The sequence below is a fragment of the Marmota monax genome, unplaced genomic scaffold (assembly GCF_021218885.2).
Source record: "Marmota monax isolate L192 unplaced genomic scaffold, Marmota_monax_Labrador192_F-V1.1 WCK01_AAM20220418_F8-fsc00007, whole genome shotgun sequence".
Taxonomy (NCBI): Eukaryota; Metazoa; Chordata; class Mammalia; order Rodentia; family Sciuridae; genus Marmota; species Marmota monax.
The window spans coordinates 31780338-31852426 of NW_026692781.1; the positions used below are offsets into that span (position 1 = coordinate 31780338).

The 72089-nt window shown below is 35.7% G+C and overlaps 3 protein-coding genes across 6 annotated transcripts; 2 read left to right on the forward strand and 1 right to left on the reverse strand.

Annotated features, from left to right (window-relative positions):
* The first annotated feature begins 2417 nt into the window (after positions 1 to 2417).
* CUNH2orf69 (chromosome unknown C2orf69 homolog) lies at positions 2418 to 11615 on the forward strand. Its single transcript, XM_046447316.2, has 2 exons — positions 2418 to 2849; positions 7995 to 11615. The coding sequence occupies exons 1-2, from the start codon at positions 2517 to 2519 to the stop codon at positions 8820 to 8822; spliced, it is 1161 nt and encodes a 386-aa protein (XP_046303272.1). The 5' UTR covers positions 2418 to 2516; the 3' UTR covers positions 8823 to 11615.
* Positions 11616 to 12137: 522 nt separating this feature from the next.
* On the reverse strand, positions 12138 to 33048 carry Tyw5 (tRNA-yW synthesizing protein 5). 2 transcript variants are annotated; one of them, XM_046447317.2, is made up of 8 exons: positions 32837 to 33048; positions 26909 to 27063; positions 23564 to 23633; positions 21067 to 21111; positions 19713 to 19850; positions 17575 to 17662; positions 17061 to 17177; positions 12138 to 15247 (listed from the first exon to the last, which is right to left on the reverse strand). In XM_046447317.2, the coding sequence occupies exons 1-8, from the start codon at positions 32912 to 32914 to the stop codon at positions 14991 to 14993; spliced, it is 948 nt and encodes a 315-aa protein (XP_046303273.1). In that variant the 5' UTR covers positions 32915 to 33048; the 3' UTR covers positions 12138 to 14990. The 2 variants fall into 2 exon arrangements, with proteins under 2 accessions (XP_046303273.1, XP_046303274.1); XM_046447318.2 differs by lacking the exon at positions 21067 to 21111.
* A 39-nt stretch (positions 33049 to 33087) lies between these two features.
* Positions 33088 to 48553, forward strand: Maip1 (matrix AAA peptidase interacting protein 1). 3 transcript variants are annotated; one of them, XR_009227051.1, is made up of 6 exons: positions 33088 to 33680; positions 37615 to 37686; positions 38263 to 38389; positions 39820 to 39967; positions 41982 to 42152; positions 46367 to 48553. XR_009227051.1 is itself a non-coding variant. In XM_046447320.2 (5 exons), exons 1-5 carry the CDS (start codon positions 33231 to 33233, stop codon positions 42058 to 42060), a joined length of 876 nt encoding a protein of 291 aa, XP_046303276.1. In that variant the 5' UTR covers positions 33088 to 33230; the 3' UTR covers positions 42061 to 42231. The 3 variants fall into 3 exon arrangements, 1 of the variants encoding a protein (XP_046303276.1); XR_009227052.1 differs by lacking the exon at positions 46367 to 48553 and adding an exon at positions 41116 to 41230 and having other exon boundaries at positions 41982 to 42231; XM_046447320.2 differs by lacking the exon at positions 46367 to 48553 and having other exon boundaries at positions 41982 to 42231.
* The last annotated feature ends 23536 nt before the right edge of the window (positions 48554 to 72089 follow it).

Below are 72089 nucleotides of genomic sequence, written 5' to 3' on the forward strand. Positions count from 1 at the left end.
TGAATTCTGTAAATACTGGATTTTTTGCCTTCTACTATTGCCCATTGGCTCTATACTACACATGGCTATTTTTACCTTTTATAATATAGACCTGACTTCTGTAAATATGGAATTTTGTGCTTTTAATAGGTGTCCTTTCCAATGTATATTAGTCTTTTTCAGCTTCCTTCCAAATTTTTGCAATTTTTTTTCCTCTTTTATATTAAAAGGCAAAATAAAAGTTCTTAGAGCTCTATAGGATCCTTTGAGAAATGACAAGAGGACAGAGATGAGCTGTAGCCTTTTGGGCACTATAACTAACAACATTCCTATATCCCTACCAGCTAGAAAAAAGGGGAAAATTCACAAACTGGTTATAGTAACTTTGTACATGTTAAGACCTCTTGCGGCTTTGAAAAGCCTAGCTTTGAGAGACAATAAAAGTGGGAAAGTGATGGTCCATCTGTGCTCAGGGTTGTTAGAAAAGTAGAGATCAACAAAAATTGGTCTCTTGGAAGACAGAGAGGAGGGAGAGAGAAAGTAAAAAATATAGTAATATCAAGGAGACCTATAAAAAGGAACTGAGTGTCAATGACTTACCATAAATAACATATATACCTCAAAATGATTGAGACAGGTGTTAGTTTCTCTGAGAAGTATCTCCTGTAGGACTGTATAAATCTTTGTGGGAAAAACCTTGTTTTATTTCAATCTATTTCTTTTGTAAAAAGAAAAACATTTATTTCTTTAGAAGTAGTTGGACATAATACCTTTATTTTATTTATTTATTTTTATGTGGTGCTGAGGGTCTTGCACGTGCTAGATGAGCGTTCTACCACTCAGCCACAATCCCAGCCCCTCTGTTTCTTTACTCTGCTTTTTAAATTTTTACTTGTTTCTCAATGGCCTCAATTGTCTTACATATACTGAGAAAACTTTTTAGTATTTAATATTTATTGCAATTAATTTTCTTTACAAACACAAGAGTTCCCCTCCCCTTCAATAAGGAGAGATTTTATTAAAAAGTTCAATGGAAAAATAAGACCTCAAAATCAAGAGAAAAGTTGCATTAGCAATGCATGGTCATGTTTGGACTTTCAGATTATATTTTAGAGATTCTCTCCTTAATGAGAGGGAAGTAATTTGCATGCAATTTTCAAAACAAGAATGAAGGCTGGTTGCCTTAATGTGGTTATATACTAATTGTACAATTAACTGCTACTTCTTTTTAACCAATTATTTTTAGAAAGCAGATTTAGTAATTGAATAATTTATTTATTATATTGTTATGGTGTCAGGTGGACTTCAATAATTTAGATAGGAGTAGACAGGCATATTACACCTCTATGCAACCACGAAGTAACTATATAAAGAAGTTAGGTTTTATTATTTGTTCACTGTGTCCCTACTTCAAGCTATTTAATATTCGTTTTATAAATGGAACACAGAAAACAGTTATGCGTGCTTAAGTATACACATATGTTGACTCAGTTATATACAAAATGCTTAGATTCTTTGACTATAGTAAACCCTCAGTAAATGTTGGCTCTAATTTTCATAATTTTCACTAATTCTCTCAGAGACTTCTTTACAGTGCCTTGCCTCACAAGCAAGTTAGAATACTGGATCCGCCCACGTCTTCCTTCCCTGCCTAACAAATTTTGCTAAATTCTATTCCTGCACAACTGGCCATAAGATAACTGGTCACCCACATTTTTCCTACACTGTTCAAATTGTGTGTGTGTGTGTTTTTTTAAATACTAAAATATCAAATTCCATTAGCTGCAAACATCACCCACAAGAAATGTGCCAAAAAGTAATGCCTTGTCTGCTCTTTCCCGTTCTTGGCCACGTGCCCTGCACCCTGATACCAACCAGCGATGCGCTAGACTTCTCTAACCACAAATTCCCCATGAAACTTGAAATTTTTGTACATCTAACTAATGGAAACTCAAGGTACGAGATAAGAGATTCCCTTCATGCAGGCCACGAAAAAGACTTTCACTTTTTTCTCTTCTCGCGGCTGAATTACTCTACTTATGCCTTTGGGCTGCTTTCCTCTTAAGGTTCGAACGACTAGATAAATCTCACCTGAATAGTGAACCTATTGAAACGCGAAGCACGCTGTACTCAAAACTTTACGTACTACCGGATTAAAAGGCCCACCCAGCTGTTGCGCAGGCGCCATAACTGCCGCCCACTCTGGCTTAGGGCGCTTGGTTCTTTTCTCGCGCCTTCACTCTTCTCCGGCTCTTTCCCAGTCTTCCATTCGAACTTCCCGGTTGCGACTCACTTCACCAATCACAAACGTTCCCCCTCCGGCCCCGCCCTGCCATCACCCCCCTCCAGAACTCGAGCTCAGGTTCGCGCACACCCCTCCTTTCCTTACGCACGCTGCGCGCTGATATCAGCCCCTGACGTCATTGTCGTCCGGCGCCGGCTACCTCCTCGGCCACTCCCGCTGGCCGTTGGGCTGCTTGCCGAAGTCCCGCCCCCAGATCACCCCCACCTCGGAACCGCTCTAGTGGCGGCGACCCATGTGGGGGTTCAGGTTCCTGCGGTCCCCGCCGCTGCTCCTCCTGCTGCCGCAGCTCGGAATCGGAGACGCCTTGTCCTGCCTGCAGGCCAGAACCATGAACCCGGGCGGCAGCAGTGGTGCACGATGCTCCTCCGCGGTCGAGGGACGCCGCCAGCAGTGCCTGCAGTTGTCCACTGTGCCAGGAGCCGACCCGCAGCGCACTAACGAGGTGCTCCTGCTGGCGGCAGTGAGAGAGGGATCAGAACGGCAGGACCTCCCTAGGGACCCGGCAAAGGAGGAACCGCAACCGCCGCCCCAGCATCACGTCCTCTATTTTCCCGGGGATGTACAGGTAATTGGGGCCTAGGCACCTGTTTCCCCCTATGGATTCACTGGGTTCTCTTGTGGCTGTTGCCCGGTTTCTTCCCTTCCTGAACACACCCACAGTTGGGCTCATGCTTCCGTTATTTCATGAAATCCCAAATCGTCCCTTCTACACCCCTGACCCCTTTCCCATGGAAACCCAGGGGGAATTGTCCTTGGAGGGACCATTGCTAAAGAGCCAGCTGTCAATCCAGGCATCACAGGGTGGAATTTGAGATGTACAGGGAATGAGACGTGTAATGTATGCTCATTTTTAACTTGGTTTCTTAGAAGACACTGTGGTGTGTGAGTGTGTATGTGTGTTAGGCAGGAGACAGAGAGATGGCTTTTAGATTAACTCAGCACCAGAACATAATGTTTAGGAAACGCTGATGGCAATTTTAAAACAGGCAAACAAAAAACCCATTACAAAGGCATGACACAATAATCCTAAAAATGTTGGATGATGGTGGAAGAAAAGGGACAGTAATTGCTAAGTATGTCCATATTTTGATGTTCACCTAAATTTTCTTTTTGTTTTTTATGTTTATTATTAATTTTATAGCTGCAGGCTTGTCTTTATTATTACTTCGATAGCTGCAGGCAAATATTCATGGTTATGCTGTCTTGGAAGCTGGGTGTTAATCCAGAACTGCACTGTCTAACACATTAGCTGTAATTAAGTAAAATTATTAAGTAAAAATCCAGTTTGTCAGTCATCCTAGTTGCACTGCAAGTGCTCAGTTACTAGAGGTGGCAGGTGTGTACTGTATTGGACAGTGCAGATAGGCACTATTTCCATAGAATATGAAACTTTCTATCATCACAAAGTTCTGTTAGCACTAGTAGACAGGTAAAGCTAAAATATAGCTAGATGGGTTTTTTATGCCATGAAACAATATTCTTGTTTTTGAAATTGATGCTTTAACACAATATATTTAACTTCCACCCATGAGTCAAATAACGGTAAAATATATGTAGTGTTTTCCCTTGCCCTCAAAATACGAGACTCGTTTGGTTGACTAAACATATTCCTGAACTTTAGGCTTGCCAGTTGCATACATTGTATTTTCTCCTCTATCTTCACTCCCCTAATGATCTCTCAGTCTTGTGTTCTTACTTATTACCTACACCAAGACAACCCTTGACATTTGTGTATCTGGCCTATGAAAAACTAGTATTTAGATTTATGAGAAAATTTACAATTTGATTCCTTTGTAGTCTGGTTGGGAAAACAGCATTTGGTATTTCTGACACTGATTTCCAGAGATTTGTGACCAACTACTGCAGGCATGCCTATAGCAATGATGATAATGGGAATGATAATTAATGTTTATTAAGCATTTCTTGTTTTTAAAGGGTACCAGAGAGAATATAAGTCTTCAGATGAGTTTTAAAGAGTTCTACAGGTAGTTTCATCTGAACATCTTTTCTTTATGTAGTCTCAGATTCCATTAGATTTTTGTATAGTGATACACTTAGTTTGTGCATTGCATGGAGTATTCTACAAACATTAGGTCTTCTAGAAGAGAAATAGGCTTTGAGGTCAAATTGCCTAGATTTGAACCCAAATTCTCTATATTTTAGCTATGAAATCTCTGGCAATTCTTAAATCTCTCAATATTTCAGCTACTTCAGCTATAAAATGAGAGTAATAGTTTATAGAGTTAATGGAGATTAAATATGTTATTACCTAATAAGTTCCAGTCCCTTCTCATCCTTCTGGGCACTTTTTAAATTATTTGAATACCCTAGTGTTTCATTCTTGTACTTTTTCCTCTATCTTCACTCCCCTAGTGATCTCTCAGTCTTGTGTTCTTACTTATCACCTACACCAAGACAACCCTTGACATTTGTGTATCTGGCCTAAACATATTCCTGAACTTTAAGCTTGCCAATTGCATGCAGTTATTTCCTTTTGGGTATTTAATAGATATCTCAAACTAAAATCACTGGATATTTACCTCAGTACAATCTTCCTTATTCTAGTTGGAAATTACCTTTTCAGTTGCTCAAGGCATCCTTTAGATCTTTCTTTCATACCTCATTTTCTAATCCATCTACAAATCCAGACTATTACTATGTATGGATATATGACTTGTTAATCCTTTCATAACTGGATAAATTCCAATTTTAACTTTAAAAATTTTGCTTTGCTAAAGAGTAGGATATGTAGATGTCCATGTCCTAAGCAGTGTGCCCTAGCCATGTACCCTGGGGCTTTCTGTGCTCTATCAGGCAGCCCTTTTAGGTTGGATCCTGTTCTGGTCACTCTAGCTTGCTTACTTGGGATGTGCACTTTATGCCAGCAAAAATGCTCTCTTGATGCATTTTTGATGGAATTGTAGCTTATACCTTAAGGTGGTTCTCCTCACTCTGCTGTAAGGGTAGACCACCCAGTTTAAATCTTTATGAAGGTTTCTGGACTCTCAGAGACATGTTCAAGTTTTTCAGAAAATCCTTTAACTCTTAATTCAATGGCAGTGATGTGGTGGTTCTGTAAGTCTTTGCAAGTCAGCAAGCATCTAACTGGAGTAAGCACCTCTTAATCTCTCCCAGAGATCTCCCAGACATTATTTTTATCATAGTAGCAAAGTGCCTATGATTTTGTGATAATTGTGTATATCATAAATCTGAATATACAGAAGGTAAGAGCAAAATTCATAGAAAAGTCAAATGATACAATCTTCTGAGAATAAATTTTTAAAATATATATGGAAGATTCCTTAGAAAACTGGGAATGGAACCACCATTTGACCAGGCTATCCCACTCCTCAGTCTATATCCAGAGGTTCTCTCGTTGCCTGCCTCACTGGGGATGAGGAGAAGCATGGCCTTCATGGTTTACTCCTACAAGGATAGTAAGTGCATCACATTCCCAACTAGGATGAATATCCTCTCCAAAGAAAGCCCTTCTCTGTATGCAGGTTGGCAATAGGTAATAGCCTGGGCTGCAGAAGCAATTTTGGCTGTCTGTTAGCAAGTCCTATAGGAATGCCTGGTGCCTCTTTTCAGAATATGGAAGAACTTATCCATTGTTCTTAGATCTGGGGTTTGACAGTAACAATCCCATTCTTTTCATTTTAGTACACATAGTTCCTTAGTATTAGCATTTACCCCTTTCTAATCATATAACCTGGGGCTAATCCAGGGAGACACCATTTCAATTTATAGTACCTTCTATGTGGTAGAATCTAAAGTGACAGTCATAAAATCTGGGTTCATTTTGGTTCATTAAATAAATATGTAATAAATATAGTAACTGTATAGTTCCTAGGATATCAGATTCCTTAACTATAAAAAGAATTTAGATAAGCCTTTCCAGATCTAAGTGCCTATGATTTTATGATAATTGTGTATATCATAAATATGAATATACAGAAGGTAAGAGCAAAATTCATAGAAAAGTCAAATGATACAATCTTCTGAGAATAAATTTTTAAAATATATATGGAAGATTCCTTAGAAAACTGGGAATGGAACCACCATTTGACCAGGCTATCCCACTCCTCAGTCTATATCCAAAGGACTTAAAAACAACATACTGCAGTGACGAAGCCACATCAATGTTTATAGCAGCTCAATTCACAATAGCTAAACTGTGGAACCAACCTACATGCCCTTCAGTAGATGAATGGATAAAGAAAATGGGGTATACATACACAATGGAATATTCTTCAGTAAATTCTTTTTAATGGAAAAAAAATATATATATATATATATACACACACACACATATATATGGAAAACTACTGATATTAATGGAATAAAACTATTATGAAGGAGTTGAGCATACCAGTGGGAAAAGTATCAAAGGACATGAATAGAGAATTAACAAATGAAAATTGCTAATAAACAAAACCCCAATTAGGAATCAAAACATGCAAATTTAATCAAAACTAAGACATCATTTTTATCATAGTAGCAAAGATTTTTAAAATATTAATGCAGATAAACATTAGCATTAAGGATGGGTACGGATGGAGGGTCCCTCTAGTCTCCCATTTCTCTTCCCCAGGGCTACCACTCTTACTTTTAAATCTCTGTCCTTCCAGAGATGTTTTTTGCATTTTTTTAGAAAACAAAAATGGTAGCATTGCAGTACTATTTATCTTATTTCTTTCCCATAAATTGTATATTCAGTCCCTTAACAAATCCTATTGATTCCACTTTTAAAATAATTCACAGTCTGAACATTTCTCAGCACCTCTGTATCTACTACCACTCTATTTCAAACCACCTTCTCATGGGGATTCTCTGTCTCCCTCCTTCAGCTCTTGCCCCTTTACACAGAGGAGGCAGAGTAATCCTTTCAAAATATAGACTGAATCAGTCCACTGCTCCAAAACCTTTCAGAGCAGATGCCAAGTCCTCACATCTTTGTGCCTTCCTTGTGATCACTTTTGCTCCTGTTTACTAGAGCCACAATGTCCTCATGGCTTTGTCTTGCTTTTATCCCACATGTCTTTACCAGATGGCCTTTTGCAGCTGTACTTCCCTCTGCCTGAACTATGCATGGGGCACATTCCCTCAATTCTTTCTTAACAGTCATCTTATTGGAGAAGCAGCTCCTGATCATTCTGTGTTAAATATTGATTTTCTACCCTCCTATTCCTCTACTTTCATTTCTGTTGCACTTACCACCATTTAATATGTCTTGTCCAGTATGATAGCCACTAGCCACTTAGTATTAGCAGTTACCCCTTTCTAATCACTTGTGGCTATTAACCACTTGAAATTGAAAAGAAACTAAACTCTTAATTGTAGTTTCAGTTCATTTAAATTTGGGTATTCACATACAAAAAGTCTGTGTAATGAACCAAATTTATATTTTCAGTTCATTTATTAGGAAATTGGATCATATGTATACTAAATAAAATGTAGTAAACATATCCTTCTCAGTTATTTTTTAAAATTACTATTCAATTACCCTTTCTCTTAAATAGATTTGAGACTTATTTTTTTCAAAATCTTATAATCAGAAAAGTAAAGACAAATTGTTTTCATTTCTAGAACATTAGCCATAGGTCATTGTAACCTCTTGATTTCCTCCACAAAGATGGGAAACTATTTTGTGGAAATAATTTTATGTCAATATATATTTAATGCTTATTTCATCTTTCTTACTTTTCAGAATTACCATGAAATTATGACTCGTCATCCTGAGAATTACCAGTGGGAAAACTGGAGTCTAGAAAACGTTGCCACCATTTTAGCCCACCGGTTCCCCAATAGTTATATTTGGGTGATAAAGTGTTCCCGAATGCATTTGCACAAATTCAGCTGCTATGACAATTTTGTGAAAAGCAACATGTTTGGTGCCCCAGAACACAGTACTGACTTTGGAGCTTTTAAGCACCTTTATATGTTATTGGTTAATGCTTTTAACTTAAGTCAGAATGGTTTGCTATCGAAGAATGGCAATGTTTGGAATAAGGACTCCAAAACATCTAACTGTAGATCTAATTCTTCTCCTACTACTAGTAATGGTTGCCAGGGAGAAAAAGAGAGGACCTGTGAAAAATCTGATGAGTCTGCCCCGAGTTTTAATCCACCATCACTAAATGGTGCATCTTTTACTTTGATTGGATTCAGTAAAGGTTGTGTCGTTTTGAATCAGTTGCTTTTTGAATTGAAAGAAGCCAAGAAAGACAAGAACATAGATGGTTTCATCAAAAGCATAAGAACGATGTATTGGCTGGATGGTGGTCATTCTGGAGGAAGCAATACATGGGTTACATATCCAGAAGTCTTGAAAGAATTTGCACAAACAGGGATTATTGTTCACACCCACGTAACACCTTACCAAGTACATGATCCAATGAGATCTTGGATTGGAAAGGAGCATAAGAAATTTGTTCAGATACTTGAGGATTTTGGTATGCAGGTGACTAGTCAAATTCATTTTACAAAGGAAGCTCCTTCTATAGAGAATCACTTCAGGGTTCATGAGGTATTTTGAGACTACAAGAATATTAATGTACTTGTTTAGAGGAAAAGCATATGCACTTTGAGTGCTGTAAATTCAGATAATGACATGTAAGATGCAATTCATAAATGCATTGTCAGTCTGGGGGTTAGGGAGAAGCACACATTCCTAAAATATGGGTGTAATATGCAATAGTATTCCTTGCTTGTGATTGTGAACAGTTTTTAATTTGGATTGGGTTAGATTAGTTAATTTGAAATCTAAAAAGGTGGTTTGTGATAATTCTATGAGAAAATATAGGACCCTTAAAAATGAAGGTTAATGACAACTAAAATTGCTATTGTTGGAAATAGTTGATTCTTTGAGTAATGTTTCAAACTAAATTTGGTGACATTATAACAGCAGTTAGCTATTTTGGCACTGAAAACTTGAGTGGAAGCACTTCATTTCTCTTCAGACAAAGCAAAAGCACCCTGATGTTTTCCATCATTTTGGAGTAACAATCCTGCCTCTTACGTTTTATAAACTTATGAATTCATTCTTAATGTACAACAAGTTTTTTTTTTCTTGAGAGTCAAATATATTTCCAGTTCTCCAAGAATGTGTAATAGCATAAAGCTGATTTTTTAAGCTTTACACTTATGCACTGTGGCTTAATTTTTAATTGACAGTTTTTAATTGACTGTTTTGGGCTTTCTTAAATATTGGCCAAAATACAGTTGTTTTTGAAAATTGGTTTAAATTGAATATAATTATATATATATAATTATATATATAAATATATAATTATATATATATATAAAAATATATGTATATATATATATATATTTGATAAAAATATACTACAGAGTAGATTTCAAATTTTCATTATGTTAGTATTTTGAAAGAGATCAACTTAGGTAAAATAAATATATAATACTCTATCAGCTGCTCTATTGAAAAGGAAACAGATTCCATAGATCTAAATCAGTGTTTCTCCAGAAACATGATTTTGTCTGCCAAAAGAAAATAGCTCTCTTTGGCCAAAATGCAAAATTACATTGCTATAAGAAAAATTACAAGGGAAAGTTTGAAGACACAAATGATTTAATTTTGGCTCAAAAACTGAATTTGCTTAACACTACTACATAATTTGGGTGAAATTTCCTTCTGCCCGTTTTTCTTGACCTAGATAAATACATTTTGAGAAACCAAGATCTAATGAATTTTAACCAACATTGGAATATGGCTGTGTGATTATAAAAGCTGACCAGTTACTTTTTTATAGTTTATTAATAATGCTTTTGCAGGTCATGAAATAACTAAGCAGGGAAGTAACATGCTGCTTTAGGACTGAAAAAAGTAAAATGCTAAAGATGACTATCTTAATGACCCAGAGGACCTAAATTTATTAAACAATATAAGGCAAAAATGTTTATTTATTGATTTCTTCCCAGAATTACATCTTAATTACTCTGTAAATACATTCCAAATAGAGACTCATGAGAAAGGATTCTTAACCAGATACTTTAAAACAAACATAATTCTATTAACTGTACAAGAGTAGTATCTAAATTTTTAAAATACCTTCTTTCCAGACCAAAAATTTCTATCACAGAAACAAGTTGAATAGATTCTAATATTTTATGTGTTACCTGCCTTAAAGCACCATGATTGGGTGGCTTTTTTCAATTTAATAATTCTTTTGTTAAATTCACTTGTATCTAATAAAATAGCTGAGTTACTGAAATGAGCTAAGAAGGGACAAAGAAAAGGCTTTTCTTTTCACAGGTTTAACTAAACTGGAAAAATAGGACTTTTAATAGACAAATTCATTTTAAAAATATGAAATATTTGAATCTGAATTCACCTATCCAGTCACATGAATGCTTAATTATAATTGTTATATATCAAATGGAGGAGATATTAAGAATGACCCACTGGGTACCTAAAACTGCTATCACATCAAAGTGAGACAATATTGAAAAGTAAAAATATTTTCAGAAGTGAAATATATTCTAGGTGATCCATATACAAACATTTGTTTGACCCTTTAGATTGGTCCTTTCTCCACATTTAGAACTGTTATTGTAAATGTTAGTATATCCTCTTGGATTGTGCCTTTGTGATGAAAGAGTCAATTGAGAAAAGTAGTCCTACAAATAATGTGAAAGTTGTTACCACCACAGCATGAATGTATAATTGTATTAAAATTAATAATCTACAGAAGTGTGTTTTGATGTGCTTTATGTTGTCAACATTGTTAAAACTTCATATCATTTGAATGAATGGAAGCTTTATCTCTATCTTGCCAGTTTTGGTTTCTATATATGCTTTCATTAACCTCCATGATTTTTTGAGTGAGCAACTCTGAAAAATCTTTTCTGTAAAAACAGAACCATTCTCCTTTTTAAATTACTCCATAAAAATTTGCATTCTATCCATTTTTTTTTCTGTTGCATTTTTTAGAGCACTAAGTCTCTTTTAAGTTCTTCCTTTTCTTTGCTCATCATTTCAGGTATCTGTATTTTAGCTCCTTCAGAGTTTCTTAGAATTTATGTAGTATGATCCAGTTCTCATTTCATTCATGCACCAATGTCTGGGCATCCACCAAGAGCAAACAGAGTCTAGACCATAAGGATATAGCACAAAGTCCCAGTGTGTTACTATGGAAATATGTAATAGATGAAATCTAGAATGGATATAAAGAGAGAGATATATAACAAAAGGTAGTAGTCATAAACTAGTGTGTTTTATTTTCATTTGAGGGTCTTTAAGAAAAACATGCCTTAGAGGATGAGATATAAATAGCTTAATTTCTAAGTCTAGTTGCTCTATACAAGGGCAGAGAGGCCCAGCATAATAGGCAGTTCCTTAGGGAGGTCATTTTAGTTTCCACTTATGGATATATTTAAGACGCCCCAGCACTCATGGCATGTATGCTCGAAACTAGACACGCAACACCAGAGATGTATGCCTGACTGCTTATCTGTGTTAGTTCCTTCTGACCATATCTATTAGCACCAGAGGAAGGACGCATGCAGCACAGTTCCAATTCTATCCAGACCTGCTTTCTGACTTCCAATACTTTTTTCTTTGTTGTTATTAAACTCTGATTCATTCATCTTGGATATCTGTTAAAACTTTTTATAGGTGAGAGAAAAACCTTGTTACTAGGTTCTTAAGAACTTAGGTTCATGTAGCTATTTGAGAAGGATGAAGATACAAATTAAGCGTTGTTGGTTTTGTTTTGATACCTCATGAAAGATGTTTGAAATTAATTACTGAGTAAGTAGAATTCAAATGTACTCATGTTCCAAGAAAAATATCGTTAATGTTCTTGAAAATTTAATAATTACACTTCATACATAATGCTTTAAAAATGTATTTTGAAAGGATGATATGAACAAAAATTCAAGTAATACAAAACTGCCAGTCTTGCCACTGGCTCTTCAGCCTCTTCTCAGAGGCAACCACTATCACTAGTTTCTTGTAAAGTCTTGCAGAGCTAATTCATGCCTATATAAATATTTACATACAGCACCTTATTTTACACAAATGGCAGCATATTTTGACACCTTTTGTATGATGTTACATTGGGAAAATTCCACACCAGTACATATACCTTTGCTTTATTCTTCAGCTGCACTGTTCCATTTTTTGTATTATATTCTGCTGTCTGCCTGCTTATTAGTTTTATTTTGAATCCTTGTATATATGAAGGTTTGTTGAGAAGAAAATTCCTTTGTACATCAGGTCCAGCTCCCAAACTAGCCAAAGAAAAGCTATCCAATCCATTCAGAAGTATTTGAGATATGCTACACATTAAGAAGAGAGAATATGGTCACTACCACTGAAATTAATCCCATCTTCTATCACAGCTGTGTGGATCTGGACAAGCATTTATACAATCTGGGTTGATTAGAATCCCTGTGAGGTTATCCTTAACATATACTGAGAAATATTTCATTCATTTGGCCTTAACCCCAAAGGCAAAAAAGATTAAAATATCTCAATTTTAAAATGAACAGACCCTAACAAAAAATACAACCTTAGAGATAATTTTAAAACTTCCCAGAGGGTTTATCTCTAGCCTTCCAAATGTAATACTACAAAAGGAGCTACCTCACACCTCTTAGCAAGAAAATTAAATAGAATAGCTAGCACTAGCCATCAACTGTTTCTGCTCTTAACTATCTCCTCATATTTTTTTGTAGAAACGTATGAAGCATTAGTTCTATTTTAAAGATGAGGAAAATAATCTTCAGAGGTTATTTAACTTCACCCAGTTTTCTTCCCCACTAACCAAAACAAAATAAAATGAATATTCAGTAAGCCAATTGTAACTGGTTTACTGCCACATTTATACTTTGCACTGATTCTCATATTGGTTAAGAAAAGGGAAATTCAAAGAGAGGAAAGTTTATTAAAAGCAGACTATAAATACTGTACAAAACTAAGAGAATTTTGTCTTTCTTCTTCCTGAAACAACAGGAATCACTGAAGAAGTTCCTTGCTTAGTTTTAGAAATAAAGACAAAATCTGGTAATTAGATTTGGCTAGTATATTAAAACAGTTCCTTTCTGAGAGACTTTTTATCACCTTTGTTGATCTTAGTTAATTTAGTAAGTTTTTCAAAAGATGCCTAGGAAAATCAGAACTTTTCCTTTCTTGTTTATTGTGATTCGCATTTTATGCCTGAAACTACTCCAGCATAAAACATGAGTGAATGGATTATCTTCAATAGAGAAAATTAATTAAAATGCACCAAAAATGATGTACTCACAGAGATTGCTTTGGATGGGCACATTTGTGTTCAATAAATATACTTGGTCTTGTTCCAGTGACATTGCAACATAATGGCTAGGTACAAAACAAAGAATAGCATAGAAGACACACAATGGCCCATTGTCTTCAAAGACAACATTAGGATCTTTCATTAAAAACAAACAAACATTTATTTAGAAAAAGACTAGGTAAAAATGTATTTAGTAGGAGAAACTTTAATTAGGTTGATATTTAGCCATACATATAAACTAAAACTGATTTATTTTCTATATAAAAAAATTTTAAAAGGAGGCTGATTTGACATATCAGGATCAAAACCAGGATCAATTAAACATTTGTTTTGGATAAATCACAAAACTAATAATACAAATCACTATAGTCCAATGATTCTCAGTCCTGATTATACATCAAAACAGCTTATAAGGTCTATTAGATACCTATACCAAATCCCAAATGTACTGAATATAACATATAACATAGTTGGAGCCTAGGCATATAAGTGTTCAAAAAAAATGCCTCAAAAGATTCTGATTACATGCAAATGTAGTAGAAAACTTAGATGGTTGTCCACTGTTTTTCCTTTCCTATCAGAACCCTGGTTTTAAAAATTATCCATTCTGCCCCATCCATACCTCATAGGCCTCAAAAACGATTCTATTCCCAGCTCCAGGAGACCTGACTAGCCTAAGGGTTATTTTATATCCTTTGCCTAATGACTAGCTCAGGGATGGGCAGATCTAAGCTACTTTATACATCAATAAGACCCAAGGATTTGGTAGCAAATTCTGGGAAATTTGCTACCAAATTTCCATATTAACACAGAACCACTGGAATCCAGCCAGATTCTTCTGCTGCATTTAAATGAAGATACACAAGGCCCCAACTACTGGCAATCATCCCATGACCACAAGGGTAGCCAGCCTTAGGATAACTGCCAATGCTGTGGCTAGAGAAAGGGGGAAAAAATCTCCAAAGTTTGGTGACATTACCAAATCAATGGATTGGAAACACTGAAACCTATCAGAGACTTCATGTAATGAGAGTCAATATAGTTTCTTATTGCTGGAATCATTTTAAGTTGGATTTTTAATTATTTGGGGTTTTTTTTGTTTGTGTGTTTGTTGGTGTTGAAGATCAAATCCAGGACCCTAAGCATGTGTGTATCACCAACCTATATCCCTAGCCCAATAATTTGCATCGTACAGCTAATGAGTAGTCCTAGTATGGCACTCTTTAAAACTCTTTTAACAATCTGTATCAAGTAGAAACCATACCAAGACCCACATCATATTTAGTTAATCTGTAAATCTGAGACTGATTTATCTGTCCTATTTTAACAAAGAATGAATCTTTAAAAATTTATAACTTGTTATACTTTCTCAATGTCTGAACTAAATTTTATTAAAAGATTATTCATCACATTCACTTTATTATTTACTCAAAGTTCTTGCTGTAGGCTTTGTCTTGAATGTATAAGACCATTCGCCGTGCATAGAAGTCCCTGTATTCCTCTGGTAATTCAGCCAGTGTTTTTAAGGCTCTGTCTAAAATTTGTGCAGCTCTTGATGCTGCTTTAGGATCTTTGTTTCCATAGGTGTCTGTTTTATCATAGCATTCAGATGGAAGGTGCTTCCAAAAGACATTCACTCCCACTCCAAACTCTTCAGAAATTACATTATGGAACCATAAAGCTGGAGAAAGTTTCAAAAAACAAGTTAAAAATAAAACCTACAGTTAAAAAAAAAAAAAAACCAAAATGTCACTGAAATATCACGAATTGCATATAGCCAATGTAAGAAATAATTCTTGTAACCAGATCCCTTCGTTAGCACACTCCCAGCTTCTAACAGAATCATTTTAACTTTTATGAATTGCCAAACCAATTTAAAGTGTTGAAACCCTTAGTTTAAAAATCTTTAGAAATAACAATTTTTCCTTTATAACTTGATGGACATAATAAAGCTGTATTTGTTTTGTAGTTCTCGTCTGGGGTTATGTTTTGTGTTACTTGTTTACACTTCCTGAGTCATACAACTACATAAAAAACTTTTTTTTTTCTTGGTATACAGAACATTTCAATTATTTTGAGAAGTATGACCTTTTCTGATTCAGAACAAGACTTTTGTTCTCAAAGACTTCATGTTCAAGCTGTAATTTGGTTTTCTAACTTGCTTAAATTTGCATTCATTGTAGCTTCCTCAGTTTTATATTTCTAATGCAATTATAATCATGTTATATTTCAGCTCCTTTACAACAATTAGTACACAAAACTACAGCAAATATTTTGATGGTGGAGGCGATGGGTAAAATATATTATATACCTAATTAATTTTTTATTTTCACTAAAAAGTTTACTTTGTTTTCAATTGAGTCTATACATTTTCAAAATATAAGTGCCAGAGGCATGCTAAAGCAACACAACAATGTAACAAAGATGGAGTACTAATCATGTCAAACAATGTTTAATCTTATGCAAGGTTTAGAAAGAAAGATTTAAATTTTCGAATCAAATTCATTCTGAGAGTGCTTGAGGAAAAAGAAAAGATTAACATAGTTTGATATGCAGAAGTAGTCTTCAGTTTTAATCTTCACTTCAATTTTTCTAGAATCTTTCTTAAAAGAAAAAAACTAACCATTCTGTTAAATTTAAATCCTAAGATGGGACTTTTGCTTTTGTTTCAAAATATATGCAAATGTTTAATATTTGGGGACTTTTTGTTTTTTAAAAAACCTATATGTAGAATAACAGAAAAGTGCATGTCCCTTAACCATGTTCTGAAGATACAAAAATCAAAAATGTAAATGCAAATTTTAGAAAAGACAACTGATTTTAAGATTGATGTAATGGTTATTCTCAATGAATATAAGAATGAGAAATCAATGCATCCAGTTTTTATAGATGATCAATTACATGAAGGACATTATACAGCTGTGCAAAACTATTTTTCTTTCTTTATATCTTTATCCTCCAAGCTTTTTTCTATTTTTAAAATAATTTTTTTTTTTTTTACTTTTTAAACTTTTTTGAAAAAAACAAAACACAAACATACTTTCACCTATATCTACACAGGATCAGGATCATTGCCTCCCATCTCCCCATCCTGTCCCACTGAAGGTCTTCAGGGGAATAACAAAGCAAGCTGACATCTGTTATGGCAACAATGTTTTTTTCTGGAGTACTTCCTGAGGGACCTACACAAGGCTGTTATACAGGTAACATTTTTTTTTTAATATATATAGGTAGCAGTATACTCTAATGATTAAAAGTATAATATAGTAAATAGAGAAAAACCAGTAACATAGTCATTTATCATCAAATATTACATACTACATATAATTGTATGGGCAACATAGATTGCTTTTGAGAAACAAGACTATTAATTTCTAAGAGTTTGCTGAGGTATTCTTTAAACATACACACACATAGAGAAAAATAATCACATAGAGTATGAGTCACAGTGCAGATTTTATAAACAGCACATTACTGAGGTCTAGAAATCTTACCAGGAATGAATAATATATCACCAGCTTTAAGGGTACACTCGTACCTTCTAGCCTTGGAAAAGAGTGGATATTTAACTAAGTCTGGGTTGTCTATATTTAGTACTTCTGATTTAGTACCTGAAAAATTCAAAAAAAGGAAAACAAAGATTGGACAAAGTTAGCATTTTTAGAAAAAGTATTTTTACAAATACAAATATGAAAATTAATTCTTTTCTGTTCAATCACTGTACTCACACCATGAGGGCCATGACTATTCTCCTGAAACCTAAGACAGTTTTCCATGACCCGTTCTTTAATTATGAACACTGATATCCATGCAATTAAGATAAGAATATGAAAATCTCATTCTTCTGGCAGACTACTCCTGTATGTATTACACATATACAATGGAGAATACAATAAATCATAGCAAGAAGTGCCCCAAAATGTTTTTCCCCCTCAATGTGAATAGAGATTTCTCAAAAGGAGTAACTGAATAGACATTAAAAATATAAAACTTTTAAAAAACACATACCTGATAGATATAAGTACTGGGCATCTCGAGGGCTGAATAGTGTAACACGCTTTTTTCCTGTTACTTGTACTAAAAAGTTATCCATTACCTGAAGACCAATAAAAACTTATTGGTAAGCAGTGTCTAAAATTCAAATAAATAGAACCAACAACTTTCCACATAATTAACTACAAACCTTAATTCTTTTTCATTTACTTATTTTGAGACAGGGTCTCACTATGTTGCCCTTACCTAGGCTAGCCTCAAATCTGCAATCCTCCTGCCTTAGCCTCTGTAGCTGGGAATATATATGTATGTGCCACTGTACCCAGACTAAACCCCAATCTTTTATAAGACTTGACTTACACTACCTAAAACTCATATTCTAATCTAACAATGGAAATCCTCATATTCCACATATAGCTATGCCTGTATTGAAGGTATTTCTACAGTATTACCTTAAAATAGGAAGAACTGGCAAATTCAGAAGTCCAGTATTACGAAACTAATTTCCCTTATCCAACCATTAATTGACTGTGAAAATAGTTAAATTGTACTTGATACTCTGCTTAGTTAATAACTTCTTTATTTAAGTTTCAAGGAATGTTCTAAGACCAACCAACATTAGAGAACAGAGTAAAAGCCCTTAGAAAAATTAGGTGTTAGGAAAAGGGGTACGGTTACAACCACTGCTAACTCTTAATACATGTCTAACAATAATATGATTATAGATATCTTCCTTATCAAATTATTTGCACAGGAATATAATCTGGCAAATTTTCTTTTTTTCTTTTTAATTTTTTTTTAGTTATAGATCAACACAATACCTTTATTTTATTTGTTTATTTCTATGTGGTGTCGGGGATTGAACTCAGTGCCTCACACATGCTAGGCAAGTGCTCTACCACTGAGCTACAACCTTGGTCCTGCAAATTTTCTTAATACATTTTTTCATAGAGTAATCTTAATGTTTCCTATATATGCAAGAATATACCTTCTTCGTACTGACTGTTAAAAATGTTAAAAGGCAGAGCCACATGATTCTCAGCTAAGGAATTAAGATATACACTGAGCAAGATATATTCATGATTATTCACATGTCATTACTACTGAAGCATTTCTCCTTTTAGCAGTAACCCTTTACTTATATAAACCTTAACCATATAATTATAACTAGCATTTCTTAAGAAAAGCTTTATATATTTTTTTACAAGTTGAGGTAAAAGGAAAACTACTTAAAATTTTAAAATGTTCTCAAGTCATAGAACTTATAGCTAAAAATGTTATGAGTCACTATCATTTTTCTCACCATGTCATTCATGTAAAATCTTAAAAAAAACAATGTGCTAAGGTTTCATGTCTGTCTCACTTAATTATAGATTTACTGACTATGCTAAAATCCTCCCAAGAGGTCTTTAAATGAATTATAAAATATACATATAAAACATAGCAGTTTGATTTAGAACCTTTTAAAAAATTATTTTATCTTTGGAAACCTGTCAGGTATTACTTCAGCTTCTTGTTTCTCCACTTCCTGACACCAAATCACACACCATACTAGCATTTTAATATTTAAAAAAAATGTATAAATATATATACATATATGTATATTTAAGCAAATAAAATTATAATACCATAGACTAAATAATAAAAAAAAAACACCTAAACTTACTTTCTGACTTAAAAATACAGTAGACAAAGATATAAATACTAAGCTCTTCAGATACCCCCAAATTCTTACAATTAGAAATAGTTCACCATAAGCTCCTGCCTGTCTCCTGAATAACGTGACTGTATGGCAAGAGTCATGTGTATCATTTACACACCTGTCTGCCCCTCCAGTGCTTTACTTGATGGTCATCTTTCACCCATTAAGAAATAAAAACAGAAGACCCCAATACACTTCATAAAACTTACATATATAAGGATGAATCAAAAACAAGACCACAGAGAAATAAAATGTGAAAAACTAGACTTTGCCATTAGCTAAATAATTCACTTCCCCATCACTGCCTTATAAACTGCTTATTCAAAACTCAATGTTTAAGCAAATTACACCACAAAGATCTTTAGGGTAGCTTAAAAAGTTAAAATTATGAATATTAAATCTGTAAATGCTATATTTATGTGGATTTAGATTTTTCACATAGTTAGCATACATCATAGTGGGTCCAAAGCTGTAATCCAGGTGAACTAATTCGAAAAACACTGGAAAAGAACTGTTCGTCTTTGAAGAAGTTTGGAAACTTAATATCTCCTTCTAATAAAGGAAATTGCTTTCTGATATCTGCAACATCCTGTATTGACAGAAACATAAAAACAAAATATTAGATAAAAAGACAACCTCTGGAAAGAATTTTAAAATGCATATTTTATCTAAGGCTACTAATGAGACTACATAATAAGAAAAGGGTAAGGAGTGGGAGGGAATGGGAGGAAGAAGGGGAATAGCTAGGATGGTGGAAGAGGTTAATCATTATACAAAATACATGTATGAAGATGTGAATTTGGTGTCAACATACCTTATATATAAACAGATATATGATAAAGGGTAGTATAAAGGTTTATTAAGAATTGTATGCAAAAAAAATAAGAGCGCTCATGTATAATGGCATAATTTGGTGTGAACATACTTTATATACAGAGTTACAAAAAATTGTACTGTGAATGGATAATCATGAATGTAATGCACTCCACTATTGTCATGTATGTAAGAAATAAATAAAAAAAAAGAAAGAAAGAAAAGGGTAAAACTTTGCTCAGTGTTTTAAAATATTGTGATGTGAACATCTGTTAACACATTATCTTACTAATGAAGAAATAACAGACTGTGTAAATAAGATTGCAGATTTAACAGTATCACTGTTAAGCTCTATGTACTTCATTAATAGAAAGGTTCTTTCTACTTTAAGCAAGATTGATACAATTGTCATCTACTCTAATGTGGCTCTATCCATTTGACTCCAAATATACATCAAAGCTTATATAATGAATTATTCAGGATTTCTATAATTATTTTGGATTAGTGTTTTATTAGTTGACTGGCCATCTATAAAATATTCAATAGAAAGGATTTATTATTGTATAATAATATTTCTTATTCTTATTGTATTTCTTATTTAAACACTAAGATTCTATAGTCCTACCTAAGAACTAAGTAATCAATTTTCAATAATTTTAATTAGGGGCACAAATCATTGAGAAAAGAATAGAGTAAGAAAAGTTATATGTGAATCAATAACTATAAAAATTACACTGTAAGTTAAAACACATATAATCACTTAGGCTTTAAGCAACTGTTTTAAATCCACAGTTCTTTTTTTCTTTTCTAAACTGGGAATTCAACCCAGGGGCCCTTTACCTAATATTAGGCTACATCCCTATTCCCTTTCATTTTTTAATACAGGGTCTCACTAAGTTGCCCATGCTGCCCTTGAACTTGCTTCAGTTTCCCAAGTCACTGGGATTACAGGTATATACCACTGTGCCCAACCTTAAGTCTACATTTCTTACCTTTCTAGGGTCTTCTCCAAGAGACCGTAAGTAGTATTTCTCATCCTTAAACATCCCAAAGAAAAATAACAGCATTCATTTAAAAATTTTAGGAAGTAAAGAAGAAAGGAATTAAGCCTTAAAATCTGACCCAGTGAAGTATTTTTCTAAAAAGTTCAATTACCTTACCCTTTCTACTAATGCTCTCTGGTGGCCATATGAAGAAATGTCTTCATGTATGTGGCTCATGATGATGAATGGATCCACAAAATATTAAGTAAAATAAATTCTAAAGGCAACACTTAACACACCATGCATAAACCACAATGATTTGCACTTTATACTCCAAATAATTGTTTAGATTTTATAACAGTTTCTTAACGCTTAATAAAAGGATCCCCATTTGTATAGAATACATGATCTCAAAATATTATTAAACACCAACAACAAACTTCTTAATTTAATACAAATATAAAATAAGAGATAAGAAAAATACTCTTTGCTTTTAATAAATCTTTTAAAAACTTGTTACAGTGCATTTTATCAGGCTAAACCTATCCCTGACAACAGAAATGCTAAAGTGAAATCCTTAAGAGTCAGCTCAGGTGTGAGTTAGAAACATTATCATTTCATACTAGTAAACTCAAATGGATAATTTTTTAAATTATCATTTATACTTCACTGAGTAGCTAAATAGGGATCTGCCTGAAATATAAAACATTCACTGGAGGGTTGGGAGTATAACTTGATGGTATAGCATTTGCCTAGCATTTTGTAAAGCACTGGGTTTGAGAATCAGCACTGCAAAAAATGATAATGACAACAACAACAACAACAAAAACCCATTCATTGTTACCTGCATTTTCCATGAATTAGAGAACTGAGATATATTAGGTCAAGTTCAGGGGCAAACCAACTCAAGAATTCTGCCTCTTTGAAACCAGTATGAACCATTATAACACAACTTCAAAATACATCTTATTTACATTAAACCCCTATATCTATGATCATAAATCTATCAGAATTCTTGGATTCACTATTTTCATATTTTTAGTATCATATCAGATAGATTCTATAAGTATGTTACTGGCTAAACAGATTTCAAAAAATGTTCTTCAAAATTCTAAGGATTTTCTAACAGTCTAATGTTTCAGGGTTTAAAAAAATAAGTTCACATAGCAGAGATCTACTGCTCAGATTCAAGATTCAAGAAAGGACTTATTATAGTTGCAAGAACTGTGATTTACTTAGGATTGCCAGCTGTTAACTTCCTAAGGTTTACCTTAGTACCTGAAACAAGGTTTTACTTTTCCTAGGGCAGGCCCAACCAAAGACTAAGTTGGTAGTCCTGCCAATCAAGGCAGGACTCCTCTGACATACAGTACATACAATACTAGATGACTTCTCCCACCCAAGCCTGCTTCCTCTCCTTTCCTTTTATAGACATTACTCCCTAATGCACTCCTAATTCTATCTCAGCCTCAGCTTTCCACAGGACTGAACTGACAGTCTAAATTAATCTTGTTTACAGATTTTCCATAATTTTTAGACTTAATTCTTCATCCTGTCTCTCTTTCTTTTACTTCACATTTCACAGCTATTGAAATCTGTGCACTCATTTCCCACAGTCAGAAAGCTGCCAAACAGCAACTCAATACACATGTTCAAAGCATGGCTATAAAGTAGTACAGCTAATGGAATTAGGTTTAAGACATTCTAGGCATAGTACAGATTCACAGACCTCCAAGTTTGCAGGGATTTCGGTGGCAATCTAGCATTACCACTGCCTGATGAGAGAACTATGAAAATGAAACACCTGTTAAACTAAACTGCCTAGCCCAGCTGGCTTTTAGATAGACATCAGTTTTTGATTAAAAGCTTAAAGCAGCTTATTTTTGCAACGAGCTTTGAGATAACACAGTGATTTTTTTTTAAATTATAGAAATATTGTAGCTCAATGCCTTGTCTCAAGGTATTTAAACTGAACTATTTAAAGCTGGACTATAAAGAAAATAAGAATTCTTCTAATTTAATCTTGAACAAATGTTATACCACTCAAAAGAAATCATATTAATAAAAAATGTAGAAACAGCCTATATGAAATAAAGTTCTTCATTAGCATTTAAATTTGGCATATTAGATCCAAGCATTTTCAAAGGAAGTAATACTAATATCTTACATATAATAAATAGTATCTGTGTTAGGCATACTACTAAGTATTTTACAGATTTTGCTTAGTTAATTCTCACAAACTCTTATGATATGGATACTGTTATCATCTCCATTTTATACATGAGTGTATTTAAGCACAGAAAAATAATATGGCCAAGGTATGAGAACTGATAAATGGCAATGCATATCCAACCAACGCTTAAGAACAATTATCAGAGAAGGCTACAGTTCCTGTATATCTAATGATCTTTTATAAGATCATAATTTAGCATATGAATACTTTCTAATAAAATCAGTTAGCGTATAAACACATACTAATGCTTTCTAAAAAATTAAAAACAATTACCTCTGAAATAAAGAATTCTTTATGCTTTTCTTCAGCTGCCCTCTGGACCAACTTGTCAAAAGGCAAAGTTCTGAAATAAGTACAAAAGAATACTCAGACTTCATAAGAGAATAACTAGTAATATAATTACTATAGGCTTGCTGCAGGTAAACATGACATTTTACAATATCCATAGTTTTTATTATGACCTATTAAGTGGAATTCTAAATTTTAAAAATTCATTTTAGCAGTATGCTTGTTTGATGTAAGTTATCTGAAATTGTGGAATTGAAGACTTTAAAATTGATTTTACAAATGGATCCTTACAGGTCAATATCCTTCTATTCCAAGTTATTGGTAGAAAAATGCTTCTATGGTATCTGGTAACTTTTGGAAATATACAAACTTTCAGGTTTCAATAGCTACCTGTTCTCAAGTGTCATGGAAAAGCAAATTGAGTGAGGAATGAGGTTCTCACTGATACTATACTGCTAAAGTGCTACTTCTTGCCTTGTATTCGTCTGAAAATCTAAGTGTCTCTGATGCCAGGTTATGGGCTAATGGCTCCTGTGAATGTGAAAGTCAATCTGAACTAGAGGCTACCACTGCTAATTATGTAGAATGAGCAATGCAGAAAAGAGGAGTCCATCATCTACTCAGATTAGTCTACAAGGTACTGTTCTTATATAAAATTTTGGATCAATTACATCAATAAATTTACTTGCTATTCTGTTATTCAATGTTTTCTATCTAAGGACTTCGTTACCTCATGCATGTTCCAAACAGAAACCCATCTACTATTGTTATGAAAAATGGTAAAAAAAATATGGAAAGTTATGGCCCTAGAAAGAGACAAGGGGCACTTGGAGATGTAGAAAAGCAAGGTTTATTCAGCACTGCTGCAGTCTCAGTGAAGTCCTCTCCAAAAGCTGAGCCTAGCCCCTTTGTTCTCCATATCTTTCATTTTAGTACAGAATTCTGGGTTTCAATACTTTCTCATGCAAGTAACCTTGATTTCTCTCTTTCTTCAGATAGCTCTGGTTCCTGACATAGCTGCTGAGCAAGCATGATTACACAGGCAGAAACTAGTAGGTTGCAGTTATTAACAGAGATAAAAAGAAACATCTTAGGAAGGAGATGACGCTTCACTATTAAGGGACCATTTTTCTGGACTAGCACACAGACCAGTAAGAAAGACAATATCAAATAAGGGTTACCATGGATACCATGGAGTCAGGCAAATTTGAGTATACGTATGAGTTCTATCATTTTGAACTGCATGATCTTGGATAAGTTGCTTAATATTTTTAAACCTTCATATTTTCCATCTGTAAAATCATATAAACAATATCTACCTCACAGATTGTTTTGTAGTTTAAAATGAATAAAATCTAGAATGCCTGGCACAGTACCTGAGTATTCAGGAAAGGACAGACGTTAGGGTTAGCAATAATGAAAATACATATACCCTTCAGCAGCATGCAAGTAGTCATCAAAATTTAAAAAAAAAAAAAAAGGAAGGAAAAAAAAACTTCACCCATTTTGTAAAGGCTGCTTTACAAAATAAGAATAGAATTGATGAAAGTACAATAAATAATAAGAGCAAGACAAAAGAATTACATGATGCCCTAGGCAGAGGCAGCAAAGCTTCTGAAATTTAAACTCTTTTTTTCAATTAGATCTATAACCAGAAGATATCAATATCCTTTCATCATACAAGGTTCTCTTGTCCATAGTATCCTGACTCAAGAAGAAAAATGTAAAAGTTAATACTTGTTAATGTATCCATCTTCAGATATTTGATAAAGAAGAGGAGCAATGTCAAACTGAAGTGATTTTTATAATATTGTATCTGTAGAATTTTGTACTTTCTAGTGTCTCTTTGGCCTAGATATCTCCCTTCTTTCCTACTGCCTGGTAAATGCTAAAAAGTATTAAACCTTTTTTTTTTTTTCTTGCGCTAAATAATCTTGCAACTTTTTAATAACTCTAAGGAAAAGCTTTGAGGAAGCCGGGATAGAAACTATTATGTAATATATGTGCTTCAAAAACAAGTTTTGAAAAGACATGACAAAACATCAAAGCAATTCAAGATGAGTTTTCAATACCCATTAGACTCTGGAAAATGAACATCATTAATTGCAGGCTGAAAAATCATCATTCCAGCATTTTCCTGATCTAATAAAAAGTGAAAAGTTCTTACACTTGGAAAACCTTGTGGTAATTAAATTCAATTCATGGTCTATTAAAAACCAAAACTATAATGGTGACCATTCAAATGGTAAAAAATTGAGAAAAGTTTTGGCAGTTGTAACATGAGCTTGGAAACTTTAATGAGAAAGGAATGCCCCTGGACATTAGAAACTCTGTTTAACTCATCTCTAAACTGAAATATTTTGTGAACTACGTGGTTTTTCAATAGATTAATTTGCTGGGAATTAAACGTGCTCAGAATTTGAAAGTTGTTGGTTTTTAACTTAACATTATTAATGAATCTCAGGGGAATAAATAACACATAAAACCTGCAAAATAAAATAATATTTAAAGCTTTCAAGTTTAGATATTCAGCAGCTTATGAATATCTATTTGCTTTCTTTGGGGATAGTACAAGGTATTGAACCTGGTGCCTTGTGCATGGTAGGCAAGCACTCTACTACTAAGCTAAATCCTCAGCTCCTTTTAAGAGATTCCACAGCATAACATGACAACTATGAAAGAAATCAAAGTATTGAAGGTTAGAAAATATGATTTTTTTAAAAAAGTTAAACAAATTGATGAAAGATTATACCAAACACAGCTTGTCCTACATTTTTATAGAGGACAGAAAAAGAAAACATGAGCCTTTTAGAAAATTTCCTACACTAGATAAGTTTACCAATGTGGTAGGATAAATTGATTAATGGAGCAATGAATGAGCACAGCATACCCACCCACTTTAGATATAATCTAATTTTAATTGTGGAAATTCTCTCTTCTGTAACTTCCAAAAAATATTGGGTATATACCCTGTTAAAGAAATGGTCTTTGGAAACATCTTTGTATAATTATATTAACTTTGAATTCTTGTCTATTAAAAGCTACTCTTTAGGGACTGGGGTTGTGCTCAGTGGTAAAGCACTTGCCTCACACAAGTGAGGCCCTGGGTTTGATCCTCAGCACCACACAAAAATAAATAAATAAAATAAAGGTATTGTGTCCAACTACAACTAAAAAATAAATATTTTTAAAAAGCGCTATACTTTAAAAAATCAGTAAGCTAGTCCATGATTACATCAGATAGCCAAAAGATGTATAATGATATAAAAATATTTTTTAAGTTTTAAAAACGTTATTTGTACCCCAGAGTAAACCTCAGAAGAAAAATACCTATATACAAAATTCTTACTAATGAAGTCCATCTGTTCAACTGTAGCAACATGAATCTTTACTTCTTTTGTCCCTCCAACTTGGCTTAGGTAATCCACTGTCCATTTGCTTGTACATGCTCCTATGTCAATTCCTTCCAACACAAGAGGTTTTCTCTGTAAGTAATGAAAAGTGCAACAAAAACTTTGTGAAAACCAACAATATATCAATACTTATATCTGTTAACAGAGGGATAAGCTTTGATTCTTGATCCCCAGATACTCAAACTCAAAATTTCTGACAATTCACACTATCACTAAAATCGGAAGAAGGCCCATGAATTAGACCTAGAACAAAAGGTTAGCATTAGGAAAACAAAACAGTAGTATCATCAATAGAAAAGATGAGAAATCTAAATATTACATATACTTTCATGTTATTTATGACAAAAATATAAATTATTAAAATTTATACTTTATAGTAAAATATTTCTATAACTTTTTATTTTGATACAATTTCAAACTTCTAAAAACATTGTAAGAACATTACACAGAATCATATACTCTCTATGCCAGTTCACTAACTGTGAATATTGAGTCCCATTTGCTATATCATTTGCTCTCATTGTGTGTTCAGAGAAGGACATATTATTAAACCTAATTTAATTTTTTTGTAACCGTTCTAAGGTTAAAATGCTGGCATTACAAGCCTTTCTCTCTAGAAACTAAGTGTTCTTCCTGTGAACAAAGACACTCGTAAATAACGATGGAGTAATAATCAAAATTATATTTCATACTTATATAATATTATTATCCACAGTCCATATTTAAATTTCATTAATTTTCATTTAGCATTATTTCTTTTCCTGGACCAGAATCTAGCCTGAGATGCCACATTACATTCAGCTGCCAAGTCTTTTAATATGGAACAGTTCTTCAACTTTTATCTTCCGTGACCTTGACATTTTTGAAGTATATGGACAATTATTTTGTTGAATGCCCTTTGATTTGGGCTTATCTGAAGTTTTTTCATGATTAGATTCAGATTATACATTTTGGGCAAGGAATGTACCACAGAAGGAATATGGTGGCCCTTCCTGGGCACCACATTAGGTGGTACCTGATATTTTGCCCTAACATTTGTGATGTTAACTTCAACTGGTAAATCTTGTCTAAATCAAGTATTGTTAGGTTGAGTGTAAAAAGCAGTGATTTTAAAAAAAAATTATATAATTTCTTCTACAGTTGTAAGTTCCACTAATGTAAAAAATGACCTCTTTTTCATTTATTTTATTCTTTGGATAATCTACTAATGTCATTTTAAAACTTGAATTATTTTACATTTGGCCAGTAGGGCCCCTTCAAACTGGTTCTTAAGACTTTTTAACCTGAATACTTCCTTACTTTGTGGCAAAATAACATAATCCAGCATCCTTTTATACTTTTTCTGCCCAGCCCTACAGTCTGGTTTCTTTCAGTGGGTAATGTTTACCCCATTTTTGTCCCATCATCCCAAATATGAAACACCTGTAAAAATGTAAATATGGTATATAACATGTAATATTAAATATTATTTAAATTAGTATTATTTAATATAAAAACATACATCAGCTCTAGACTGATTTCCAACCTACTTTAACACACTTGCATCAACCTCATCAAAACATTCACAGAATTGAAAACGTGGGACTCAGTGGATTAATGGCACATCATTACTTCTGCCTTCTCATTGGACAGGGCTAAGAAATACATGAGCATATATGTATACCCCCCAAAACACACATACACATATGCATATACATATATTTATCTCTCTATATATGTACTATATTTATACACACATACATACCGAATGTACATATATTTATAATCTCTTCTCCAACAATGAGAAACTTAATTCCTATCATTCTCAATGTTTAATCATTTGCAAAACTCCAGAATTTACAGAAAGTTCTTTCAGAATTACAAGGTAATACTACTATTTAAAAAAAAAAAAAAGCCTACACTTTTGATCATTACACTAGGGACATATAATCAAAGTACTATATTAAAAAGTGTCTTAGATTATTTCTCCCCCATTCCTTAGATAGAGTCATTCGTTACTTTTTGATTTCTATTTTGGGGTTTTGCTTTTTTTTTAACAAAATCATTTCTCATCCTTACTGGTATTATTACTTTGAAATGTAAAACATTGACATGATTTCCCAAAGTCACAACTATACATAACTATACATCCACATTTTTCTATCTCATACTCATCCCCTAGAGATAATTGTCATTAATTTCTATCATTACTGTATTTTTTCCGAGTGCTCAAAAAATATACATATTAGTTCTCCCTTAAAAAAAAAAAAACATGAAAAGTAGTTTACTATATATTTTCTTTGGTAACTTGGTTTTAAAAATTTTTTAAATGTACCTTGGGAAAATGCTGTCAGTTCAGATACTTCCATTCTTTTTACAGCTTAGTATAACACAGTGAAACTGGGCCATAATTTATCCACTCATTCTCCTGTGCATAGGCATTTAGGTTTTTTTCACTAGCAAGTACAACAACACTATGTAGACATTTTCATACTTTTGGAGGAATATCTCCAGAATAAAATCCTAACAAGAAACAGCTAAGTCAGAAAGTAAACAAATGTAGTGTTGTTGAATATGCCATAAGTTTAGTCACTGGGTATGACAGCAGCAGTTTCTCCACAGCAACACTAAGAGGCATTATCAAAGCTTTTTAAAGGCCATTTTCAAGTTTTGTTTTGTTTTTAAAATTGACTATTCATTTTCCTATCAGATTTTTGGACTTCTCCCAAACCTTCTTTTAATATTTCTCAAAAAACTTATCACCAAAACAACAAATAACCCAATCAATAAATGGGCAAGACACTTCACAGATGAAATATGATCAGTCAACAAATCTATGAAGAAATATTCAATATCACGAGCAATTAACAAAATGCAAATTAAAACTACACTGAGATTTCATCTCACTCTAGTCAGAATGGTAATTATCAAGAATACAAGTAACAATATATGTTGGTGAGAATATAAGGAAAAGTGGGTGGTGGTGTGTCACCAGACTGGATAGGGTGGAGTGGGGGGGGGAAGGAAAGGGGAATGGGAATGGGAAAGACAGTAGAATGAATCAGACACAACTTTCCTATGTTCATATATGAATACAGGGCCAGTATAACTCCACATCATGTACAACTACAAAAATGGGAAGTTATACTCCATGTATGTATGATGTCAAAATACATTCTACTGTCATGTAAAACTAAAAAGAACAAATTTAAAAAGAGAAAATTTAAAAAATAAAGTTCTTTATATCCAATGTTTTTTTAACACCCTTTATGAGATTTAAGTTGCAATATCCCAGTTTGTATATCTTTCAACTTGGCTTCTAGTGTTTGTCATAAAAATTCTTTTCTACTCAAACATTAATCTTTTATTACACTTGAATTTTGAGTTATTATTATAAGGCCTCCTAGAGACCTAGATTATAGAGGAATTTATCCATATTTTCTTCTACAACTTGTATAGTCTCAGTTCTTCTGATCTACCAGCAGTTATTTTTTATTTTTATTTTTTTGGTACTGGGGATTGAACTGGGGAGGAACTTAACAATTGAGTCACATCCCCAGCCCCCCACTTTTTAAAAACATTTTTAAAAATATTGTACTTAGCTATAGGGTCTCTCAGAGTTGCTTAGCCTCACCAAATTGCTGAGGCTGGCTTTGAACTCACAATCATTCCACCTTAGCCTCCAGAGCCATTGAGATTACAGGTGTATGCCACTATGCTGGGCTCACCTGTAGTTTATTCTTGCATATGGTGGGATATATCTAATTTTATCATTTTCTCTTTTTTTTTGGTACTGTTATAAGGCCTCCTAGAGACCTAGATTATAGAGGAATTTATTCATATTGTCTTCTTCAGAGGTGCTTTACTAGTAAGCTACATTCCCAAACCTTTTAAAAAAATTTTTTAAAAATTCTAAGTCAGTGTCTAAGTTGTTGAGACTGTCCTTGAACTTTCAATACTTCTGCCTCAGCCTCTAGAGTTACTGAGATTACAGATGTGGGCCATGAGGCCCAGCTAATTTTATTGTTTTATAAATGACTTTTCAGTTACCTTAGCAACATTAGAGCAATGAAACTACTTTGTATGATACTACAGTGATGAGTATGTGTTATAAGTTTGTCTAAATCCATAGAACATACACCAAGAGTGAACCCTCTGAGAATGATATGTAACAAATGTATCACTCAGGTGGAGGAGGTTATGCATGTTCGGGAATAGGAAGTATATAGAAATCTCTGTCTTCTGCTCAATTCCAAAGTGAAATTAAAACTTCTTTATAAAATAGTCTAAGCTGGGTGCAGTGGCTCATGCTTGTAATTCCAGTGTCTCAGAAGGTTGAGGCAGAAGGATTGCGAGTTCAAAGCCAGCCTCATCAAAAATGAGGCACTAAGCAACTCAGTGAGACCCTGTCTCTAAATAAAATACAAAATAGGGCTAGGGATGTGGCTCAGTGGTTCAATTCCTGGTACCAAAACAAATAAATAAAGTCTATTTAAAAACCAATTTTTGCCCCAATAAATTTTGAAATGCCATGCTCATTACATACATATATTTCTGAAAATATACAGAGAGAAAGTACAATATTGAGTTCTCTGGACTTCTTATTCTATTCCTCTGATCTGTCTATTCATGTACTGGTACCATTCACAATTATAGTTATTAGAGCATGTTAAAAAATCTGATAGGACTATATTCAATCATCTTTTTCTTTTTAGTGTTTTGAGCAAAAAGTTCTTCTCCAAGTTTGTTATTAATTTTTAGTTTTACTGCAGTATAACCAGAGAAGATTCTTTGTAATGTTCTACTTTATGAAACTTAACGTTTCCTTTGTGACATATTATATCTTGTCTAGGAAGTTACAAAATATCTTTTGTTATGCATCTTACAAAACACTTCCACATACATAATTCTAAATTCACAATGTCTTGTAGGCATTCTATGACTAGTATATAGAAATTGGGGACTAGAGGAGAGCAGGAACAATTCATCTTTCCCTACTCTCCAAAATAAATTAAATGTTGAATTAATGTCTCCTGTGGGTTGTCAACAACAACAACGAAAAAAACCCTTCAACCCTGACTTGTAATTCTCAGAACTGCAGTTTTGTAACCGCCCTAACAGATGTAAGTATCCAGGAAAATTGCTAGGAGATCTTTGTTATTATTGTTTTGTCTTGTGGTACCTTAGACACACTTTTGTAACGTTTCTTCATTATTATTATTATTATTAAAATACCTGCTGGGTTCCTAAATTCTTTAAGTCTAGACTCTTCGTACAATTCAATTCAAGTAAAAATATTTTTTTTCGCCTTAATATTTCTCTGAGTTTTCTTTTAAAGAAATGAGGGATTCCAACGTCTGGAATACAATCCAGGTTAGTTAAAATCCAAGACCAGTGGAAATTTTTTTCTGGAGATTTCTATTGCTTCCCCTGATGTCTCCTTGGAGTGATTGACAGGTGCCGTTCGCACCAACAGGGAAGCCGCAAATTCTGCCCTAAACTTTAGAAAACCCGGCAGAAGATGAGCACCCACGGCCACGGTAATGGGAGACGTCTTCTCAACAGAGCTCTGTATGAAGCCGCTTTTCGCAGCGAGTAAGGAAGTTAGGCAAAATGATTCTCCATCCAGGAGTCAGCGCGCTCCGCAGAAACCATGAGTTGGTTGTTTTCTCCGGTATTTTAAACAAATGAACCAGTCGACATGCCCCAAGCGCCCTCTCTTTTGGCTGAGGAGCCGACCTTGTCATCGCTGCAGCCTGCTGCCTTTTCCCCACACCCTGAGCCACAAGAAACCAGTTGGGAGCCGGTATAGTACGGACGTGTATCTCCTGGCTTCCCGAGGATGTGCCCCGCACGAGGGCCTCACCTGTGGGTAGAAATGTTGCATGAACTGCTCCCGCGTAACGCCCTCGAGCCGAGGTACCGGGATGCGCTGCCCGGTCATGGTTGCTCACGTTCCCTTCTTCGAAGGCCTCGGAACTTTGGCTCCAAAGCGTACGTCAGCGTGTGATCCGCTCGGAAACAAGACTTGAGGAGAAAAGGTCCGCGAGTCCGGCGGACTCCAGAGGACAGCTGTCTGAGCGCCAGGAGGGAAGCCGGAAGGGCCGGTGTGCTAGAGAGCGGCGATGGACGGATTCACCAGAGGTGGCAGCAACAGGCCAGCTTTGCTCTCCAGTCCCTTGCTTGGAAACTGCTAGGTGGCTTCCCATCGGCTTCCTTTCAGCGGGCACAGGCAAGCAGAGGGGTGAAAGGTCATAAATATGGCGCTTGCTTCCCGTCTGCTACTCAGTCCGCTGTTTTCTGGGTCCTTTCCCTGCGGGCTTATCCGACTCCGGGCACCCGGTGTGGCCGAAGTGAGGCTGCGGTTGGCCGGGTTTTGTTACTTCTGCAGCCGCCGCCTTGGCTCCGGAGTGGCGCCGTTTCCTCGCAGCACTTGCAACTTGGAGGCCCTGGTGCTGCCTTCTCGGGGCCGCCGGCGACCCCTGCTCAGCTCCCCGAGACTCCCCGCAGCCCTCGCTGCTTACCCTGTTTGCTCTCGGCGCGACTACAGCACGGAGGAGCAGCCCCAGCAACGCCAGAAAACCAAGATGATAATTCTGGGATTCTCCAACCCCATCAACTGGGTTCGGACTCGAATTTATGCATTCCTTATCTGGGCCTATTTCGACAAGGAGTTCAGCATCGCAGAATTCTCTGAGGGGGCGAAGCAGGTTTGTTTCCCTAGGTGACTGTTCTCCTCTCACGCATTCAGCTGTTACACACAGAAGTGTTTTGATTGGGGTCACCTCACTCAAAGTCAAATTAATCAAACGTTGGTGGTGACACAGACACCAAGCCCTTCGGACACCTGGGTGTGTTTGCATGGTCGCAGAGGAGGTGTCCCAATAACATGCTAAGGTGAAGTCCCCCAGTGGTCTTTTTCACTCTACAGGTTTTACATCAGACAAATGGATTTGAGACCCATTCCTGCCACTTCAAAGCTATTCGGTCTTTTTCGGGGCATGATTTTCCAAATTTGCAAAATGGAAAAGACACATAGTAGACACTCCCGAAATAGTTACAGAATAAATTGAGTGGAAGAGATTATGGTGGGGAATGAGATAACACTTTCAAACTACTAGAATATCATTTCGGTTAGAAAGTCAAAACTTACTAACTTTTTTTTTCTTCTTTTAAAGAGAGAGAGAGAGTTTTTTAATATTTATTTTTTTAGTTTTCAGTGGACACAACATCGTTATTTTATATTTTATGTGGTGCTGAGAATCGAACCCAGCGCCCCGTGCATCCCAGGCCAGGGCGCAACCCCTTGAGCCACATCCCCAGCCCTTCCTAAAACTTTTTGACAGGACCCCCCACCGCCTCCACAACTGCTTAGAGGATAACCTGGGGATGAGTAGTTTTACCCTTTCAAACAGTTTGCTGAAACTATCTGGGCTCTGATAAGTGCACAGTACCCAGCACACCAGGAATATTTAGCTTTTAGTGATTCATAGCCCCCTGACTTTGTTATGGCCCTCTTTCTGAGTGACTGATAATACCTTGCCTGACACTTGCCACATAATGGTCACTTTGAACCCTGAGATTATTTGCAGATTTTGTGTGTACATGCATTTTTGTAGGATCAAAGGCCATCTCAATCTTAATAGATTCTCTTAGTTTGTCATTCCCAAACATCATGTAACTATTGATAAACAAGTCAGTTTATTTTCCATTTAATACCTACATAAAGCTTATAATCATACCATCAGTATGATCATTTTACAGTATTGATATTTTTTACTCCTAATTTATTTCCAATTATTTTTATAATCTCAGCCATTTAGTTATGTCACCTTTAATAAATATTTTTAACTTTATGTAATCAGCGCTAGTAGTAACTCCTGTTTCCTGTGTCCCTGAGTCAACTCTTGACTATTATATGTTTATAAAAAATAAACCAAAGCACAGTTTGATTAATATGTCTACTCAGCATCATGATAAAGTGTTAAGTCTCTGCTCATGTCGGGTCTCAAGGTCAGTTGTTGGTGTGATCCTGCTATTTTCTACAGTGCCTGCTAATGACATGAGTTTGTCCACCTTAACAGATGTGATTGTACCAGCTCATTTATGTGTTGGTAAGGAATGCAAATCATCTCCCCACCTTGAGCAGGAATCAGGCCTTAGCCCCTGTTTCTCTGAATACATAGAGATTGGAGTACTTTTTGGATCACACTAACCTTGTCTGTTAACTTTTTTAGCCTCTCTCCTTGAGATTAAACTATTTCTATTCCATCATCCAGTCTTTGTGTACTTTTTTTTTTTTTTAATCTAAGTCAATTTGTTGTTGACAACTATTCTGATTTTCAAAAAGACTGTCTGGTGTCAGCATATTGTCTCTTAAACCTGTGTTTCGGACCAAGAAAATCAGTTCTTCAACACCCAAGATAATTTCTATGGTTTTATAAAAGAACATGACCAAAACCCCTTCTCTGTAACTAACTGTCATAATGCAATTATACCTCTGGTGTGTGGGTATAATTCTAGTGCTTGGGAATACTTTGATGTAAAATCAGCTAGTTTCTCTACCTGCATTGTCTTTCTCTTTTTCCTTAGTTTAATCTTCCAGAAGTTAGATGTTGTTGGATTTTGACTGTCAGATCATATTCAATAAGATTTTTATTTTTTAATCATACATCATGAAATTGAAAAGATACCTCTTCTAGTCTAATCTTCCTTTACATATGCTGAAACATTTCCAGAAAGCTGAAAAGATATCTCAAGGATGTGGAGCTAGTAAGTACAAAGCCTGTGTTGCACTGTACAAGCAATCTTATTCCTCCAGCATCACTGGCATCTGAGATGGTTACATATCATCTAGGCTAGCATTGAGGAATTGATGGCCCAGTGTTCTGCCAGCCTTATGTTAGCTTCACAGACCCTGCTTGCCATTCCACATGACGTGATATCTTCCCTATCATTGCTATCAAACCATATACTGTTTTTTATATTGTGTACATTTTAGCCTTTCTTAAGAAAAAGAAGACAATTTCCTAGAAGCCTCTAGAGGTTGAATGCTAGTAAGTTACCAGAACTTTAGCAGGGCAGCTTCTTAATGATTCACTGTTTCTTTTTAGAATAATTTGCTCAGGTGTGATCTTCCTTGGCTATACAAATTAGACTCTAATGGTTGGGTTTCAACAAAAATGATTATGGTCTTTGCTTCTTTTGCCTAAATTATCACCCATCTTTCACATGAAAGCTTACCAGAACATGCAGTATCTCTGAATTCTGAATGCCTCCAGGATGTTTGCAAAGAATCCATGGATTAATCTGGATGAGTTCATTTTCTCAAAGTGCAACTCCACTATTATATTAATTTGCTAGGGCTATTATAGCAGAGTAGCATGGACTGGGCAGCTTCAACAATAGAATTTCAGTATCAAGGTATCAGAAAGGTTGGTTTTTCCTGAGCCTCTTGCCTTGTCTTGCAGCTGGCTTTTGTTCTTGCTCTATTCTTGCATGGTCTTTCTTCTGCATGTTTGTGTCCCTGGATCTCTGTTGTGTGTCTTCATTACCCCCTCTCATAAGAACACCAGACAAATTGGATTTAGAACCCACCCTAACAGCCTCATTTTAACTTAATCACTTCTCTAAAGGCCTTATGTCCAAATACAGGGGATTAGGATTTCAACAAAAGAATGAAAGGGACACATTTCAGCCCATAACAATTAGGCCATATCCTCTGTCTGATGTGTTTATGCATCTCTTTCTGCCAGTTTTTCAGATTTCAGTGGAGACATTGCTTCTTTTAGGAAGCCCTTTCTGGTCCTTCCAGGTTAGGTTAGGTGGCTCTTTTGAATCCTCTTAAATCATCATCTTGTTCTTAGTTCTGTCATAATTCTTGAACTTGTCAGTTAACATGTCTTGCACCCTAGGTAGACTGAAAGATTCTGGAAGACAAGGAGGGTCTTTTTTTTTTAAATTAATATATATTTTTAGTTGTTGATAAACCTTTATTTTATTTATTTATATGCAGTGCTGAGAGTGGAACCCAGTGCCTCACACATGGTAGGCAAGTATTCTACCACTAAGCTACAACTCCAGCTCAGAGGGTCATAATTTACTGTTGCATTTCTCATTGTTAGGAATGTGGAGAATTGCATTCACTCCCCGCTACCTTTAAAATGAGACCTCCTCTTTCAAAGTTAGGAGCTATCAACTGTAAACTTTTTCTCTTTCTACTTTCGTAAACATACCTTATCTTTCTCAATGAGGTTCAGACTGCAATCCAGATTTCTAGATTCCCAGTACAGTTTAGAGTTTCATGCTTTCTAACTGCTACCTATGTGATTAAGAGGTGGGTTATATATTAGTCAAATGGTTGTTTACTTTATCATTATTTTAAAAGAAAATATATATGGAGTATTTTTATTGAAGTATCTAGTGTGAACACCACCACATGCTATCATCTTCCAGGTTCTGAGACTATAAAAACAGTCAGCTAACTTTAAAGAAGTCATGCCTAACATTGATCCATTAGTATTTGACATTATTTATCACCTTTACCATAAAATACCCTTTGTTATTATTAGCCATTTAGATATGAACATTGTATGGCATTTTGAAATAATAATTGTCACTCTCCCCTCCTATTTTTTTTTCAAGGCTTTTGCTCATGTATCCAAGTTGTTGTCACAGTGTAAATTTGATCTATTGGAAGAACTTGTGGCCAAAGAGGTAAAATAAACTTTTAATTTTTATTTAAAAATAAATATATGACTCTTGCAATATAATGATACACACTCTTAACTTATAGTTAAAAATAGTGCATGTAGGGGTTGGGGATGTGGCTCAAGTGGTAGCGTGCTTGCCTGGCATGCGTGGGGTGCTGGGTTTGATCCTCAGCACCACATAAAAAAATAAATAAATAAAGATGTTGTGTCCACCGAAAACTGAAAAAAAATAAAATTAAAAAAAAAAATAGTGCATGTACCATCAACCAAAGTAGAATCTGAAATTGTCTCATACTCCTTATGAGTATTTTGGGTCATATAAAAGCTGGAATGGTTGCACCTACTTGAGGCATAAATAAGTAAATGTTATGTCTTTAAGTTGCTGTTATGTGTAATGTTCTAGTAGGAATTACCTAGTTGAATATTTAGATGCCTTTCAGTGTTGCCTTTGAGGATCAGTAGATATAATAGTAAATTTAAAAGCAGATTTAGAAAAGTTTATTCTATAATAAAGGTCATATTTTGAAATATTTTCAAAAATTGAATTGGTATACTAATGGTTTGTTTTTCCCAAACTTAGGTGCTTCATGTATTAAAAGAAAAGGTTTCTTCACTACCTGATAACCATAAAAATGCTCTTGCTGCTGACATAGATGAAATTGTCTATACATCAACTGGAGACATCTCCATTTACTATGATGAGAAAGGTAATGCTGGAGTAGTCCATCTTAAATGATCCCCAATTGTTCAGATGAGCTTAAGTAGTGAATAATCACAAAAATAGTAATTTTGCTGTACAAGCAGATATTTTTAGAACTTCAAAAGAAATGATATATTCACTCTTTAAGACCTAGCTCTAAAAAAGTTGAGCTATGCTAATGGTTTTAATGCCTTTCTATGTAGGTATTTTCCCTACTGCTGTGTAATACACAAGAGAGAACATCATCACATGCTTTGGAAATTGTCTGTTTAGGACAAGCTGCTTCCATGGTGCAGATCGGAAATATTTGTTTCAGATCTCCTAACTTGAAGGAACAATTGAGCATTTTAAATTTACAGCTACACATTATATGGAAGGAGTAAAGAGTAAAAGAAAAAGTAGATACTATCAGCTCAAGACTGATATAATATGGAAAAAAAAAATGTTAACTATAGAACTCCCAGATTGGATTTAGGGATAATGAAAAAAGTTGAAAGGAACCTTAGTGGTTATCAGTTCTTTTCCTTGTCCATTGAGTACACTTTCCCTATAGCATTCCTGAGAATTCATTGATTCCTTCTACACAGATTTGCATACGTAGTATGTGCCAGAGACATCAGAAATCTAGCCTCTGCTTTCATATTCCCAAGGCAGTATGATAGAGGACTCAATGGTTGGAAATTTTTAGTGCACATATTAATTTGAAACATTTGTAAAAGTATTTTTGGTGATAAAAGTATTTTATTCAACCCTAATATTTCATATTTCATCCTGGCACTGTGGTTACTGATTTTTTACATAGGATATTGTCAGAATTGCCTGACAAAGCAGAGTAAATCAGGGTGGAATAGAAGCCTTTTTTCTTTTGGGCAATTGAGCATAAGTTAATTACATAGCAGCAAAAAAAAAACAAAAGAAAAAAAGTGATTTTTCCTGTTTGTTTTTGTCTTGACAACAGATACCTGCTGTAAATTGTTATAATTTTTAAAAATGCTATAAATTGGGAATATTCCATGTAGTGTGCTTAATAAAGTATATGTTGATAAACAGTAGCTTTATTACTGAGATGCAGAGATGAGGACAAATATATCACAAGCCCAAAGAAAATTTTCTAAAAATAAAGTATCAGGGCTGGAGTTGTGGCTAAGTGGTAGAGCTCTTGCCTACCATGTGTGAAGCACTGGGGTCAATCCTCAGCATGACATTAAAAATAAATAAATAAAGGTCTATCAGCAGCTAAAAAAAATATTTTAAAATAAATAAACAAATAAAGTATCAATCTAGGTATCTTAACAGTATACCAGAATTTGTATAAACTTTGATCTATAATAGCTATATAACTACTGCCAATTTCTGATTTTAGTCTGGCTATATGGATGATAGATTATTGTGATTTGTATTTGTGTATGTGTGTGTGTGTTTGTTTTTTTCTCTAAGGAAGGAAGTTCGTTAACATCCTGATGTGCTTTTGGTATCTAACCAGTGCCACCATCCCCAGTGAAACTTTGAGTGGAGCCAGTGTATTCCAGGTTAAATTGGGGGATCAGAACGTGGAAACTAAACAGCTTCTTAGTGCAAGCTATGAGTAAGTGCAATCGTGCTTTGGTGTTTCCTTTCTCTAGAAAATGGAAGGCCATATGAAGGTATGAAAACTACAGATAGCTTTAGGAAGAAAAGGATTAAAATTTAATACGTTATTTATGAAGAAAAAAGGTCATAAAGACACTGAATATGAACTAGGAGTGTAAAGAAATTAGAAAGAGGTAATATTGCTGAATTTTATCAGAGGGTATTTCAGCTATCTTTTACTGAGTAACAAACCACTCCCAAAAGTCAGTGGCTTCAAACAGCCATTGATTTCGCCTTCTAGTTCACTACTCAGAAACTATACAAAGGCTCAGGTGTGGGGTTTTCTCTGCTTCACTTGACATCATCTGGGGTGGCAGAGGCAGGAGGATTTATTTCCACAATGACTTCTCTCACATGTGGCACCTTGGTACCCCTTGGCTTCTCTACAGTACACCACTCTCCAGTACCTCTCTTCATGGCTTGGGCTTATGGTAGTTTCAAGCTAGTCATATCTTTTACCTGATAATTATATTCTAAAAGAAAGAAAATGGAAACTGCTAGGCTAGCAAAGGGATATACCCAGAATTAAAATAACATCATTTCTGCCAGTCTCCTAATAAAAGCAGTCACATGACCTGCACAATTTAAAGGGTATGAAGCAAGCCACCACTTTATGGAACAACAGTCATCAGTGTCACATTGCTGAATACACCTGGGAGGGAGATGTGGTTGCAGTCATCTTCAGAAAATAAAATCTGTCATAATTGTTATGTGGAACATTCATTGTTTATTGATCATTTATGTGCCAGATCTTGTGGTAGGGGTTTAAATGCAAAACTGAAGGGACATTGCCTTTAAAGAGATACTTGTAGAAAGTTAGCAACTTATTTAAAAGAAGTATTATATGTTTGTGCTGATAAAATTTGAAACTGAACAACTGGGTCAAGTCCGGAAACATAATTTAATATGTCTCTTTAATTTTTAAAGAGGATACTATTAGTATATTGCCAAAGTTATACAAATTTGCTTTAAAATAACATATTCCAAAAGTAACCTAAGAAAGAAAATGTTTTGTTTCACTAAGGTAAAAGAGAATTATATTCTCATTTGTTTTATTTTTCTTAAAAGAAGTATTTTTTTAATATTTATTTTTTTTTTTTTTAGTTGTAGTTGGACACAATACTTTTTTTATTGTATGTGGTGCTGACGATTGAACCCAGGGCTTTGCGCGTGCTAGGCGAGCACTCTACCACTGAGCCACAACCCCAGCCCAAAAGAAGTATGTTTAAAAAAAAAAAAAAAAAAAACTTGCTTTATATATAATTACTAAAAATATTTTCTATATTTAAATACTTATTTCATGTAAATTTTTGTTTATCTCTTTTTTTTAATTATTTCTTTAGTTATAGGTGGACACAATGTCTTTTTTTTTTTACTTTATGTTGTGCTGAGGATTGAACCCAGTGCCTCACACATGCTTGGCAAGCGCTCTGCCTCTGAGCCACAACCCCAGCCCTGATTATCTCTTTTTAAAGACATTTTTATAATTAAAGATCACTATCAATACTAAATCTTGTCTCTTCTGCTATTTTTAAGATTGATTTAATGTCGCTAAGTAAATTCCACTGCTTATTACTAAATTGGTAACAGTTATTTGAAGAATAGCTTTTCCTGTTTACTAGATCTTATGTTTAAAATGCTATTTGCCTCACCAGAATCCAGTATATTTCTGCTTATATTAGACAGGATTTAACTAGTATTTAGTAACAGAATTATATCCAGGTTTCTTTCAGGGGCTAGCAGATGTTGAACATCAAAAATATTCACTTCAGTTGAGAATGTACTGCAATTTGGCCAGTATATTTTTATGATTGAATTGGCAGATTAAACTTTTTTGTTTTGATTTTTGATTTACCACTATTAAATTAGCTTACTGTTAAAAACTGCCTTTAGTACACACTTGCAATTTATATATTATCCAAGAAATATTTGGACTGATGCAAGGTTGACATTTGTAATGTTTTTCTTAGATTTCAGAGGGAGTTTACACAAGGAGTAAAGCCTGACTGGACCATTGCACGGATTGAACACTCAAAGTTACTAGAATAATCTTTCTTGGAAAAAATCAGCTTATGGACTTTTAGCAACTGCTATAAAGAACTAAGGAAGAAAAAATTTGGATCTGATCTTCACTTAATCAAGTGTGTGGATTACTTTTGTATTATTTTGAAATACTCCTTGCAGTATATTGACATGATACAATAAAGCATTTTCCACAGATTGTTATCACCTTCTTCAAAAGAGGTCAAAGTGAAAAAAATCACAACACATTATTAGTGTCAAATTTAATATCATTTCTGACTCTATATCTCTACAAACTAATAGACATGATAAGTTACTAAAAAAAAAACTACTTAGCAATTTCTAAATTAAGAGTCCTTAAATAAGCTATTATGGCCAACACATTTATACCATTAATCCAACAGTATGTAAAATTTATTTTTTAAAAGCACTGCTAGTATTTGTTACTTTCTGGTCTCTAGCTAGATAGGAAGGATGAATGGATTTATAGCAAATTGTCCGTTTCAGAACTGAAGTAGGGTACTTGAAGCATACCAAGGCACTTTGAGGAAAAAAAAGAAAAGAAAAAATAGAACAATGCCTCAGCCACCTGTTGTTGGTCTAGCATTCTTGTATTTGGAGTCCTGGAAGTTGGAGTAGGGAGACAAAAATGACTGAAATTTTCCCTAATTGATAAAAACTATAAGCCCAGAGTTAAGAAATTCAACAAGCAAACTAAGACTTAAAACAAAGAAACCTCATCAAGTACATCAAAATGAAATTATTGAAAGCAAGCAAAACAAAATTGTAAAAGCAGATGGAAAGGCAGGGGGAAAAGACATTTCATACAGAGGAATCAAGATAAGAATGTCTACATATTCCTCCAAGTGAGAGACCTCCATGTAATAAGTGCTGAGAGAAAAACAAAAACTCCTGCTGTCCCAGAATTCTGTGTTTAGCAAAAATATTCTTCACAATTAAAGATAAGATTTTTCAGAAAGAAAACGTGAGAGAATTTGTTAGCAATAGATACATTCCATAAGAATTCTTAAGGACCCATGGACAATATGGAGTTCAGAAATTGACCTGTGTATATATGGACAATTGGTTTTTGATAAAAATGCCAAAGTAATTCATAAACAAAAGATGGTCTTTTCAACAAACAGAATTACCATTTGTTCACGTAGGAAGTGAACCTCAATTCTTGCTCCATTTTGTATACAATTTTAGTGTAAAACTAGATTTCAAATGAATCATAGACCTAAACAAAAGCCCAAACTAGAAATTCTAAAAAGAAGAAGGAAAAATTCTTTGCTCTCTTGGAATAGGCGAAATTTCTTAGATCATAATATAAACCATGAAAGAAATTTTCAAAATGAAATTTATTAAAATTAAAACTGCTCTGAAAGACACTCGTTCAAGAATCAAAAAGCAATTCACAGATTAGGAGAAACTTTCTAATATATACATCTGACCAAGGACATATCTAGAATATATGAATAATGCTTAGAGCTCAATGATGAAAAATCAAGTAGCCCAATAAATATTGGGCAAAAGATTTGAATAAATTTCTCCACCACTGCAGAACTGGTGATTGAACCCAGGGGTGCTTCACCACTGAGCTACATTCCAGCCCTTTCTATTTTATTTTGGAACAGGGTCCTGCTACATAGCCCAGGCTGGTCTTGTACTTGGAATCCTGCCTCAGATTCCTGAGTAGCTACAGACATGTACCACCATGCCCGGCTTTGTATAGAGTCTTTATAAAAGATACTCAAGTTGACAAGAATGCTAAACATCCTTAGACATTAGGAAAGCAAAACACAAGAAACTGCTATAAATCCACCAAAAAGGCATAAATTGCTTGCATTAATCTTTTTTTCTGTTTCCTATGACATAACCACAGACTGGGTGAATTATTAAGAAAAGAGGTTTATTTTGGTTTGGTTCTGGAGGTCCAAGGTAGAGGAGCTGCATTCAATGATAGTTTTCTTGTAGGACCTTACTTGGCTAGGTATAGGAAACACCCATGTGCCTGTCCCCTCCCCCTGCTCTCTCACTTTATATTATTATTATTATTATTATTATTAGGTACTAGAAATCAAGCCCAGCCCAGGGATACTATATTGCTGAGCTATATTCACAGTCATGCTCCCAGCTTTTAAATTTTTTTTATTTTGAGGCAGGCTCTCACAAAGTTACTGAGGCTGGCTTTAAACTTGTAACCTTCCTGCCTCAGCCTAATAAGCCACTGGGATTACAGACATGTGCAACTGCACCCAGCCTGTCCTCTCTCCTGATAAAACCACTTGAATTCAGTCATGGTAGTTAATACCCTATGACCTTATGCAAGACCCCATCTCCAAATACAGTAGATTAAGCCCACCCTCTTAATACCCCACAATGGGGATTAGATTTCAACACATGAAGCACCAAGACACATTCAAACCACATACTAATCATTGCTACTGCCAATACCAAGTATTGGTGATGACATGGAGCACCTGGAATTCCTCACATATTGCTGGTAGGAATGCAAAGTGGTGAGAGCCACTTTGGAAGATAGTTTGGCAGTTTCTTATAAAGTTAAATATACATTTACCATAGGATCCAGCAATTCTATTCCCAGATATTTACCCAAAAGAAATGAAAACATAACATACACATAAAAACGTATATGAATGTTTATAGCAGCTTTTTGCTTAATGATTCCAAACTGGAAAGACCCCAAATCTTCAGTAGATGAAAGGATATACAAGTGAGTGCAGGAAGCCAGACATAAAAGAGTACATATTATACTTGTTGCATAATTTTATTCCTGTGAAATTTTAGAAAAGGTAAAACTAGTTTGTATGACAAATAATTGCCTAGGGTTGAGGCTGGGTGGGAGAGATGGTTGTGAGATAGATCAGTTTGATTTGCTAATGTGTACAAGAGAGATTTTGGGGGGTGATGGTAATTGCATGTATCTTGATTGTAGTGTGGTTACACGGCTCTATGAAGTTGTGACTCATCAAACTGTGGACCTAAAGTGGGAGCATTCTGATATGTTAATCATTTTATGTGTTTTATGCAAATTATTCCTAAATAAAATGTATAGCAAGAAAAATAAGTTGTAGGAAAATAAGATGAAATGTTTATTTTTATAAAGTATAAAAAGCTAATCTAGATTCCATCTAATCTTAGGCCTAATCTTCATATTATTTCAGTTAATCTTAGATGAAAGATATCTTAAATGAAGTAGATAATAGATAAGGTACATATTACTAAAAATTGCAACATGACATCAATTTGAATATACATTTCTAATTCAGAGATTTAAAAATGGATGAGGAATGTGTGATTTATAATCAATGCACATGTTTGTTTGTAAATTATATTTCTGCTGGGGGTGGGTGGATATCTAATGTCCAGATAGATGATGGTCTTTGTATGTGGTTTCTTAGTAAAAGAAAGCAGTCTTTGGGATCAATTCCAGGTTTGAACAACAACAACAAAAAAAATGAGATATTCTTGGGCAAGAAAGCAGGGAAATGATCAAAGATAACAAAAATAATGTTGAAAGGACACAGTGGCCAACTTGAAAGGGCTTCCATTGGGCAAGGACAGCCAATGTGAACATCAATAAGAATAATGGCTCTATGGGCTGAAATACATCACATGTTTTGAAAAGCCGTTAGTTCCGAATGTAATTCCAAACAAAAACGTTTTGGGATACCTTTGGAAGTCATTAGGGCACTGACTCATTTCATTATTATAAAAATTGATAAGGATTAAAAGTCAAGCATTTATCACATCTGGCATGTACAAAATTATTCCAGTTATTTCCTGTTATGTAACAAAATTTAGTAGATGGCAATCATTTTACTCATGAATTGGAAATTTGGGCAGAGTTTGATTTGACAGTTTTCTTTCTTTATTCTTCTTCTTCTTCTTCTTCTTTTTTTTTTTTTTTTTTTTTTTTTGCTTCAAGTTACATTGACTAGGGTTATTTATGGCTCAATTTGATCATTTTGAGGATTTTGTTAAGCTTTGCTCGGGTCTACTTACAGTAGCTTTTAATCTATGTAATAGAGTTCTGTTCCATTTTAAAGAGGAGCATGTTCATAACTGTAACTGATAGTGTATCAAATGAATAAAATTCATGAATGTGTAGTGATTTTTAAGAAAAATAAAGGTTTGGGGCTCTGTTTTATAGAAGAATGCCAATAGAAGGTGATAAAGAATCATGATTTTGTAAACTATAATGTAACACTGATCCATACAAGGATCGTCGTGTGTATTAATTTCTTGTTGTTGATGTAACAAGCTACTACAAAGTGGTGTACCATAACATTGATTTATTATTTTTCAGTTCTGGAGACCAGAAGTCCAAAATGGGTCAAATAGGATAAGACTCTCTGCTGGCTAGAGGGAACTCAGATTAATTCCCCAAATTATAGGATTTCTCTTTTTGCTTGACTTCATAGAGTCTCATCATATACCTCAGTTTAATTATAACTAAATATTATAAAATGATGATAAGAATAACTAAATGTTCTCATTATCATCATTTTAAACTATGGGACAATTGTGTGTTTCTAAAAAATAAGGACATCATCTATAAATTCATAAGAAGCTGTTATTAATGTATTCCATAATGTGATCTAATTTTTAAACTATATTTAAAGTTCCACTGATTGTCTTTAAAATTATTGTTAAGTATCAATATCCATTTTAAGTTTACATATTGCATTTGTTTATTATGTCTTTTCCATCCTTTTTAAAAATTTAGAATGTCTCCCATCCTTTTTTATGACATTGCAATTTTGAGGAGTATAGAGTAGTAGACATACAATAAGTTTCATTTCCTGAATGTGTTTGATTATTTTATTGTGGCATCATTTCTTTATGCTGTAAGTTAGAGCTAAAGCTTATTTAAATACAGATTAAAATTTTTTGGTAAGATTATCTTATAAATTATTTGTGTACTTTAAATTATATAACATTAGTTGGTATATAATTTCTCATTGTCCCATGGTTTAAGATGATGATAATGAGAACACTTAGTTATAAAAGTCATTAATAAGTAATCTGTGAGGTGATGCTCTGTTATGGTTTGGATATGAAGTTTCCTCCAAAAGCTCCTACTAATGCAGGAATATTCAGAGGTAAAATAATTAGATATTAGATTATACAGAGTTGTAATCAGTCAATCCTAGATTGAATGGAATGACTGGGTGTTAACTGGACAGGTAGTCATGACTAGAAGTGGATTCCTGGGGATATGCCCTGGAAGGGTGCATCTTCCTGGTGGCCCTTTCCCCCTCGTCTCTCTATCTCTACTTCCTGGCAGCTTCCCTCCACCATGCCCTTCTGCCAAGATGTGCTGCGTCATCTTGGTCCAGATCAATGGAGCCTGCCATCTATAGACTGAGACTTCTTATATCATGAGCCAAAATAAACTTTTCCTTCTCTTAAGTTATTTTTGCTGGGTATTTTGGTCACAGTGACACAAAAATTAACTACTAAAACAGATAACATCAATATTCTGCTTAGAAGCAACTTTTTGCAAAGTATGGTAGGCTGAAGGACCCACACCCCATTCCACATCCTAATCACTGAAACTGTGAATATGTAGTCTTAAATGGAAAAACAGGACTTTGCAGGTATGATTCAATTAATAATCCTGTGATCGGGAGGTTATTCTGGATTATTTGGGTAGGCACAACGTGAACACAAGTGTCCTCATAAGGAACAGGAAGGTCAGAGTTAGAAGTACACGTCATGATGAAAGTAGAGGTTGGAAGGACATGGGGCTATGAGATTGAAGAATGTGGACAGATGTAGAAACTAAAAAAGATGAGAAACAGATTTTCCCTAGAGTCACTTAAAAAAATGTAGGCATGTTCATCCATTTTGGACTTCTGGTCTCCAGAACTGCAAAATAATAAATCTATGTGTGGTCAGCCATTAAGTTTGCAACATCAGCAAAAAGAAATTGACATACAAGATGTCAATTCATCCTTGTATGAATCAGTGTTACAATATACATTGTAAAATTATGATTCTTTTATTCTGTGCCACCTTCTATTGACCTTCTTCTATAAAACAGAGCCCTACTCTTTTTCTTAAGTATCACTACAAATTTGTGAACTTTTATTCATTTGACATAATATCAGTTACAGTTATTTGTGCTGGTGCTTAAATATTTTCCAGTTTTGACAGTGGGAGCCCCTGTAACCTGTCCTCACAGCAGATTGAAGACTCCTGTGACCTGATGTTAATCTTTAAGTACTGTCTTTTCTGGCATAAAAACATATCCTAGAATATTTCTCATCTATTTCTCCAAGGAGTGATGGTTTCTTGAATGTGTTGAGTATGGTGAAGGTTCAAAATCAAGATTTGTTCATCTTGAGGAGTATTCATATTCTAAGTATGAAAGGGAATATTCATGCTTATGTCTATTTGATATTGGAATCAGTTATCTAAAAAAATTCTGGGAATGTGAAATGTGGTCTGTTTGTCTTTATTTCTGAAATAAATAATCCCTTTCCCATTACTCCCTGTTCTTTTGTTTGCTTATTGCATTTATGTCACCAAGTGACATTGCAGTATTTATTTATTTGTATGTCTTTTAAATTAAGGCAGGAACTTTTTCTGTCTTGTTCTTGCTATATTCCCAGTGCCTAAAACAATATTGGACACATAATAGAGCTCAGTAAATGCTAGTTGAATGAATAAATGAGCATGCCTTACTTTTACTGAACTTTCTAGTTTGCATGAAAGGAACATTTTCTTTCGCTTTTGATTTGATGCCCTAGCAAGCTGTTTGTCATTTTTATTATGTACACTCCCTCTCTCAAGGAGTATATGGTATTGGATATGTGACCTTGCTTTTATAATCCTATATAAATGTCATTTATTCTAAATACCACATGGTGGAGCTAATTGTGTATGGAATCTAAATGTCAGTATTGGCAGGAGGTTTGAAAAGATCTGAAGCCACTGAGGAGTGGGAAGATTGCTTTGCTTACTGACAAATTTTTGTAGATAGATATGTAGTGAGAAATTGCTCCACACAAAAAGGTTTTACAAATATAATTTGTTGATGTTAAAAGATTGACATGGATGGAGCAAAGTGAAGGAGATGTACCCACATCTCTTTGATTGCTGGAACCATAGATTATACCATTCAGTGTGTCTGTGATTCCTCCCATCCTCTGAATGCTTCTTTTAAATCATATGATCATCAATCAGAATAATATAGAATGCTGCAGTAACAAACAACCTCTAAATCTCAATATATTGAAAAAAGCAAAAATTTTGTTAAATTTCTTGTTCAAATTACATGTCCAGTAAGAGATACGGTAGCTAAACATTCTCTCTGGATACAGGCTGATGGGAAGCTATTACCTGATACTGTGGCAAAAAATATAATTCTAAAGGATCTTGCATGAGCAATTAAATGTGGAACTTGGAAGTAATACAGTTCCATAGCCAAAACATGGCCATACTCCACCACAGGGATCCAGAAAGTACAATTGCACCGTGTTCCTGGAAGGTGGAGTCTGAAGTATTTGATGAGGAGCGATGATAATTACCACATACAAACAATAATTGTTTCTCTTGTTTAACCTTAGGAATGGCTACTTTAGAAGCCAGTAATCACATACTACTCTATTAGATATAGCAGGAGGCTCAGAAGAAAAGGGAATTTCTAGATATTTGGTTATATGTTTTTAGCTGAGAATTAGTAAATACTGTGTTCCAGGACCCTGAGGATGATGGTCATTCTTTCTGTATGTCAGTGATCACACATGTCAAACCAGTTTGAAATGAAAAGGACTATAGGGCACTTGAATTCCATTTTTTTTTCATTTGATGAATTCTGCCAAGGTACATTATACCCCTTAGGTTAATGGGGGCACCAAATGACATCACAATTGGTCAACTAAGACCTTATGTATGGTTGATTTGATTATATTGTTCATTGGTTCAAAATAATGATTTTAAGAAACTTAGACATATGAATGCTTGATCTTGTCACTTAATCTCATGATATGAACAGTTATGCAAATGGTTGGTGTATCATTTAAGGCTTAGTTCTGACTATGAAACAAAAATTTTTAAAAATGGTGATTTAAATAAATAAATTTATTTAAATAAAAAAATAAATAAAAAAGGTGATTTCTCTTGCACTAATAAAAGTCCAGAGATAAGCTTCTTTGGGCTGTTATGCCAATTCTACATAGTATTCAGGGATCCAGGCTCCTCTAGTTACAACTGTCCTCCTTAGGTTATGACCTTTGACCTCAGTACAAAATGAATGATGGAGCTTCAATCATCATATCCATGTTCTAGGTAGTAAAACGGAGGAAAGGAAAGAATGGGAAAAGGGTATATATCTTGGCTATCTTTTAAGATGCTATCCCCCCACCAGAATACACTTAATTTCACTGATGAGGAATTAGTCATATGGCTATACATAATTTTGGTGAGACTAGGAAATAGTTTTTTAGCTGAGTGTATATTGTTGCCTCAAAAAAAAAAAAAATTTAAGAGGAGGGGAAGATGATGTCATATAGATGACTAGTCATTTTTTCTGCTTTTACTTGAGTCCTGAACCAGTACGACCCTGCCAAATCACAGGCAGGATCACTTTTCCTAACTTCACTGAGAGCCAGTGCTTAGAGATCCCGTGGTGGTATATAACTGGAGTCTGGTAATAGTCTTAAATACTTATATGAAATAGAGGAGTCAAAGAAAAATTTTTGATCAAACTGATACATCCAGATCTTTGATGGTTTGCATCCTATTGTTTACACCATATACTTTCCTGCTGGAGGACCCTGGTTAAGTTTATCCCATCTTCAAAGATGGAAACACCCCATCCTCCCATTTTGTAAACCAATCAGTCCAATGAACATTCATTCGAAATGTACTTAATTACTTGTTTAGTAAGTTACAAATCTAGCTCACTCTTACGTGAGAAGATGTAGGCACGGACATCCTACAACTGCTACCACATATCTCACTACTGCTGCCTTTTCTGAGAAGTAGACAAAGCATTGTGCCATACTTTTTACTTTCATGTAAAAGGATCCTCCAGAATAGTAGTAGAGTCAGCTGATCAGCTCCTTTATTGACTCTTCCTTAGTGCTGTAGTTTGGATCTTAAGTGGCCCCCAGGTCAAAAGACTTGCTCCCCAGATCTGTGCTACTGGGAGGTGGTGGAAACTTTAGGAGATAGAGCCTAATGGGAAGTTCAATGTCCATGGCGATGTGCCCTTGAAGGGAATTATGAGGCCCCATTTTCTTTCTCTGTCTCCTTTTTCACATCGTGGCCATGGGTTGAACAGCTTTACTTGGCCACATACTTCCCACTGTGAAGTGCTGCCTCACTACAGGCCTAAAAGCAATGGGGCCAAGCAATCATGGATAGATACCTCCAAAACTATAAGCCAAATAAACCTTTCCTCTTTATAATCTGATTATCTCAGATATTGTTACAGTAAAGGAAAGATGACTAACACACTTAGTCTCTGACTTTGTGATACAGAGCAGCCATGGGCAAAGCTAGATGGGTTCAAGAGCACACCTGCCTTCCCTGCCCACATCCTTTCATCCTGGCTTTCATACTGCCTCTGAATAACCCTTTATATTCCAGAGAACAGGAAAACACCATGTGGTTTTATCTCAAACCAAATTCAATAATGGACCTGGGTAACCAATTCACTGCTAGGAAAGAGACTTCCTGTTATTGCTTCTTAAAGCAGAAAAACAAAAAATTTAAAAAGATGAAAACAAAAATCCAACTTTAAAACCAATTTAAAGTTACAGCACATAAGCAATCACATATTTTAGTTATCAAGACTCAGAGGCATTTTTTCCCTCTGGAGAGCTCACCAAGAAGTAGTGTTGACCAAGGGAAGCCATTCTGTGAGGACTCATTGGAGTTTGACTCCCTCCCCTTCCTCCCTCCCATTCCTTCTAACCTCCCATTCTTTCTATTTCTCTCTCACAGCAATGTGGTCGCTACCTTGGCAGCTCTTCAGGAACCATCCCCTCTGCCAGCTATGTTCTTTGCTCAGATCTTCAAGGGCTGATCACTTGCTATTTTTCAGTTTCAGTTGAAATATCACCTCCTCTAAGACTTTCCTGACCATGCAGTCTAAAGCAATGCCAATCCATCTTTTTCTATCCTGTTACACTGTTTTGTTTTTATCATCGCATTTATGGTCTACTTATATTTATTCATTTATTTATTTATTGTCTGTATCCCCTCCTATTAGAATTTCACTTTAGCAGCTCAGCACATAGTTATAATATTCTGTGCTTCATTGGTGTTCCATTTTAGGGCAGGGAGTCTTAGTCTCAGACTATTAACATTTGGGACCACATAATCATTTGCTGTGGGAAGCTGTCCTGTGCATTATAGAATGTTTAACGATATCTCTGGCCTCTCCCCTTTAGATGCCTTTCTATTTGCAGCATTTTTTTTTCCCTGGGGAACAAAATTGAATGTGATTGAGAAGTATTGGGTTAGCTGTTGACTTCTTGGGATCTCAAGAGGCAATACTGTCTTTGAGGAGTGATAGCGAACAGTTCTTATGGAACATGTCTATTGGTAACAGCTTCATATTTTATCTCTGAAGAAGTCTTTTTTCATCTTTATTTTTTAAAAATTTGGCAATAATTGAAGGTTTACAAGTATTGGGTGCACTAGGAGCATTGCATTTAACATTCACAACCCTTACAATGGGTACAATGGGTATTATTTTACAGAGAGTGAAACTGAGGTACAAAATAATTGAAAAACTAGTCTAAGTTTATACTACTGGGCAGCAATGAAGCCTGGGATCCAAACCAAACAATAGGCTCCAGAACTCTACACTCACAGGAGTAGGCACTGCTGTTGGAATCTGTGGCACTACCCCTGATGATAGAGACTGGACTAGAAATGGGCTCCCCACCTCCAGCAACCAACCCACACTGCCATTCATTCAGAGTGAGCGTGGGTAAGTGGTGACTTTCCTCTCTAAGCCTTAGTTACCTCTCTCAATAATAATAACAATAACAGTAAATTCGATGCAGGATTGCATTAGGAATTAAATACAATAACACATGTGAAATTATTTAGCTAGTTTCTGGCAAACAATAAGTTCTGAATTCATTTCCCCTCTCCTTCCTTTCCACTTGGCTCTAAGCTGCAAGCATTGAAAGCAGATCCTAAAGAAGTTGGTCAGACAAGCCCATTGGGAAATATAACCTTAATTCAATATGCAAAGTTTTGCTATTATTGACCAACAATAATGGGGAAATCAGCCACCCTCAAAATAGCCTGCCAGGCTGGCATTTTGGTCCCTTTGCTAATAACCAACAGCACCAGCCATCAGCACTTTTTTCTTATATCTAAGGTTTTTAAAAAATCTGTACTGATTAGATGCCATGTGGCCTGGTTGACAAGCAACCTCCTGCTCTGTTTCTTGATGTGTCAGTGAATTAATTGCCTGATCTATTGTTTTCTAACATGGCCAATTGAGTTTTGGGGAGAATAATAATAGTCTTTTGCCCAGCAGGGGGCATCCTTTGCAAACACAACTGAGTTGTTGCTCAGGCTAGCTGGAAGAGTGCCACCAAAAACTGGGTACCTTTGAAAAGTTTGTTTAGAATAGGTTCTTGAGGTGCCACAAATCTCCATAAATTTTGAGAACTACAACGTGTTTATTTTTACTTGCCTCCAAGCGAAATTTAGCATTTTGTTCAATTATGAATATAGGCAACAAATCACAGATATTTGCAGATCCTACTACACTTATGGCAGATATCTTAAAATATTGTTTACATCCTTCATTACTTTAAAATTACAGTAGCTATAGAACATGCTTCTAGATATTGTTATTTAGTGCATTAATAAAGAAGCACATATAGAACCATATTACAAATGTGTGATTTGTGTTGTTGGTATTTTAATAACTGCCTTTTAATATATGTTTTGTTGTGGTTTTTGTTTGTTTGTTTGTTTTTCCTGATACTGGGGATCACACCAATGGCCTGACACATTCTAGGCAAATACTCTTCCACCAAGCTGTTCCCTAGCCCAATTACTAGTCTTTTGAAATCACTATTTTGCATTGTATTGTTATATATTTTTATTTAGTTTAAAACAATATTCTGAGAAAGATTATGTGGAGTTTATCACACTGTCAAAAGGTTCATGATACCAAAAAAAAAAAAAAAAAGGCATTACACATACCTGGCTGGGAGGCTACTAGGATGGTCTTTGAAGAAGTGAATCTTGAATCTTTGTCTTTAATAATTTTTAGTCATGACTCAACTCTTGCCCTTCCATTTCTTCTGGTAACATAAACATATGCCACACTTATATCAAACTGTTTACTATCATGCTTGGCAGAGTATAATTTACATCAGAGGAAATTTTGGTGTATTCAGAATTATGTTGACTAAATTTCAGAGCATCCAGTATGCCTGTCATCCTGGCTTTGGGAAGGAAGAGGCCTAGCTTTCCCAGCTGCTTTCACATTTTTGTTATGCTTGATTCATTTCCAGGGCTCAGGAATCTTCTGAAATCACTGAGGTTTACTTGCTTCTCAGTGAGAAGCCTCAGCACCCTGGCAGTGTTTCTTCCAGAATCTTCTCTCCTCCTACTCTCATGAAAAAGATTTTGAAATGCTTATAACAGAAGGGAAGGGAGAAGTGGGAACTTACATAGTTTCTTACACTCTATTCTTCTTTGTTTACTTTCTCTCAGGGAAGTAAGACCACGCTGGAGGGACAGTGCCAGACTGGGCCAGACTGTGTCCAGTTTTCCCATCCAGTCCAAATGGTTTATCCTGGGCCTTGGCATCTGAGGGCACAGGACCAAGCAAACCCCATGTAGCACTGTCTTCTAGCACTTTTTCTTCCCCTTTCTGAATCTCTCCCTTTTTCTGTGCTGGGCCTTTATGCCACCCCTTCCCCACTACTCCTCAGGTCTGCCCTTCCATTTCTAAATCAAACCTTTCTCTGTTAATAACATAAACAATAAGAACCGCACCCTATCAAAGGCCTATACCACATAGGTACTGTGTGAGGTATCTTCTTACATAACCCCTATTGTGTATTGATGTATCTCTCCCATTTACATTCACTTAGAACCTCAGAATTTGACTTATTTGGGTTTTTTCAGATGGAGTTATTTAAGGATCAAGAAGGGATCATTCTGGATTAGGGTGGGCCCTAAATCCTATGACTGGTATTCTTTTGAGTAAGAAAAAGACATGTAGATACAGAAGATGGCCCCATAAAATCAGAGGCAAATACTGGAGGTCTGTTGAAGTCAAGGATGCCTGGGATCACCAGAAGCTTGAAGAATTCTTCCTTAGGGCCTTCAGAGGGAACAAACCCTGCTGGTACCTTGATTTTGGATTTCTGGTTTGCAGAAACATGCTATTTCAAGCTATTCCTGCTGTTTTGGGTACTTTGTTATGACATATGTAGCCACATAACACATCAGCCAATAAGATGGACATATTACACTCATTTGTCAAATGAAGAAACCCAGGCATAGAAGCTAAGTACCTACAAAGATGTGCATAGCCAGTGTAAAGCCCTGGAATTTGAATGCTTATCTAAGTAACGTCAGTGCCTTCCTACCTCCCTTAGTGTTGGATTTGATGAACTATGATTGTTGATTAAAGTAACACATTCAAGTTTGAAGGAATTTGAATACTTGTCTAAGTAACATCAATGCCTTCCTATCTCCCTTAGTCTTGGATTTGATGAACTGCGATTGTCGATTAAAGTAACTCACACTCAAGTTTGAGGAGTAGTAGGACATGACCTGTGGTAGCTTACCCAAGGAAGGGAAGGGTTGAAATAGGAGCCGCTCCCAAACTGTGTTTTGCTTAACTGCTCTTGGAGTAACTACAGGGAATCTGCATTTCAGTGCCATTCCCTGGGATGGTTGCTTTCCTCTTTCACTTTTATTTCCAGCTGGACTGTTTTAAGGGGTTCTAAAATGAGATGTCCAAAATGAGGAGTTCAGATCTTGCTCTGAGGCAGGCCACTTGTCATCACAGCAAGACTTGTTTCCCAGCAGATTATATTAGGAACATTTTTTTTTTATATTGCTGCATAAATTTTTATTTTCAAAGACTATGTTGACTACAGGGTGTTTTCACATTACATTTTATATGGCCAAACATTAAGTACAGATTGTTGTTTCATCATGCCTTTTGTATAATTAAGTTTTTAATGGAAATTTATCATTGCTTAATCCTTATTTTTAAAAAAAAATTCAGAAATTAGTATATTCTTATTGCATATTATGAGAAAAATATTCCCTAAGATACCATCTCACTCCAGCTAGAATGGCAGCTATTATTAGGAACATTTTTATAAGCCAAAGTGGCTCAGTAAAAGTGGTAAATGAAGTCATCTGTTGGTGGAGAACAGAGAGGGCTTGCTTTTGTCCAGATGCACAACTTTTTTTCCCTTGTGGGAACCTTTCTAACAAAATGGAGCTCTATCCTTATAAATTCAATACATTCCAGTGGCTTATGCAGGTCCTGCCCTACTCCACATGCTTGGCCCCTCAGAGTGGAGTGTAGATGCCTTGGAAGCTCTCCACTGTGGACCTCAGGTAGTGTTAGCATACTGCCTGGCCTGCCTGTGGCTTGCTATGGTGATACTGTCAGGGATTCAATGATGTCAGGTCAGTGGGCTGAAGGACTGGCAGTTTATCAATGTCCCTGTTCCTGGCTTGTCAAAAGTTACAAAGTTGCATACTGACAGGAGAGTTTTCATTTAAAAACTAGAATTTCCAAGACAAGATCAATTTCAGTCTTGGCAGTCCCGCTGCTGTCACTTCCAGTGAAATTCATCACCAGTTCAAATCCCAGCTCAGTTCTTACCAGGTGGGTGTCCTCAGGCAAGTTCTTGAGCTTCTCTGTGCTCTGAACTTTTCTGCTGTGACAGTATTAACTCATCTCAAAGACTTGTGGTACACTGAAAATTTAAGTCAAACAGGAAAAAAATAAAAATGGGTAAAAGCAGAACTATGAAAAAAAAAAACATGTTCTCCTCTCCCCAACTCAGTATGGAGGGTAATCATCAGATGTGGATATAGCCAGAGAACTACTTGCCAAAAGGAAGAAGAGTTTCCTAATTGAGTTTTTTAAAAAAAACCAATGATTCCCTTCTCCCCAGTCTAAATCCTAGAAAAATAAAAGGGAATAAAAATCTATGTTGAGTTGACATATTTTTTTTTGTACTCATGCACAGATTGTCTTCTATCAGTCTGCTGAGATCAGGGGCCTATAAATATTTAAGGGCAGTCTTTATTTCTAGTTGTCTTTGAGCCAGGACATTTGAGTTCTTTTATGTTAGAGCTCCTACTGTTTTGCAGAAGAGACTACACTGCCAGCTGGCAGGGAGGGAAAGAAGGTCTGGGGGTTTCAGACTTTGGTTTCCTCATCTGTAAAATGGGGATGACAGTTCTTACCTTAGATGGTTGTTCTATATTTTAAGGATGTAGAACTATGCCTGGTACTTAAATCCCATGTTAACGTTTGAGAGATAGCAAAACTTTGTAATGAAGAGACAATCTCTCTATTAGACTGCCAGGTTTATTTCCTGGCCTTCTCTCAATATTTTGTGACCCTCTTTCCCTCTGCATAAAAATCAACTCAAAATGGATCAAAGACCTCAGAATTAGACCAGAAACTATGCCAATCTTAGAAGAAAATGTAAGTTCAACACTCCAGCTTTTAGGCACAGTCAATGACTTTCTCGATGGGACCCCTAAAGCTCTGGAAGTAATGCCAAGAATCAATAAATGGAGCAGCATCAAATTTAAAAGCTTCTACATAACAAAGGAAACAATTTTAGTAATGTGAAAAGAGAACCTACAGAATGGGAGAAAATTTTTGCTAGCTACTCTTCTGACAGAGGATCAACATCTAGAATATATAAAGGGCTCAAAAGATTTTGCACCAGTTGGGGATAGTGGCACATGCCTTAATTCCAAAGGCTAGGGAGGCTGAGGCAGGAGAATTGCATGTTTGAAGCCAGCCTCAGGAACTTAGCAAGGCTCTAAGAAACTTAGCAAAACCCTGTCTCAAAATAATAATTAAAAAAGGATGGGGGGCTAGGAATGTGACTCAGTGGTTAAGCACCCTTGGGTTCAATTCCTTGTACAAAAAAAAAAAACTTTACACCAAAAAAATCAAATAACCCATTTAATAAATGGGCAAATGAACTAAACAGACGCTTCTCAAAAGAAGAAATAAAAATGGCCAAGAAATATATAAAAAATGTTTAATATCATTAGCAATTAGGAAATACAAATCAAAACAACACTGAAATTCTATCTCACACAAATTAGAAAGGCAGTCATCAAGAATACAAATAATAAATGCTAGAGAGGAGGTAGAGAAAAAGGAACACTTATACACTGTTAGTGGGATGGTAAATTAGTGCAACCACTATGGAAATTAGTATGGAAGCTCCTCAAAAGACTAGGCAAGGAACCACCATATAACCCAGCTATACCACTTCTAGGTATTTACCCTGAAGAATTAAAGTCATCTTATTACAGTGATACATGCATACCCATGTTTCTAGCAACACAATTTAGAATAGCCAAACTGTAGAACCAGCCTAGGTGTCCATTAATAGATGAAAGGATAAAGAAAATGTGATATATATATATATATATATATATATATATATATATATATCACAATGAGGTTTTATTCATCCATAAAGAAATTGAAATTATGTCATTTGCTGGAAAATTGATGGAACTAGAGACCATCAAGTTAAGTGAAATAAGTCAAACTCAGAAGATTGTATGTTTTTGCTCAGATGCAGAAGCTGGAGAGGAAAAAGGAAAGCAAAGTGGGAGTGGATCCCCTAAAAATCAGAGAGATCAGTAGAGGGAAAGAACCAATGAGCAGAAGGCACGGAGGGAAGAGGAAAATAGTGGGGAGTGATATTGGCCAAATTATAGTTATATTGTGTACATGTACAGAAATGTACCAATAAATCACATCAATATGCACAAACAATAATGCACCACTAAAAAAGTGTGGAAAAATATTTTGTAACCCCGGGTGAGTTACTTATCAACTTGTTCATCATAGGGTTGTTGCAAGGGTTAAATTATATGGGGCTGGAATTGTAGCCCAGTGGTAGAGTGCTTGCCTAGCATGTGTGAGGTACTGGGTTCAATCCTCAGCACCACATATAAATAAATAAAATAAAGTATTGTGTCCATTTACAACTAAAAATATTTAAAAATTAGTCTGTGTGTGTGTGTGTGTGTATACAAAATCACTTAGTGCCTGGCACAGGATAAAGTAAGAAAATAATTTTTATTATTATTTTTAAAAATTAGTGTTACATATTATTTTTGTTACTGTTATCTTAAAATTGTTATTTTTATGAGATCATCCAATTAAGTTAGTAGCAAAGCCATAAATAAAATTTTTGACTCCTGTGTATACTCAAACAAACCAATGTACCTAGTTACATATAGTAGGTCCATTTCTAATTTCTTTGACACTGTTTCTGGTTCCTGCAACTATGATAGAACTAAATTGTTTCTTTCATTTAAATAAGTAGGTAGCATTTGTAGCACAGCTTAATTGGGAGGTTCACCAATAAGCTATACACATGGCCCTGGGACTGAGAAGGAAGCTCAGTCACTTTGTCTCCATTAGGGGGCACCAAACGATGACAATGGTGGAAGGAAGAGGAAGAACTAGCTGTTTCCTGTTCCTGTTAGGGTTGCCCAGCAATGTCTTTTCACCCTAGCACAGGCAGTTGATTTCATTGTGCAATTTTTTAGAGGCTTTACAGAGACTCTTTTATCAGAAATCTGAAACTATCCTCTGAGATCTGGAGATACCAGCCCCAACCAAGCTCCTTTTTAAGCTTTTAAAATTTAATAATTCCAACCTTATTCCTTTGTTCCCCAGCAGTGAACAAAGGTGATTACTTCTGTGATACTTCAGGGTTCCCATTTTGCATTTTAAATCACTTAATACCTAGTTAAAATTTCTTTAGATTAAATTCTCACTGGTGAAATAATTTAAGGGGTTTATTTCTTTTTAGTGGGATCCTGATTGATACATACATGATTAGACATTTATAAAAATAAAAATAATGTGCAAATAGAAGCAAATGGAAAGTCCTTAGTACTATCCTCTCCTTTTCATACTCTATACTGGAGGTGGTAATATAAGTTATGTTTCCTTTGCATGTCTATCACTTAGTTACTCCACTTTCTAAAGGAAACCACAGTTATCAGCAGGTGTCTGTCTCTCCAGAACATTAAAAAATACATTTACACACACACACACACACACAGCATAACCACATAATAAAAACATAATAAAATAATTTAAAGTAAATGCAACCATACAATATTTTTTAAATTTTTCTTCTCTTTTCTAAGAAAATTAATTTCTTCCATTTTCAAATCAGATTGAATTTAGATATTTAGTTTTAATTTGATCCTACTTTTTCCCACTCAATATGTCATGAAATCCCCCATAATTCTTTCATTTTTCTTTGATTTTAACATGATTTATGCTGGGTACATAGTAGGTACATAATAAATTATATTCATTATCATTTCCACAACCCAGCCTTACTTGTCTGGCTTTCTTTGAAAACCAAACCTTTGAAAAAACAAGGCACAATGAGCTCATTATATGATCCTTGTATGTATTTCACTAATTAAATTCCAACTCATGTTTGAGCTCTTTATCAAAAGGTTCAGTGAGAAGAATCAGAGAAAACAGGAAAACATACAACATATTGTCCTTGTCCTTAAATTTCTTATAATCTAGTTAGGGACCTCTCCCTGAAAGTTAAACAGTGCCAGGGAATGTGACAGGTAGTATAAACTGGAAGAGTTCACACCAATTGGGGAAACCAGTAAAGACTTCTCAGAGGAGATGGATGGAATCTGAACTGAACCTTGAATGGTGGCTTGGACTTGAAATGAGAGAAAAGCCAGAAACAGCATTAAGAAATCTGAACTATGTGATCCATATTCTCTATCAATGAGATAAGTTACTTTGTGCATCCTAAAGCAGAATTACACAAAATCCACTGAGGTGGACTCAAGAAGGAAATATATATATATAAATCCTTGAAGTAGACCCGCAAATATCTCTCTCTCCAGTCTAAGGTAGGATGATTCTAAAATGCATTGTAAGGCGCTATAAAATTTATTTTCTTCTTTCTTTATCCTTTCCACTGTGCTGGTAGTTACTCACTAACCCTCTTTCCCATTCAGTGCTGCTCAAGACCCCATTTCCTGCCTCAAAAACTCTAAAACTTCCCTTAATAAACAGGAAAAAAAATTTTAAAAATGTTTTTGTTGTTGTTCACCTGAATTTGCAGACCCTGGTCTGACATCCAAAGTCAAGCAGCCCTGTTGCATTATCATTTGTAATCCCTTTTGATTTTTTTTTCTTAACATCTCAATGAAATTCTCTCATAAATCCCCTCCTTTGCTGACCAAGTGCTGTGCAGTTGCTGATTTTGCAAGATACGTGCTAATGTAAAGTATGTCTCCTTTGAGTCTCTTTATCACTTGGTTGCTCTCTGCTCCACCTTCTCCATATTTATGTCCTTATCAGAGCCGCACACAGTATTTCAAATGAGCTTCAGTGTTCTTCCTGCCATGCCAGAGTATTGACTGTAATATGATAGCCTATCTCAAAATTGGTTTGTGGGATTTTTTTCTCATTGTAGTTAAAATAGCTTGCCTTGTAAATGCCAGTATATATTTTTGCAGATTAGAGTTTTTATGAAGAATGGTGTCAAATGCTTTCCAGAAAGGTGTTTAAATGATTTGGCTAGGCTGCTTCATCCATTAACATTTTCCTTTGCCGGTTAACCTCAAGGGTTTACAGGACAGTTTCCCCCACTGAAAATTTGTGCTGATTTCTTCGTAATTAAACTTAATTTTCTTACTGATTCTTACATTCAAGCTGTGGTTTAGAGCTTCACAACACTTTTCCCCTGCTGCTGAAATCATGAAGTCCACGGTCTCCCAGCTCTTTTCTAAAAGCTTCTCTTTACAGAGTAGAAGCCTTCACAGCTTCTGTCCTATTCAGCTGTTGCCACTGATAATTTCAAAGACATATTCACAGAGTCTGCTCTGCATCAGGCAGCTGTTATGTGGTTACTGAGTGTTTGTGTGAGGGTTTGCGGCTCTGTATCTCCTTTCAAGTTTCCACTTGCATGTAGGATTGTCTGTTAAGAAAGGCTTTGTGCTTTTCCCCCAGTGCAGCGTGTTTCCTGTTTTCCTTGGGAGGACTCTGTACTGTAATCATTTTTCCATTCCAAGCTCCTTCGAGGCTTAACTGTTTTGATGCCTTTACTGTGTCTAAATTTGCATTGACAAATTTCTGCAATGCGATTTTGAAGTTTATTTCATATAAATTGGGCATGTTTTGCTTCTGTCCCCATCCTTATCATTTTTCTGTACTTGATTTATCTAGGTATTTGTCACATCCTTCCAGACTTAAGATCTGGAGCCTCAGTTATGGTTTTCTAGTGCTTGGATTGATGTCAAGACGATTTATAAAGCACTCTCATCTCAGTGCCATGGGCCAATAATACCATCAGTTTAGCAGCTTCTGAACTGGTTACCTAGACTTGCCTATCGATTAAGGCCACTGCGAGAGCAGCTTATTCCACATGTTCCACCCAATAAGCCTGGTTCACAAGCCAGTCATTTATGGTGAGCATCATTTTAGTCATTATTGCACAGCCTGCCTTTGGCACTTTTTTGATTCACATTCATAGACTGCAGTCACCCATAATTAAATCCTGTCACTGTTGCATGAATTATTTTATCTAGTCATATTTAATTTACCTCCTTCTTCTTTTGGAAATCTCTAGTGAGCTCCAGGCTTCATCCTGTAGATCTTTTGTCTATTTCTGAGGCTAAAGCTGGATTGATTACACATTCAGGCCTTTGAATACTTTGCACTTGCCCTCATGCCAGGAATAAAAAGCCATCTATCTCCCATATGCTTTTCTCTTCTCTTCCATTTGCAGCACCCAAGAGTTTGTCAATTGCTATAATACATCTGAAGATGTAAATGTTCCTCTAGGCCACTGATTCTCAACTGGAACTCTTTTGCCATCTAGGAGATAGTTGGAAATTTCTGGAGATATTTTTGGTTCTTTACACCTAGGAGTTAGGTGTAACTAGCATCTAGTGCATAGAGGCCAGAGGTACTATTAAATAGCCTACAATGCACATAACCTTTCCTCTCAATCAAAATTGTTCAGTCCAAAATTCCAGTAATGTTGAAAGCAAGAAACCGCTGCACCAGACCAAATGATTCTAGCTGTACTTAAATGCACTAATAAGACACATATGCATGTACTTGCCCAAATTCCTGATGCTTGTTCTCTGGGTCCAGGGCATGATCAATGAATGTCCTTTGATAACACATTTTCAACTTCACGTTTTTTTAGAATTATGCATCTGAATGTTTGAGGTTATGTATGCAAGGCCCAAACTTGCTATTAATTCTTGTCAGTCTCTTAATTTAGTTACACATCATTCTTTTGACCAGAAAAGAAAGAATTAGGCCAGTCATTCACTTATTTTGTGAGTGCCTATTGTGACAAGCACTCTGCTAGGTGGTGGGTAACAACAATGAACAAAATCACTTTGGCTTTTATTATTAGAATTTTCATTCTAGTCAGGAAAACTGATAAAATTGAGAAAAATGTTATAAATAAAGCAGTGTGTTGAACAGAATAATGGGATGGGGATGGGAACTTATTCTTAATTTAGATAAAGAGGTCAGTGAAGACCTCTCTGAGGAGATGACATTTAGTCTGAGGAAGACATGGCTATACCACATTAGGAGTAGAGAGGAGAATGTGTGTGGGGAACTCCTGGCCTGGAGCTCAGTTTCCAGGAGGGGCTGGTGTGGCCATCCCCCAGTAAACAAAGGGAAGATGGGAATTTCACTCAGCTTTTTGTTGCTGTGACCAAAATATCTAACCAGAACAACTTAGAGGAGAAAAAGTTTCTTTTGGCTCATGGTTTCAGAGGTACAGTTTATGGTCGGCTAGTTCCATAACTCTGGGCCTGAGGTGAGGCAGAGCATCATGATGGAGGACAGCTGCTCAGTTCATTATAGTTAGGAAACAGTGAGAGACAGGAGAAGGGGTCTCAGGGAAGATGAACCCTTTTAGGGAATACCCCCAGTGACCCACTTTCTCCATCCACACCCTCCTGCCTCCAGTTGCTACCTAACTAGTCCATTCAAAATAGGATGGACTGACTAGATGATAGCTCTCATAATCTAATCATCTCATTTTGAACATATATGCATTAACACAGAAACTTTGGGGCTGCTAATCTTCATCATGTGGGATTAGGCCCCAACTTCCTTAATAAGACTCCTATAACACACAAATTAAAACCAAGGATCAATAAATGGGATGGAATCAAATAAAAAGTTTCTTCTCAGCAAAAGAAACAATCTGTGAGGTGAAAAGAGAGCCTACATCCTGGGACCAAATTTTTACCCCTTACACATCAGATATTATATACTAATCTCTAGGGTATATAAAGAACTTAAAAAGCTAAGCACCACAAAAACAAATAACCCAATCAACAAATGGGCCAAGGACCTGAACAGACACTTCTCAGAAGAGGATATACAATCAATTAACAAATATATGAAAAAATGTTCATCATCTCTAGCAATTAGAGAAATGCAAATCAAAACTACTCTAAGGTATCATCTCACTCCAGTCAGAATGGCAGCTATTATGAAGACAAACAACAGTGTTGGCAAGGATGTGGGGGAAAAGGTACACTCATACATTGCTGGTGGGACTGCAGCCAGTATGGAAAGCAGTATGCAGATTCCTTGAAAATCTGGGAATGGAACCACCATTTGACCCAGCTATCCCTCTCCTCAGTCTATACCCAAAAGACTTAAGAATAGCATACTACAGGGACACAGCCACATCAATGTTTATAGCAGCACAATTGAAACAGCTAAACTGTGGAACCAACCTAGATGCCCTTCAGTAGATGAATGGATAAAAAAAATGTGGCATATATACACAATGGAATTTTACTCAGCAGTAAAAGAGAATAAAATCATGGCATTTGCAGGTAAATGGATGGCGTTGGAGAAGATAATGCTAAGTGAAGTTAGCCAATCCCCCCACCCCCCAAAAATGCCAAATGTTTTCTCTGATATAAGGAGGCTGACTCATAGTGGGGTAGGGAGGGGGAGCATGGGAGGAATAGATAAATTCTAGATGGGGCGGAGGGGTGGGAGCGAAAGGGAGTGGGCAGGGGATTAGCAAGGATGGTGGAATGTGATGGACATCATTATCCAAAGTACATGTATGAAGACATGAATTGGTGTCAACATACTTTATATACAACCAGAGATATGAAAAGTTGTGCTGTGTATGTGTAATAAGAATTGTAATGCATTTCGCTGTCATTTATTTTTAAAAACATCAATTAAAAAATAAAAATAAATTTAAAAAAATAAAGAGGAGGGCTGCCTTGTCATTTAAAGTCGTGGGAAAATAGAAGGCTTTATTCATAGTGAGTTGGGGCCACCTACACCCTCTAATATCCATCAGTCTTTCCTCCCATTATCCTTTAATGGTTACACCTTCAATATTACTAAGTAGTACTCAGTGGTCCCTCTTCTAGTACATATAGTCACTATGTGAAAAGATTTGTCAGGGCAGTGAGATCACAAAATTAACATTTTAAAGATTCTTCTAGCTTGTATGTAGACAGCAAGAGGTAAACAGAAAGATAAGAAATAGAGTGGGGTTGGCCATTGCAGTAGTTTTGGCTTCGGCTAGGCTTGTGTTGTTGGGGATGGAGGGAAGAAGCTGGCTTTGAGAGATCCATCTACAAGTCTTGCCTGTAGGTAAACTGGAGGTAGATAAAGAAAAAAAGGAATAATACAAATGCCATAGCCATAAAACTACTCAAAGAAGGGGCTGAAAGGGCTTCAAGTCACCAACTGACCACAAATGTCAGTTAAGAAGCCTCCTAAGTCCTCATTTATGAATCTCTAAGCAAGTTACACTTGAAGGTGGAAGAAAAGAGAAGGAGAAGGATCATTCATTTAGTCATGAACTCTGACAAGTGACCTCCACTGCCCTCAACTAGGGAGTTAATACTCACTGAGGCAAGAGGCAAAGAAGGATGCGATAGAGGAGCTGTGAATAACATCTGTGCCAAGAGTAATCCTGCAGTGGTCCTTTTCAGAGGGTCTGGGATAGACCCAATGAACAGGTCCATTTTCCTTCAAAGATAAAGAGTCTGTCTCTTTCCTTATATTTCTCAGACTTGGCTTCCAAATGAGACTTCTCAGGAGAGACAATACTCTGGAGTGAAGAATGATCCTATCTGGGGAAAGGAAAGCTACAGGAACAGCACAGTCTCTCTCTTCCCCATCTTGCCACAGATGATGGGACAGTCTTAACTTTCTGGAATACTTGGCACATATCTCACTCAGTAATCCACAGAAAAATAAATACCTCATTTCATTTATGGCCTCATTCCTTATCATTTAAGCAAGCCAGCAATGGGTCCAAGCTCTCTCTAAAATAGAAACCCTTCAGTATTCACAGACCAAGTGGTTTGGGGCCTGCATGGTCTAGAATATGTCAACTTAGAGCAAAAGAAAAACTTAAAGTCTTTGCTCTGAGCTCTGGGGAATCAGCTATCATGTTCCTTGGGTAATCTAAACACGGCCTTTCCAAATGTTTTCATCTAGAGAATATGGTTTTAATCTCTTTCACTGGAGGAGCATAGTCTTTTTATTATTTTCTTTATTGTTTCTAAGATGTATGAGGTTTTCTATGTGCTCAAAGCTGTCCTTTGGAATTCAAGTCAGTCCATGCCCACTAATATTACATACTTTACATTCAAATGAGAATGTTTACTCTTCCTTGGCTCTGATCTTAACTGTAATGTGTAATTGTCTTTTTGTTTTTTTTTTAAGCTCAGCCTACCAAGCTTGTTACTTAGTCTATACATCAAGTTTTCATCAAGAAGTGGTGAGGCTGGGGAGGCTGGCAGGCTCAATCAAGGAGACTCTTTGTTCAAACTCTAACATCATGACTAATTGAGAATTAGAGCCACCAGAATTTGGCTTTTATATAGAAATTCTTTGGAAAATAACCAAAATTATTGCTATGATGGCAATAAGTACATGTCCCTTAATCGGGACATAGAATGCGTAGGTAAAGTAGTGTTGTAGAAAGAATTCTTTAAAACCCACATCAGCCTAAAGCCACTCTATATGGAGCAGGGCTGTTTCTCTAGTAGTTGCTTGCCTTCTGTTTATTTGAAAGGTGAATGATCCTTTTCTCCTCCAATTCTGTCTCTTCCCTTAACTCTCTGGTTTGAAAGAATAGGGCTTTAAACTGCTGTCCAATGAGATGAAGAGTAAATAGAAAGGAAAAGAGGGGTTGAGAAATGTCACCAGTGAAAAATGACAAATGGCAGGGTAGTGGTGGTTACTAAAGGACTTTTAAGGACAGAAATGCTTAATTTTGAAATTTAAAGTTGCTGGTTTCCTTGTATTAGGATGCAAACACTATGTCCCCTGACTGCCTCTTCTCCATTCCTACCAGTGCTCCAACACTTCAAGAAGTCTAGTCTATTCTCAAATGCTTGGTCAGGTTTTCTTTTTTAATTTAACTCATCTGGGTAATGTTGGAGCAGAAAGCTGGGAACAGCTGCATGAATGAGACTGAAAGCTTACTGAATGACCAAATTAGAACTAGGAGCACTCTTGGGAACTTAAGACACCATGAATTCACAATGGAGGGCATTGTGCTTTTGCAGAAAAGGGAGATATTTTCAATGATATATAAATCTTGAAGATTCTGTGTTTCTGCTGATATCTTGAGTTATTTAACACTCAAGTGATGGTAAAGATAGGACCAGTCATCTCAACAAGGCATGTCACTTTCCTGGTGAAGTACATTCCAGCCTTTCATTCATTATTCAATCAATATAAAAGCAAATACTTTGTACCAGACCCAGTGGGATCTAGTGGTGAATAAGACAGTCATGGTCCCTGACTTTATGGAGTTTACATTAGTGTCGGGGGAGTACACGGGAAAGATAACAAACATTCAAACGTGTAAATGGCCAAAATATGGATTCTATTCAGTGTTAATAATGGGGGCTATAATAGAAAATACCAAGGTGGGATATTTTATGTAGGGTAGTCAATGAAGACCCTTGAAAAAGTGACAGTTAAATTTAAGCCTAATGCTGATAAAGAACTTTCCATACAGTGAGCAAGAGAACAACCCTCCAGGTAGAAAAAGCAACTAGTACAAAGGCCCCCCAAGGTGGAAAAAGACTAAAAATTTCCAGGAATTCATGAAAGATTAATGGCTAAAATGTAATGAGAAAGTTGGAAAGGGTCATGAGATGAAGTTTAAGAATTAGATAATGGCTATTCAAGGATTTTTAGGCCAAAGAATGGGCTTCAGATATCTTTTCAAACCTGGAGAGAAGACCGAAGGATTTAAAACAGATAAATGACATCATCTGATGCTGTAAAGAGAACAGATTGGCAAGGACCAAAAGTGGAAGCAAATAAGACAAAAAGAAAGGCTATTTTAGACATCCAGGTGAGTTATGATCAGAAGACAGCATGGAGATGAAGATGTGTGGGCAGTGGGGGTATAGTTTGTAAGTATAATTAATCAGACTTGCTGATGAATTGAATATGGAGCATGAGAAAAAGTAAGGAAATTATTTATTCAGCCAATAAACACTGAGTGCCGACTCTAAGACAGTCACTGTTCTAGTTGTTTGTCATGTAACAACAGCGATATAGATGAGGATTCCTTCCCTCGTGGAGCTCAAGTTCATCAGTGATCGCTGGCTTGAGCAAATAGCTGGGCAGAATTGTGATGCCCTTTTTCTGGTTGAGAAAGACTGATGAACAGGGGTTGCAGGGATAAAAAGATCAATTTTGGCCATTTAAAAATGTCTGTGAGACAATGGAAAATTCTAGCAGTCAGTTGATCTGGATCTCAAAAGAGAAGGTTAAGGAATATTTACTAATTAAGGAATAATCAGTTTAGAAATGGAATTTAAAGATACCCAAACCTATGGTAATAGATGGAGCATATCTGATCCCTGAAAGGGTATGAAAAAATAAAAAAATAAAGTTGGGGGCTAAGCAGTGAGAAACTCCAACATTTGGGGGTTAGAAAGAAGAGGGTGATCTGGCAATGAAGCCTGAGAGAGGGTGGATAGTGAATAGGAAAGAAAACTAGGTGACAGTCGTGTCATGAAGTCTAGGAAAGGAACAGGTTGAAAGAAGGACAGGGTGGACAAATTCATTGTCAGCCTGTGTTAAGTCCGCAAGAGCTAAACTTCGAACACATTCCCTGCATTGTCAGTGTGAAGATTGTTGGAGGTCATGACAAGAAGAGTTTCAGCAGAGACGAAACAATGGAGGCCAGAGTGGATTGTGTGGTAGAGTGAAAAGGAATGAAGAAGTGGAGGCAGAGTGGACTGATGCTCTGTTTAAAGAGGTTTTTAGAAATGAAATAGGGGTGGGAGAGGATGTGGGGTCAAGACAGAATTTGGGTTCTATTTGTTTATTAAATGGAAGAATAAAGTACATTCATATGGTGTTGGGAATATTCCAGTTCAGAGGGAAGCACTGATAATAAAGACGAGAGAGGGGACAGTGAAGGAGACCACATAAAAAACTGGGATGAAGCTCAAGCAGAGTTGGCCTTTAGGATAGGCAGGTGCAACTCTCACCAAGTTGATCTTATTGAGGAAGCAAGTCAGGATCTCAAGACAGTTCTTTTATTTCTGCCACTCTAAGGCTTATAGTGTGACTGAACTCACTATAGCCAGGTTGCTCTCCTTCCTGATGTTATTGGCCAAAAGGCCAATGAGAATGTGCAAGGGGTCTGAACTTCAAACAAAAGCAACAGCCAAGTAGGAAGATTTGGATCTTGGTAATTTAGTCCCCACTTCTGCTCGGCTCCAAGAAAAGATTTTAGTCATTTTGATTTATTTAATCACTTAGATTTTAGTGGAGTGTTCCAGAGGGACTTCAGGGTCAGGAGACATTCAGACACCACAGGGCATGTTTCCACAACCATGTACTGACTGATACCCCAGACTGGCCAGGCCCAGGTCATTTAGGCTGAGGTATCACTTAGCCAACAAGCAAATTTTTGTGGTAGGAGAAACTTCAAGCCTTCCTCCACAGGTCTCTCTTGATTAATGTCAGGCAGCTGTTAAGAAAGGACATTCTGTAACTGGTGAGAAAAGAGTTGAATAAGGTTAGTTTCAACCAGAGACCCAGGAATAGCAGCAGAAAGGGGATTCTTTGCTGGGGACTGGAAGTGAGCAAGGATTATAAGATACAACATGGTTTAAAGGCAAGTGCCACATGTGATTCTGTGTTGCTGGCAGAGAAGATGGAAGGAAATTATAGTTTATTATGTTTTTTTAAAAATATTTTTTAGTTGTCAATGGACCTTTATTTTATTCATTTATATTCAGTGCTGAGAATAGAACCCAGTGCCTCACATATGCTAGGCAAGTGCTCTACCACTGAGCCACAACCTCAGCCCCATAGTTTATGTTTTGAATGGACCAGACTTGATCTAGGATTTTCTGCTTATCTTACTTAAGCCTCACAGTATCCTGTGAAAGAGGTTTCTTGACCATTTTAATTTTGTAGGTCAACAAATTGAAGCTCAGAGAGTTAATATGTTTAAGACTATGTAACTAGTAAACAGCAGATCTCGAATTTTAACCTATATCTACCTAGATCTCCAAATCCCGCTCATTTGCCAAAATGGTATTCTGGCTTCCTATGACTGAGTGGTAACTTGTTGAAAGGACAGATCAACTGGAAAGTTATTCTGGAAAATGGTTAACTAGGTCAGGCAAGTTATGCCAGGATTTAGCCTGAGTGGTGGCTTTGCTCTCTCTCCAAGGGATTTTTGATTCCATCTTTTCTTTGGATTGCCATATGACAGTATTTGGAATATTTTTCCTCAGTGGTCTCTCACAAAGTCCTTGGACTTGAGGGGCTAACCATGAAGGAAGAGGACAGAATCTCATAGAGAAAACTTGTCTGTGGGAAATAGACTCCTTGATCCTTGTTTTCCTGCTTTTCTTCCCATTTCAACATCTTCCTCCTCAACTTTGCCACATTGGGCTGATATGATGGACAATTTCCCTCCACCCAGCTGAGCTGGGTTAAAGTCCTCCCAGGACCCATTTAGCCAAGCTGAACTTTATGCAAGTTATCCATGCAGAGCACATCCTCCAATGTTTACATGTTGAATAGTTTATGATTTGCTCTACATCTGATCAAGCAGAGTCAACTACCAAAACTGCTGATCCGTGGAAACTTCACAGCCTTTCCGGGCATAATAATGGATATAGCTACAGCTTATTCAAAGAGAGAAATAGCCTTTGATGAGCTGTGCAAGGACAAATTAAGACGTGACTCTCACCCAGTATCCAGACAGTGGTCTGCTGCTCTAGGCTTTATGCAAAAAGAAATAGAGTTAATTTGCCTAGGAGGCTTCTGCCACATCCTTCTAAACAGCACCAGAAGGACCAAGACCTAAAGGTGGGTATATTGTTGAGGATATTTCAGTGTCTCAGAACCAAGAGAGATGGTGCAAAGGCAACTCTTTCTGTCATCTCTTCTCTTCCGACCTATGACAGAGTCAGATAGCTGTTCCTCTGTTTCCACTTTCTAGATATTTATTAATAAAAATATTAATTATGGTTAACTGGAATAAATCTGTACTTCTCACATCTTCCACTTTAATGTTGCCATGTGTCTAATTTCTGGACAATGAGATAAAAGTGGAACTACTAATGTAAAACTTCTGAGAAATGTTCTTACAGGAAGAGTTACATATTTTACTCTTTTTTCCCTGGATAGTTGGAATGTGGAAGAGATGACTGGAACTTGGACAACTCCATTGAATTGTGAGGTGAAGATTTTATTCAAAGTAGATAGAATATAATATTCA

Coding starts and splice junctions, on each gene's coding strand:
- CUNH2orf69 (XM_046447316.2), top strand. CDS start 2,517: ATGTGGGGGTTCAGGTTCCTGCGGTCCCCGCCGCTGCTCCTCCTGCTG. Junction 2,850..7,994: donor ATTTTCCCGGGGATGTACAG/GTAATTGGGGCC, acceptor CTTACTTTTCAG/AATTACCATGAAATTATGAC.
- Tyw5 (XM_046447317.2), bottom strand. CDS start 32,914: ATGACCGGGCAGCGCATCCCGGTACCTCGGCTCGAGGGCGTTACGCGG. Junction 23,634..26,908: donor AGTAAGAATTTTGTATATAG/GTATTTTTCTTC, acceptor TACTTATTTCAG/AACTTTGCCTTTTGACAAGT. Junction 17,178..17,574: donor CCAGTACTTATATCTATCAG/GTATGTGTTTTT, acceptor TGAATTTTTCAG/GTACTAAATCAGAAGTACTA.
- Maip1 (XM_046447320.2), top strand. CDS start 33,231: ATGGCGCTTGCTTCCCGTCTGCTACTCAGTCCGCTGTTTTCTGGGTCC. Junction 33,681..37,614: donor TCTCTGAGGGGGCGAAGCAG/GTTTGTTTCCCT, acceptor TTTTTTTTCAAG/GCTTTTGCTCATGTATCCAA. Junction 37,687..38,262: donor AAGAACTTGTGGCCAAAGAG/GTAAAATAAACT, acceptor TCCCAAACTTAG/GTGCTTCATGTATTAAAAGA.